Source organism: Sinohyriopsis cumingii, chromosome 2, assembly GCF_028554795.1.
Source record: "Sinohyriopsis cumingii isolate HCF-2022 chromosome 2, ASM2855479v2, whole genome shotgun sequence".
Classification (NCBI taxonomy): domain Eukaryota; kingdom Metazoa; phylum Mollusca; class Bivalvia; order Unionida; family Unionidae; genus Sinohyriopsis; species Sinohyriopsis cumingii.
This window is the reverse complement of record NC_142962.1, coordinates 9575078-9647166: the sequence shown is the minus strand read 5'-3', so window position 1 is coordinate 9647166 and position 72089 is coordinate 9575078. Positions and strand designations below refer to the sequence as shown.

Below are 72089 nucleotides of genomic sequence, written 5' to 3'. Positions count from 1 at the left end.
AGTAGGCAATTCAAAGGCTATCTCTTTTCGAGAAATATGGCTGGCCCTGAAAAGGGCCTTTGGTTTATGTTAATATGCCCTTAACATAAAGGGCATTTGCGACATCTTCTTTTCCTCAAACTTCGTCTTACAGCAGGGCCATACATCAGAGTCCTCTTGAGGCAACCTTGTCTCTCTATATACACTCTTCTTATCCACAGACTGCTGTTGGTCCTGTAGACAACGGTCGACTTGGATCGGACATACATGAGCATGTCCGTCCTGAACATCATTGTTGACACAAGGGTTGAAGATTCAACGTCGGTCCACATGTTGAGGCTCCGAGAATAGGTGAATCAATGCAGTGAACTGCGCTTATTTATAGGGACAGAAAGGATTGAAACGGATTGAGTTCATTCACCAATCCGAACACGCGTTACAGAATTCAGTCAGCTCGCATCCAATCCGAAGAGAGCAGTCTGTGACGTCACGTAGTCAATATAGATTCGCTAGCGCTTGTGTGCAGTCAATCTATGCGATAGTGATTCAACATGACGGAAACTCAGAAAACGATCCATTGGGGTGCACCAGCAGGGGAGACCGTCCAAGGGAACCCGGACTTACTTTCAGAAGAGGTGAATTGGGATTTTGTGGATTTTCTCTCCTCGCAAGAATTTGTTCCGGAACCTTCGTTACCTTCTTCATTACCGCAAGTGGAGAATTTTAGACAGAGACAGAAAGAAGAATTGGAGAAATTTATACAACGACAAAAGGAAGCGGAACAGGCTTTTCTCCTACAGCAACAGCAACAAGAAGAAGAGGTAAGAAAAAAACAACAGCAAGAAGAAGTAGCAGCAAAGAAACAAGAGGGTGAAAATCAAACGGTCACGGTACTGTTGGACATTTTAGCGGAGTTAAGAAGTCTGAAACAAATGTATCAGACTTCTTTATCACGACCGAAGAGAATACGACCTTCCTGAGCTAAACACGTCAACCCTGTGACCAAGCCTACCGTACCACCCTTAGTGATTTCAACCCAATCATTATCATCATTACGCAGTCCAGAAGTAGGCCTTGGCCGTGGCAAAGGCATAAGGCAGTTAAAGTTGATTGCTTAAACTCACCCCTGCACCATAAAGGAAAAAGGCCCTTTTCAGGGCCACCCACATTTCTCGAAAAGAAATACAATTTCAATTTGCCAATAACTCAAAAATAAACCCCACCCATTTTACCCTTATAGTACGTGTCTGTGTATGAGTGCGTGAGTGTAGCTTCTTATTTTAAAATCAAAACTCAAAGACTCTTACCTTATATCATTCATTTATTCTTTTATCCATTTTTTACAATCCAATTCACAATTCACAACACATCACTTTAATAAAAAGTTCATTGATTTCTTCTTTTCTCCTTGTTTAGTCTCTCTGTTTTTTGAATTTCTTCACCGTCACACTCTTTTCCTCTTCTTCCTCCTCGCTTTCTTCCCTTCTTCTTTTTTTCTCCTGTTTCTTTTTCTTCACCTGTCTTCTTTCTTCCTCAGAAGAATCCCTCTCTTCCTCTGAAGAATCCCTCTCTTCTTCTGAAGAATTCCTCTTTTCTTCTGACTCCTCTTGTTTCTTTTTTGGGCAATCTGGAGACCAATGTCCTTTTTCTTTACAATAATAACAGGTATCTTGACTTTTGTCTTTTTTATCCCCTGTTTTTTTTCTTTTTTGACGGTCTGGACACTCTGAAGACCAATGCCCTTTCTTCTGACAGATATAGCAAGTATCTTGACTTTTATCTCTAAAGGAAGGAGAGTAGTCCGTAGGCTGGTCTGAAGAGAATTTTCTAATGACCCCTCGCAAAGCTCTGACGAAACGTTCCATCTGGTTAGTCTCTTCCATCGTTGTGCTCGGCTTGAGAGTGAAATGAATAGTGAAAGGACAAGACACACACCCTTTTATATACGCTGGTCTGCTATGACTATAAAGTAGTTTATGGTGTTTGAACTTGAGTCATTTGACTTTTTGCTTTCAAGATGAAACGATCCCATTCATTCGAGAAGAAAGAAGAAGAAGAAAGTAAGAGGCAGAAACGTGATCTATCGCCTCGTACCAGGGCTGAAATCTTGGCACAAATTCATGCCAGTGATTTTGAAGAGGACATGAGTGAACCAGAATCCGAACCCTCTAAACCAAGTTCACCACCCTTAGTTAACCCTGAAAATTACTATTCCATTCGAGAGACGGAAAAGCGCTCCTCTAGAAAATTTAGAACCACGGCTTACAAATACACGGTGAAGTTTAAAGATTTCAAAGCTGAAGTGCCGTTAGAGAAAGCAGAAGTGTTCATCACTGAGGTGTGGGATTCTTTGCTCACTGCACTCAAGCGACAATGTCAACCCAAAGAAGACGATCGCTTGAGACTTTCCATACAACACGACGGTTTGAAATCCCCTGTTTGGATCGAGTTTAGCACCCCTGCAGAATTGACTGCTTCCAAAGTCATGGACAAGATTCAACACGTACAACAATCTAATGATCAGTTTGACATCACCGATGGTAAAGCCACACTGGACATGACCCACGTCTCTCCTCCTCAAGGGACAGGACGCAAAAAGATGTTATTGGTGGACGACCTTCGCAACACCAAAACGAGTCTCGTCCGAATTAACAACCCTCATGACCAGATGTGTTTAGCCCGTGCCATCGTGGTGGGACGAACCTATGCCAACAAGAACGACACGGTAGAATGGAAAAGAACCTGGAACACTATTCAACGTTCCGACCGAGCCAAACAACGAAACGAAGCAGAACTCCTGTTACAACAAGCCGGACTGCCCAAAGACACACCCTGTGGCATTCCTGAGATGCAAAAATTGCAAGATGTCCTAGCTCCACGATACACCTTGAAAGTGCACCCTCAAGAAATGCGCGGGCCTCTATTGTTTCGAGGCCAAGATTTTAAGGACGGAAAATACATTCACCTTTATCATCACGATGACCATTTCGATACCATTACCAGTATCACTGGATTCCTGGGATATACTTATTATTGTGAGAAATGTGACTATGGTTATAATAATCGAGAGCAACACAAACATTGTGGATGGAAATGCTCAGGATGTTTGGCCTCTCCACCCTGTCTGAGCGAAGAACCAGTGCCTTGTTCCACTTGTCTGCGCACGTTTGTCAGCCCTACCTGTTACCAACAACATTTGAAGACGCAAGGTTCACAGAAGAAATGCGCTTGTCAACTGCTGAGATTGTGTCCTACGTGTGGACAAGGCATACGTACCAATAATACCAAGGCACACGTATGTTCAGGAAAGAAAAAATGTCACATTTGTCACCACATCGTGGACTTGGAACACCAATGCTACGTGCAAAAATACCAACCCCCACCAGAGAAAGAGGACGGTCACAAGAAGAAAGGCAATTTCATCTTTTTCGATTTCGAATGCATGCAAGAGACTGGCATTCACATTCCTAATTTTTGCGTGGCTCATCGAGCGTGCGAGAAGTGCATTCAAGAACCTATCTTCAGTCATTGCCCTCACTGCAGCAAGATTCCTGGAGGACGTGAAAAAATCTTTCGGGGACCAAACACGTTAGCCGATTTTGCCCAATGGGTCTTAGACCCCGTCGACAAGACGTGGAGCCAAGAGGACATCGAACGTTACGGAGATTGTCATCGTCATGCCACGGTGATGGCTCACAATTTCTCCGGATACGATGGACAGTTTCTTCTCAGATACTATACGCAACAAGGCACCGAGCGTCCTAAAGTGACTTTGAACGGAGCCAAAATCATTTTCATGCAAGTGGGACAAGTACAGTTTAAAGATTCGATGAGCTATTTGGCCATGCCTTTGAGTCGAATGCCTAAAACGTTTGGAATGACAGAAATGGCTAAAGGGTACTTTCCACACTTTTTCAATACGGAAGCCAATCAACACGCCGTTCTACCCCATTTACCTGAGGCTCACTATTACGACCCCGACAACATGCGTACCGAACAACGAGAAGCTTTCTACGCTTGGTACCAGATTCACGCCTCGGACCCTTTCGACTTTCAGGAAGAAATGCTAAAGTATTGTCGTTCCGACGTGGACATTTTACGGCGTTGCTGTGGAAAATTTCGAGAACTGTTCATGGAACACGGAGGGGTCGATCCTTTGAAAGAAGCTTGCACCATTGCCAAAGCGTGTTCCTTAGTGTATCGACAACGATTCATGCCTGAATAGACCGTGGCTGTCATCAGTCCTCAAACGACCCACTTTGTCAAACGTCAATACTCGGTCAAAGCCCTACGTTGGTTACATTACTTGTGCGACAAGGAAGACAAGTGGATTCAGCATGCCCGAAACGGAGGGGGCGAAAAGACCATCGGAACGTATTCGGTCGATGGCTGGGACTTAGAAAACCCCAAGATCGTGTACGAGTATAACGGTTGCTTATTTCACGGATGTCCCGTCTGTTACCCTGACCGTGGCACTAAAAATCAGTTTTTGCAACGAACCATGGAAGACTTGTACCAGGACACTTGTCAGCGACGCCTAAAGTTAGAACAGGAAGGATACCAAGTGGTGGAAATGTGGGAACACGAGTACGATCACCGTATGAAAACCGATCCCGAGTTTAAACGCCTCGTGGAAAGTTACCAGTTCATGGACCCGCTGAACCCGAGGGATAGTTTGTACGGAGGAAGGACCAATGCCACCTGTTTGCTGTACCAAGCCGACGAAGAGAAAGGAGAAGAAATCAAATACTTGGACGTGTGTTCGCTGTATCCCTACGTGTGCAAATATTGTCGCTTTCCTGTAGGGCACCCGCAATTGTTGACGGAACACATCGACCTGAAAAACATTCGACAATACGAAGGCTTGATCAAGTGTAAAGTTTTGCCTCCCACGAACCTATACCATCCCGTCTTACCTCACCATTGTCAAGGCAAACTGATGTTTCCCTTGTGCCGTACTTGTGCCGAAACGTGCAACCAAGACCAACCTTGTCAGCACACCCAGGAAGAACGGGCCTTGACGGGAACCTGGGTCAGCGTAGAATTGTTCAAAGCTCTGGACATGGGATACCAACTGTTAGAAGTGTACGAAATTTGCCACTTTCCCAAGACACAACAGTACCACAAGGGTGACCCTACTCAGAAAGGCATTTTCGCTGACTACGTGGATGCCTTTTTGAAACTGAAGCAAGAAGCCAGCGGCTATCCTTCCTGGTGTCACACTCCCGAAGACCAAATACAATTCAAAGAGAAATACTACGAACAAGAAGGCATCACTTTAGACCACATCGAGAAAAACGAAGGCAGGCGATCGTTTGCCAAAGTGATGTTAAATTGCTTGTGGGGTAAAATGGCACAACGACCGTGTTTACCGAAGACGGAATATTTGACAGAACCTTCCCGCTACTTCCAGATGATTCACGACAAAACCAAATACATGAAACACGTGGACGTCGTTCGAGAGAATTTGATCTTGGTCAATTACGAAAAAGATCTGGACTTTGTACAAGACGACCCTTTTGGAAATGTCATCATTGCGGCTTACGTGACAGCCCATGCTCGCTTAAAATTGTACGAAGCTTTAGAACTGTTAGAAGAACGCGTCCTGTACTTTGATACGGACAGTTGCATTTACATCCATCACCCGATTCAACATCACCCTAACATCGAAGGAGACCGTTTAGGAGCCTGGACAGACGAGTATCCCGACGACAAGATTCTAAGTTTTGTCAGTGGCGGTCCCAAAAATTACGGCTACGAATACCGTGACAGACAAGGAGAAGTGCACACGACGTGCAAAGTGAAAGGACTGACTCTGAATTAACGTACCAGTCGAGTGGTCAACTTTGGGGTATTGAAAGAAGCCTTGCAATCGGGAGAGGATGGAAACTTTAAAGTGACCACCTATCAACCGAACAAGATTGTACGTTTACCCACTCACCACATCGTCAGTCGACCCTTGGAAAAAGTCTATCAAATCGTGTACCAGAAGCGAGTTCGACTTCCCAATCATTTCACCTTACCGTATGGACACGTTGGTATAAAACATTGGTTGTAAGAGGATAGTTACCCCACCAGAAAGATGACTTCGCCACAGCAAGAATCGAGTGAGAAACCCGATGAGAACTCCAAGTTCAAACCCTACCATTTTCCAGTCTTCTTACCTGACTATTGTGATTGTGCCCGTCGATTGGACACGTTTCAGAAATGGCCTACGGATAGGGAAGGATTACCTTCTTCGCATGTTTTAGCTAGAACAGGATTTGTCTACTTGGGACCTGAGTCAGGATTGGGATACGAGGTAGAGTGTTTTGCTTGCGGACTGAAGTTACGAATGGATCTATGTATCTATAAAGATTCAGCTATTCTGGAACATACTCGATGGTCTCCGCACTGCCCTTACCTTTCTATGGCCTTTCCACCCATCACACTACGGTACAATGTTGACGGTACCTTAGAGACGGTACCTTCCGAAACAAGACATAAAAAACGTAAAAAAGGAAAGATGTACAAGCTGGAGACTGCATTGCGACTAGTATAAAAAGGGGGCTATGGTCAAGATCGATAGTTCACTGTGACTACCAAGACCGAGCGAACAAGATGAATACTTTGAAAAAGACATCGTTTCAGTTTGGGGATTGTAAAAAAGTTGTATCTTCCTCTAGTGTGACTAATATTGGATGGATAAGACCCAGGCATTGCGACGGAAAATGTCCGGAAGGAAACTGCGATTGTCCATGTGGTTACCATTGTAATTGCGTAACGGAGTTTGCAGACGAGTGCGATTGTGAGCCTTGCGATGGGACCGATGCTGTACGTTGTGACCTGAGCGATGCCGTAAAGCATCATGGGAACTTTGTTCTCACTGCCCCTGTCATGGAAAGTGATGCTGTGCGTGTCAAACCTGAGGGATGCGAAAGCGATGCCGCTCGTCCTCTTAGACATTTTACCGGGTTTAAAGGGGAATGTCAACCTTCACGTTTACCTCCCTACGGATGTCATCCAGCCCTGAGCAAACTCCTGTTCCTGTCACCCAACCCTCATCGAAACGAACCTGTGAAAGACGAATATTCGTTCCCTGTGCGTTTGTCGGAATACTGCGACTTTGAAAATCGTCTTCAATCGTTCAAAGGAAAATGGCCAAAGTATCTGGGAGGACCGACCCCCGAAGAATTAGCCAGAGCCGGATTTTTCTACTTGGGCGAAGGAGATAAAGTCAAGTGCTTCAGTTGCGGTGTGTCACTTCACCACTGGGAACCGCAAGATTCGGCCTACGTTGAACATGCTCGATGGTCACCGAATTGTCATTACTTACCTTTAGTGGGACCGAGACATTGAAGTAACTTCTTACCATAATAATCTGTTCATGGATACTTTACAAGAGAACATTCGTGCTTTGCCTGTGGAGTTGAGAGAACGCATTTACCGAGAGCTGGTCAAAATACAAGTCAAACGTAAAGAACAATTGCATCCGATACGTCACCAGATCTTTAACCACTGGTACCTTCAGGCTATACAAGGACTGATTGAGTTGAAAGTGTTCCATTGGACAGACATTGATCAACGACCTCCTGGTTATAAAAAGGAATGGTTTGGTATGGACAATTCTATCTACTACATTGTAAACGTACTGCATCGAATTCCAGAGGAAGAGTTAACGAATTACCAACATCTTGAACACAATGTCAACTTGGTGAAAGAGGAAACTTCTGAACGAATTGTAATGTGTAGATTAGTGACTCAACGATTTAAATTCGACACTGAAGTAAAACCATGTTTGTGCAAACAGTACATTTCTTGTGTCAGACCAAAGAGGATTTAGTATAACCTATTCATGGATACTTTACAAGAGAACATTCGTGCTTTGCCTGTGGAGTTGAGAGAAAGGATTTACCGAGAGCTGGTCAAAATACAAGTGAAACGTAAAGAACAATTGCATCCGTTACGTCACCAGATCTTTAACCACTGGTACCTGAATGGTATAAGAGAACTGATTCGTCAGAAATTCTTTCAATGGTCAGACATTGTTCAAAACTTTGAGGTCACTAATGATCGACATGTTCATAATTATGGTTACTTCGAGATTCACCTACAGCAATACATTGAGGAAGACAAGGTAAAGGATTACCAACATTTGTTACGTGGAATCTACTTAGCGGAAGAGGAAACTTCTAAAAGAACTCTGACGTTTCGGTTACAGTATGCAAGTTTTAGATTCCCTACTGGAGAACGAAGATCTCTGGCTAGAAAGTACGTGTATTGCATCCAAAAAAAAGAGAATATAAAAACAGGCTGCCATGCCACGGTTTATGTCACATGTCATCCAACAGATTCCGTGGAAGGAACTCAATGACCATATTCAAACCGTGGATCATTACCATCAATTATTACAAGAACTGTATCCATTCAATTTTGGACGACAAGTGGTGTGTGTTTTAGTGACTTGTTTTCTGGGATTTCGTTTACCAGCCGATTCTTTGTGGACTCTTTACGATCAGTATTTACCACCTCCATGGCCTTAAATGGTCACGAAAAACTTCTTTTGCTCAAAGCCTTGCGTTTTCATCTGGATACTTCTCGACCTCAACAGGAAAAAAAGATTCGTCAACTTTTAGCTACCCAAGACGTGTATGACGATGTGTGTGTAGCTTGTGACTTACATCCCCACTGGACAGATGTCCGTGCCTGGAAAGAATGGGATTTTGAGGCTTGGACCCAAGAAGTGGCCCAGTATGCACGAGAGTTGTTCAAGGAAAAAAGTTACTTTTCAACCCGTGTTAGTGACGGTGCCAGAAGAACCCGTCACCCAAGACAGGACTGTCGTGGAGAGACCTGAAAGACCCTTTCGGGAGGACACTTGTGTGGCCTTACCCCCTGTTGAACTGGTTAGAACATTACCCAAAACATGTGGTTGTTGTACAGACACTTGTGTTTATTCCACGTTCATGGTTATCATGTGCCTTTTATCCTTGTACTTAAGCCTTTGGCTTTTATGTATTTTTGTCTTTCGTATTCATGTTTGAAAAAAAACATTCAATAAACGTGTTCTGAAAAAAGTATATAAACTCTTGTCTTGTTTGTTTTTCGTGTCACAAGTGACATTTCTCACACCATGGCTACCTCTACTGTCTCTGCTCCCTCTTCTTCTACTGTCAAAGTCATCGACGAACACTTAGATCGTGCCAGTTGGGAGGCTTTGTATCTTCGCCATCCCTTTAACATGCTCATTGCTGGACCTAGCGGTTCAGGCAAAACCAAATTCGTCAAACGTTTGATCGAACATAAACATCATTTGATCGATCGGCCCCCTCAACGGATCGTGTGGTGTTACAAAGAGTGGCAATCGGCGTACAGCCTCTTGCGAGAAAGTCAAGGCGATTCCATCGTGTTTGTGGAAGGCATTCCTAAAGAAGACGATGGCATCGTCTCTGACTCCCGTCTAACCCATTTGGTCATTTTCGACGACATGTTAGGAGAAGACGAAGAAGAAATTAAATTGTGGTTCACGCGCAAAGGGCATCACCGTAATGCCAGTGTCGTTTACATCACCCAAAATTTGTTTCAACAAAGTAAAGCCCATCGCACCATCAGTCTCAATGCGCATTACGTGGTCTTGTTTAAAAGCCCTCGAGATAAATCGCAAGTGCAAGTCTTAGCCAAACAGTTAGGAACGCCTTGGCTGACTCAGGCGTACGACGATGCCACTCAAACGCCACACGCCTATTTACTCGTCGATTTGAAACCTACGACCCCCGAGGATTTGCGATTTCGTACCCACTTGTTTCACCACTGGTGCCAAGACGGAGGGCCTGTCCTGTACACGTCTCCGTCCTCGACTTCATTTCACTCCCCATGAAAAAAATCTATAAACACCTCAGACCCTTTTTCGTCTGTCTCACACAGTGTGAACATGACGTCCCTTCAGTCGCATCTTCCCGTCAAATTGATTCGTGCCTTGTATGGTATCAATCGAGAAAAAGATCCACAAACACGAGCCCGTGTCTTAGAAGCTAGTCTCAAAGAAGTCTTACGATGGTTCACGGTGACGGCACGTCAATTACTCCAAGGAATCATTCAGATTCCTCATCAAACCCAACGCTTTTTCGATCGAAACAAAGTCGCTTTGGTCCAACTGGCCGATCCCCGCATCGACACTCAAACCAAAAAACAAATCATTTTGAAACCTGGAGGGAGCGGTACTCTAGGAGGGGTCATCATTCGCTCACTCTTAAGATGGGATCCTAATGCCCCCAAAGTTATCCCCAAGACAAAAGTCCAACGAAGCCCCAAGAAGAAAAAGAAAAAGACCAGGTCCCCAAGAAGAATAACTTCTCCAGTGGGGGGACCCTCCTCTTACCAGACACCACCCCGGAAAAAGAAAAGAAGCCCCCAGAAAAAGAAACAGAGAAAAAGTCCCCAGAAAAAGAAAAGTCCACAGAAGAAGAAAACTAGTCGCAAGAGAGGCACTTCGGCCAGGACGCAACCTTACACTCGCAAGCCACGACCTGCCACAGCGTCTCCGGCAGCCTCACGTTTGTCCACTTCTCCGTTGATGTCACCAGGAACTGAAGAGTACTTGGAGACGTTGATTACACCAAGAACTTCTCCGTTGATGACCCCCAAAAGAACTTTCCCAGTGGCAGGACCTTCCAATTTAGCGGCAGTGGCTGCTGCTCACAAAGTACCTTCTCCCAAAATCAAAGTCCATGAAAGATCGGGCATGTTACAAAGTTTACTGGATTTGTCCAAGCAAGAACTGGCTCGATTTAGTCCGTTACGTACCCCTGCACGACGTGTCATGCCTGTCCTCAAACTGATAAAACGTAAAGACAATCAGTGGCGACGCGTTCCAGTATAAAAAGACCTGTGACCAAGTCGGGGTATCATTGAACTTGTAAAAGATGTCACCTTCAAGAAGCCACAAAAGAAAGAGACAAAGGCAGACGCGTCATCCGACAAAGCGCTTAGCCAAGCATCGACGTTACCCTAAAAAAAGACACAGTCGTTCCAAGAAAAAGAGGCGTCAACAAAGGGGAGGATTCCTTGGCGATTTTAGGAAAAACATTGTCACCTTTATGACAAAGCGATAGTCCCAGAAAAAAAAGATAAAAGGGTGTGTGTTAAGTCATCGACGTTAGTGTCTGTTTGGTGAATGTCCCAGAACCCACAAGCAAAGATGTCACCCTCCAAAAAACCCCAAGGAAAGAAAAGAAAAGGACTACCACCACGTTTAGCCAAACATGGGGACATGTTATCTGTCCTGTCCAAAGCTTCTCCACCCCTACGAAAAAAACTCATTCAAACAGCCTCCAAAGAGGTCATCGATACCGTGTGCGAATGTTGTTTGAACGTTTTGAAAGGCACGATCCCTTTGTCCAAACACCAGAAACAATGCTTAGGCAAACATCGTCACGTTCTTCGGAAAATGGTTCAAAAGAAAATTCCCATTGGTCAAAAAAAGAAGATGTTGGTCCAACGTGGAGGCATTTTACCCCTCTTGTTAGGCCCCATACTGAAAGGAGTCTTGGGAACCATGTTGGGAGGACTGGTGGGAGCAAGATAAAAAGGCCTTCGGAAGTCCCAAGATCTCAGAATTCACCCCTGACAACCCCATGGAAGGACGAAAACTAGCTTTAGTGCCTTACAAACGATGGATGGAATACCATCGGTGGCAAGAACAACGTACCCCGCATTTACCTCCCAATCCCAATTTGAGCGAGATGTCCCAGTTACAACACGAATTGCAGTCCTTGATGGATCGCCAAGATTTGTCCGAAACAGAAAAATCGCAAAAGTACGGTCAACTCTTGCAAAGACTGCAACTCTTTCACCAGAAAGCTTTAGACGAAACAGCTTTACCCACTCTGAAAGATTTTAAGACCTTGATGAAAAGTCCAGCACCATCATCATCATTACCACCACCACTACTGTCATCCCCAACCGTCACCAGAGATGCTACCCCACAAAGACCTGAGGAAGAAGAGACGCGCGAAGTGTTTCAAACACCGTCAGCAGCTCCCATTTCGAGTAAGATTGCAGCATCCTTGTTGACCCCGTCCCCCACACCCCAACGAGAAGAAATGAAAGCTTGGGTTAAAAAGATGATGTCCACGCCTCCTTCGACAGAAGTGAAAAAGAAAGAAGGGAAACCAGAAGCGAAAAAAGAAAAGAAAACCAAAGCCATTCCATTGCCACCTCCACCTCCACCACTACCTTCGACTTCTACTCCCGTAGCCCATCGGACACGTAAATCCGTTTCCAAACCGCCCTTTCGACCCACCCAAAGTAGCATCACCGAAGAGTGGGTGACTTATTAACACACCAACACACAAAAAATAAAAAAATGGAAAAAGTCTTAGCCAGCATTTACTACGATCCCTCGCATCCTGCAGGTTACGCAGGAGTTCAAAAATTGTATCGTGCTGCCAAAACTCGACTGAAAAGTCTCCGTTTACCTCAAGTGCAACGATGGTTACAAGAACAAGTTACCTACACTTTACACAAACCCATTCGACGCAAGTTTGCCAGAAGTCGCACCCGAGTGGAAGGCATCGATCATCAATGGCAAGCCGATTTAGCCGATGTCTCTCATTTGGCCAGTTACAATCGTGGTTACAAATATTTGTTTTGTGTCATCGACGTCTTTTCCAAATTTGCCTGGGTCGTGCCTTTGACTTCCAAATCCAGCAGCGAGTTAGTGCGAGCCCTGCAACGGGTGTTGAAACAAAGCGGTCGTCACCCTCTTCGATGGCAAACGGACAAAGGCACCGAATTTCTGAACCAAGCTTTCCAAAAAGAATTAAAGAAACGTGACATTCATTTTTTTACCACCGAGAATCCCGAAACAAAAGCCAGCATCGTGGAACGTTTTCAACGCACTTTGAAAGAACGCATGTGGAAATATTTTACGCATCACCACACTCTGAAGTACATCGACATCTTACCGCACCTGGTGCAAGCGTACAACCAATCTTACCATCGAAGCATCGGACGTGCCCCGCAAGACGTGACTCCCGACAACGAAGTGCTGGTGTTTGAGCGTCTGTTCGGTACGTCCCCGACGAGGGCTGTCCCCAAAAAAAGTGGAGAGTTGACCGTAGGAGATTGGGTGCGCATTGGCAAAACCAAACGCACTTTCGACAAAGGTTACTTACCTAACTGGACGACCGAACTGTTTCGCGTCACTGGACGAGTGCATGGCCGTCATCCTGCCGTCTATAAATTGGAAGACATGAACGGAGAAGTACTCAAAGGAACGTTTTATTTGCCCGAGTTACAACGTGTCACCAAAAAAGAAGACGACGTGTACGACATCGAAAGCATTCTCGAACGCAGAACCCGTAAAGTGGGCAAACGACGTGTCAAAGAAGTCAAAGTACGTTGGAAAGGATATCCACCCAGTTTCGATTCTTGGATCGACGCTTCGCAAGTCATCGACTATAAAAAGAAGAAGTGACCATCATGCCCTTTCACACAGCAGCAGACGCAGCTACGTCGACCACTCCTTCTTCCCCTAGTTCTTCTGTGCAAGATTTACAAAAACAACCCTTGTGGGTGTGGTGTGGAGAACGTGTGCCTAAAACGCAAATCGTCTTTTTCTGCCAAATCTTCGTGGTGTATTGTGTCATCGGGGCAGCCATTGCCAATTTGAGTTTGCAACAAGGAGACAAACAATTGTGGACCATTTTATTGAGCAGTTGCATCGGTTACCTGCATCCCAATCCCTCCCTGAAATTCTCCTCGAACGGGAACGTTGTGTCCAGTGCCAGTGCCAGTCACCAGTCCAACCACAATCAGAACCCCATTTTGGGCGGAGACACGCCTCTGACATCCACTAACCCCTCGGACAGCCACAGAACTCTGGAATTATGAGTCACCAAAACCAATTTTACTTAACCTTACCCAGTGACAGTTCCATGGAGGTGTTTCCCAACAACACGTTGTGCTGTTACACAGCCAAATTACCTCAGGCCATCCCCTTAGATCACGAAGCCCATTGGGAAGTGGCTTTGGTAGAAATGATTCACCCGACCCAAGTCCTCAATGTCATTGACAATCAAAGTAAATTTACGGTGGAAGTTTATGACGAACCATTGAAAAAGTGGATGAATGACAATAGCAAATATCCCCATAAAAAACAAAACAAAGTCAATCCAAATTGGATGGACTATGAGTTGTTCATTCCCTCAGGCTATTATTTTAGTGGTCAACATTTGGTCAGCGCCATAGCCTCCAAGTTTAATGGCGTGTTCGGGGAAGCTTTTAAGACTTTCAAGTCCAAAGCTGTCACCCTGGAATACCACAAAACAGCTCGTCGCTTCCTGATGAAATTTCCTGAGGAAAAAATCATGGGTTTCTATTTTAGTGATGAATTGTTTGACATGTTGGGTGGTAACATAAAGATGAGGAAGAAAGTAGAACAAACACTAAAAGAAAAAACCATCATTTACAGCAACGAGTCTTTTGGCCAGTATTTTCATGCCCCGGTAGAACTGAACCAAGGACTGAATTTGATCTTTGTGTATTCCGATGTGGTGGAATACAACGTGGTGGGACACACCTCCGTGCCGTTACTGCGTGTCATTCCTTTCAAAGTGGATTCTGCCACAATCGCTGACGAGGAAGGTGGAAACACTTACCACGTCCACCGCGAATTTGTCCATCCTCACTATTTGCCGGTCAGCAAGTCGTATTTGGACACGGTCAACATTACTATAAAAGGAGATTTGGGACAAAATATTCCATTCACCAAAGGAAAAGTCACGGTGAAACTCCATTTTCGAAAACGGTTCTCTCACGACTCGTAAGTAAGTCATGTATCCAGTGTACCGAGGGGTTGCTCGACAGCGAGGACACGGTTTAGGAGACATGTTAAAATCGGCCTTTCGTTCGGTGGCTCCAGTCTTGAAACCGATGGTGACACGAGGATTGCACGCCTTGAAAGATGCGGCACTGACACAAGGCAAAGAATTTCTCCAAAATGTCATCATCGACAAACAAAACCCTAAAGAAGCCTTCATGAGGGCAGGCAAAAATGTCTTGCTGCAAACGGGCAAAGACATTTTAGGCCGACGAGACACACCTATAAATGCCCTGCACGCTACCGAGTCAAGCATTCAGCAAGGACAAGGCAGAAAGAGACGACGAAGAAGAAAACACCCTTTCACCAGACTTCAAGCGAGAAAGGCCAAGAAAAGAAGAACCGTTCGAGACTTAGACGTTTTCGATTATTGAAACACAGAAAAAATGATGCACCGAGAGTCTTGTGCTTGTTCCCAGACGGAACTGGATCTGTTTGCCATGCCCCCCACCATGATGACGATGCAAGAATCCCAATGGGTGGAATTTCTTCCTATCTCCTCTTTGACCGATTCTGCTCCCATCGAGTTCGAAATCAAAGGACAACCCGAAGATTACATCGATCTAAATAGCAGTTACCTGTACTTGAAAGTCAAAGTAACCGAAGCGAACAACGATAACCTAGCCGATGATGATGAAGTAGCTCCCGTCAACAATTTCATGCATTCCTTGTTCAGCGAAGTGGACTTGTACTTGAATAACAAACTGGTCAGCAGCAGCATGGATACTTACCCTTATCGAGCGTACCTGGAAAATCTCTTGACGTATGGAATAAACGCCAAGAATACTCATCTAGATGCTTGCGTGGTATGGAAACCTGACCCAGCGACTAAGTTCAACACTATTGCACTTGCTGCGGATGCTGCACATTCAAAGGGATTTGTAGACCGACGAGCGAAAATTGCTGGAAGTCGTAGTTTAGAACTGATGGATCGCTTGCATTTGGACATGTGGTTGCAAGAAAAGTATTTGTTGAACGGGGTAGACATCCGCCTGAGACTGAATCGCAGCAGTGCCGCTTTCCATTTGATGGCTGGAGAAAATGCCACTTACAAAACCAAAATCCTAGAAGCCAGACTCTACGTGCGTCGTGTGGAAGTGTTACCTAAAGTAGGTAACGACATCAGTCAAACATTGAGCAGAACGACCGCCAAGTATCCGATCCGACGTGTGGAAGTGAAAACGTTCACCATTGCCTCTGGACTCCGATCCAAGATCGAAGATCATCTGTTCCAAGGACAGTTACCCAAACGTTTGATTGTTGGTATCGTCAAGAATTCAGCCTTCAACGGAGCCTACAACGAAAATCCTTTCAACTTTCATCATTACAAAGTGTCCAAGATCGAAGTCAGTCGCGACGGCAAGACCTTGTGTACCCGGCCTTTAGAACCTAACTTTGGTGACGGGCATTATTTGAGGTCGTACTTGTCCCTGTACGAAGCTACCGGACAGTTAGGAACCAACACCAGTCACGGCATTACGTACGACGATTATGCAGGAGGCTACGCTTTGTGGGCTTTCGATTTCACTCCAGACCAAGGCAGCGACGAGGGACATTTTCACCCTATAAAATCAGGCCAGATTCGTGTGGAACTTCAGTTTGCACATCCACCTCCAGATCACACAGTGAACGTCATCCTGTATGCAGAATTTGACAATACCATAGAAATCAACAGTTTGAGAGAAGTCATTCTAGATTACTAGAAACCATGGAAGACTGTTATCCCTCTTTACCTAGTGGAGAAACTTTGGACATGAAATGTGAGGAGACTGTGGAAGAAGAAGTGATCGTAATGAAATCGAGATGGCCAGAACAAGAAGCCCATTTAGTCTCCTGTTTTGCCAAACACTTGGTCGATAAAATGACGGAATTGATCAAGAAAAATTGCTATGGATGTCAAAACGATCATCCCAGTCAAATTCAACACGATAAATGCCTGATGTTGAGTCAAGAAGAAAAATTGGACGAGTATCTGGACGAAGCTTGGAGTCTCATCTCGAACAAAGACGTGTTGCACCAGTGGTATAAAGACTTGCGTGAACATTCTTGTCCACCATTAACCACTCAAGAGATCCATCGTATCGAAGCTCTCCTGAATCAGAGTGAGGAAACAGAACGAATAACCGTTTATTCGTCAGACATTTTCAAGCAAAAAGTCAGGATCGAATTGACAACTTATTATTACCTGTGAAGAAGAAAAAACACAAATCAATGGATACCTGGGAACTTTATTACCTTTTGAACCACAGTTCGTATACGGCTTCTTGGAATCCTGTCGTCTGTGCTAAAGATGAACTCCCTCATCGCAAACCTAAAGACCATCAAGCTTACGTGATCAACACGGACGACAGTCATCTCCCAGGAACCCACTGGGTAGCCGTCTACTTTCCTCAAGAAGGATGTGTGGAATATTTCGATTCGTATGGATTGCCTCCTTTGGAAGACGATATCATCGACTTTATGAGAAGAAATGCTCAAACCACCCGATTCAATAATGTGAAATTACAAGGCACAGATTCCTTGGTGTGTGGACAGTACTGTGTGTATTTTCTGCATCATCGCAGCCTGGGCTATTCCTTAGAACATTTAGTGACTCATTTCGATCCTCGTTCTTCTGCTAGAAACGATGTGAAAGTAGATCGATGGTTTTGTGACCATTATGCTTATCTTTTGTCTCAAGCTAGGAAACGTAGTGTCCATCAATGGCCTAATGATTTCCAACAGTGGAAATCACAATTTCATTCACAACGTTGTCAGCCCTGTTTAAAGTAGATTGTAAAATGAGAAAAAAATGTTTGTGATTAGAAAAAAAATTGTTTGATGTTATAGTGTTATATTATTGTTAAAAAAATGTTAGAGTTGTTGTTTAGTGTTAAGTGATTTTTGAATAAAAATGTTGTGTTTTGAAAAAAATGCCTTTGTGGTTTGTTTAGCTATAAGAATGTTGAATTGATGCTCTTTCATTTCTTACTATCCCTCTCATGAACGTTGCGGCTCGAAAACCGTGTGGGATGTTTTCCTTCACGTCCGCGCTTTAACTTTAAGAACCGGGTTGTTCCCAGTCTAGCCATCCATTGTCGACTCATCCTCCTAAGAAGATGTGCTCCAAACTAGCTAAGCTCAACGAAGCCTACGTGAATCTGCATAGGGTCAGACACAGTCTGATACCGAAGCCAGAAGAAATAGAGAATGTGAGAATGTTAAAAATCACTGAAGACCTGATAGAAGAGCTCTTCCGAGAAGAAATGAACAGGGAAAAAGAAGAATGGACAGAGAAGTACAGACTTCAGAGACAGCAGCAACAGCAGCAACAGCAGCAACAGCAGCAACAACCTGAAGCTGACAGAGGCTTTGTCGATTGTCGTATCGACACCAAAGAGTTCTTCTTCTCTTTCCGAAGAAGCAGACCTATCGCCAGAAAGTCTATCCTCAGAGGACATCGCATTCTTAGAAACTAAAAAAAGAATGCCATAGCAAAAACAAAAAAACAGCCCTTTTCAGGGCTACCCAATACTCTAGAAAAGAAATAACTATTAATTTGCCAATGTGTGTAGGTAGAGTAGTGTGAAAATAAACACTAACTCTTTATGAATAGTGGAAGTGTATGTGTTTGTGTGTTTGTGTTAGTAAGTGGTTAAGTAAGTTGGTATGGATAGTAGATTAAAATGATGTTTGTTTTTTTGGCTGTTAGAGGTGTATATTTTGGGTTAGATTGGATTGCTTTGCGTATGTGGATAGTCTATTGAAGTGATTTATAAAAATTTTACAATAGTGATGGGTAGCATAAAAAAGTGAGCAAGTGTTTCTTTTAGGTCCGCGCGTTGTTGTTTTTTTTTTTTTTTTGGTCATGATCTAGGTAAGATGAATTTTATGTTTTTAGGGGGATGTTTTCCATCACGTCCGCGCTTTCACTATAAATTGAAACTCGTTAGGCAGTCCAGCTACCCTTTTTGATTGATCAACAGTAAAAAATGAGCAGCAGACTGACTAAATTGATGGAACTTCAGATGCATCTGGAGTATGCCAGATACCTACTGAACGAGCTGACTGCGGAAGCCCTTGTGGAAGAAGTGAGAATAGAACAGGAGGAGGAGGAGAGAAAAATGAAAGAAGAGAATGAAAGAAAGAGAGAGATCAGGTGTCACCCTATGATGAACCCTGTGTGCAAGGTGACACCTGAGGCAAGGACATCTCGCCAGCCTGTAGCTGAACCACAATCACAACGAAGACAGAGGGAAGAAGAAGTGTTCACTATTCCGCAAACGGAGGAGTGGGATAGTGAAGCCACTCACCCACCGTCTGCTCTTCAAACAAGTCATGTGAATTGGACTAATGATTGGAGTAGACGTTGTGTCTGTGGTGCCAGACCCGGAAGGTGCCACCATTAACCAGGGGTCTCTGAAGTTCAAAAACAGCCCTTTTCAGGGCTACCCAATACTCTAGAAAAGAAATAACGATCCATTTGCCAATGTGTGTAGGTAGAGTAGTGTGAAAATAAACACTAACTCTTTATTAATAGTGGAAGTGTATGTGTTTGTGAGTTTGTGTTTGTAAATGCTGAAGTAAGTTTGTGTGAATAGCAGATTTTGGATTTATTTATTGATTCTTAGCGTATGTAGAGAGTATAGTTAGGGTTATATTATATGAAATGAGAAAGTAGGGGATGTTTTCCTTCACGTCCGCGCGTTGTTGGGTCATGATCTAGGTAAGATCCATTTTATGTTTTAGGGGGATGTTTTCCTTCACGTCCGCGCTTTCCGTATAAGAACCCACAGTATTAGTTGTTCAAACCATTCTGCAAAGAATAAAAAGAAGATGGCGTCAAACCAAATGGACAAAATACAAACCTTGCAAGACGTTTTAGACAACTTAGGAATAATGGAACAGATGCTAATAAGACTGGTTGAAGACCATTATTCCTATAGTCCCCATCGTGTAAAGATGGAAATTAACAACTTAAGAAAAGCAAAGGACAAGATTAGTGGTGTGATGAAGGAAATAAAGGAGGAGAAGGAGGATGAAGAGGAAAAGATAAGAATAAGAACATGGAACGAAAAAATTGAAAAAGAAGAAGAAAATGAGAAGAGGAAGAAAGAAGAAGAGGAGGAAGAGAAGAAAGAAGAGGAGGAGGAGAAAAAAAAGAAGAGAAAGAGTGTTGGAGATAAAATAAGAAGTTGGTGGAGGAAAAGAAGAAATTAGAAGCAGAAGAAAACCCAAAGGCCCTTTTCAGGGCCCCCATATATCTCGAAAAGAGATAGCCTTTGAATTGCCTACCCCTTTTTTTAAAAAATTTAAAAAAAAAAAAAAATCCCATGTTCCATTCCCCTTGTCCCTAAACAAGCCCAAACTCTATTCCCCATGTTAAATTCCCCTTGTACGTAGAGTGACCCACGATTTATTCCCATGTTAAATTCCCCTTGTACGTAGATTTGCCCACGATTTTTCTCCATGTTAAATTTCCATTGTACGTAGATTTGCCCAAGGGGGTCTGTAATGCTAATTCCCATTGTACATAGGGTGCCCCCTTTCACTACTATCATCTATTTCCGACTGGTTTTGGACAAAATAGAAAAATCTGACCAAAGTTTGCAATTGTATAAAGATTTATAAGCAAACATGTACGACTTTTTTGTCAACCCATAGGTATTTTAGTTACAGACTAATACGGTATGGTAATGGGGGCTAGCTAAAAACGTTTGCGTTAAAATCCAAGAGGAAATATCATGTACCTTCTCCATTCAAATTAACTTAGGTTTTCCTTCGACCATTTTTCAGCAACAGAAAAAATATCATGTACAGAACTGTTCCGACTATCACATTACGCTCTAAGAAGAAGTAACAGGTGCATTCCCCATTCAAAATACCTCGATAATTTTTCTTCTGATATTTATTCTGAACCAGTGCAATAACATGGTGTCATTGCCCAAGTAATTTGCCTCGATAAATGTTGACTCTAAGCAAAAATGTATCATAAATCCAAAATCATTAAAAATACATTATACAAAGTAGTTTTATATGGCATGTAACTCAACCTTCAAGGTGGTAATCAAACAAGATGTGTTACGTATGCTAACAGCAGTACGCTATAATTCACCCTACTCAGAAAGCATAATATACATTTTCATGTGTTGATCTGCCGTTCAAGCGCCAATCAGCAAATCAGTAAATCAATAAATCCATCACTAGTTAAACTGGTTTACAAACTGAAGTTCAGAAACTTAATACACAGATTCAGTAATAGTAATCGTTTTGCTTTTTTAATATTATTTCAGATTGTTGTACGAAGTATTTTGACGAATCTATCGCTTTAGAACCAAAAGTGGTAAACGTCTTGTCGTAATAAGGAACAACGAGATAAACCTGTATAGTGAGATTTCATACTGCTGCCGTTTAATTTGTTGTAGTGAGGTTCCCATAGACGCCATATACATTTGGCTGCACTAGGATTTCATTTATTGCATTCGAAAACATAATGTGTTTGGCGTTCTGCTATTCATGTTACAAAGTGCCGCGAGAAAAAACATTAGCTCTCTGCCAACTTTTAACGTTTACTGCAGATGGCTGTGTAAAAGGTACCTCAAGTGCAGGTAATAGCAGATGTATCGTGCAAGAACAAATTACTTCGTTAACGTCGATTCATAAGAATATCTTTACACTAACTCTCCACCCTATCTGAGCGAAGGACCAGTGCATTGTTCAACTTGTCTGCGCACGTTTGTCAGCCCTACCTGTTACCAACAACATTTGAAGACGCAAGGTTCACAGCAGAAATGTGCTTGTCAACTGCTGAGATTGTGCCCTACGTGTGGACAAGGCCTACGTACCAATAATGCCAAGGCACACGTATGTTCAGGAAAGAAAAAATGTCACATTTGTCACCACATCGTGGACTTGGAACACCAATGCTACGTGCAAAAATACCAACCACCACCAGAGAAAGAGGACGGTCACAAGAAGAAAGGCAATTTCATCTTTTTTGATTTCGAATGCATGCAAGAGACTGGCATTCACATTCCTAATTTCTGCGTGGCTCATCCAGCGTGCGAGAAGTGCATTCAGGAACCTATCTTCAGTCATTGCCCTCACTGCAGCAAGATTCCCGGAGGGCGTGAAAAAATCTTTCGAGGACCGAACACGTTAGCCGATTTTGCACAATGGGTCTTAGACCCCATCGACAAGACGTGGAGCCAAGAGGACATCGAACGTTACGGAGATTGTCATCGTCATGCCACAGTGATGGCTCACAATTTCTCCGGATACGATGGACAGTTTCTTTTGAGATACTATACGGAACAAGGCACCGAGCGTCCTAAAGTCACTTTGAACGGAGCCAAAATCATTTTCATGCAAGTGGGACAAGTACAGTTTAAAGATTCGATGAGTTACTTGGCCATGCCTTTGAGCCGAATGCCTAAAACGTTTGAAATGACAGAAATGGCTAAAGGGTACTTTCCACACTTTTTCAATACGGAAGCCAATCAACACGCCGTTCTACCCCATTTACCTGAGGCTCACTATTACGACCCCGACAACATGCGTACCGAACAACAAGAAGCTTTCTACGCTTGGTACCAGGCTCACGCCTCGGACCCTTTCGACTTTCAGGAAGAAATGTTAAAGTATTGTCGTTCCGACGTGGACATTTTACGGCGTTGCTGTGGAAAATTTCGAGAACTGTTCATGGAACACGGAGGGGTCGATCCTTTGAAAGAAGCTTGCACCATTGCCAGTGCGTGTTCCTTAGTGTACCGGCAACGATTCATGCCTGAAAACACCGTTGCTGTCATCAGTCCTCAAACGACCAACTATGTCAAACGTCAATACTCGGTCAAAGCCCTACGCTGGTTACATTACTTATGCGACAAGGAAGACAAATGGATTCAGCATGCCCGCAACGGAGGGGGGCGAAAAGACCATTGGAACGCATTCGGTCGATGGCTGGGACTTAGAAAACCCCAAGATCGTGTACGAGTTTAACGGTTGCTTATTTCACGGATGTCCCGTCTGTTACCCTGACCGTGGCACTAAAAATCAGTTTTTACAACGAACCATGGAAGACTTGTACCAGGACACTTGTCAGCGACGCCTAAAGTTAGAACAGGAAGGATACCAAGTGGTGGAAATGTGGGAACACGAGTACGATCACCGTTTGAAAACCGATCCCGAGTTTGAACGCCTCGTGGAAAGTTACCAGTTCATGGACCCGCTGAACCCGAGGGATAATTTGTACGGAGGAAGGACCAGTGCCACCTGTTTGCTGTACCAAGCCGACGAAGAGAAAGGAGAAGAAATCAAATACTTGGACGTGTGTTCGCTGTATCCCTACGTGTGCAAATATTGTCGCTTTCCTGCAGGGCACCCACAATTGTTCACGGAACACATCAACCTGAAAAACATTCGACAATACGAAGGCTTGATCAAGTGCAAAGTTTTGCCTCCCACGGACTTGTACCATCCAGTGTTACCTCACCATTGCCAAGGCAAACTGATGTTTCCTTTGTGCCGTACTTGTGCCGAAACGTGCAACCAAGACCAGACTTGTCAGCACTCCTAGGAAGAACGGGCCTTGACGGTAACCTGGGTCAGCGTAGAATTGTTCAAAGCTCTGGACATGCGATATCAACTGTTAGAAGTGTACGAAATTTGTCACTTTCCCAAGACACAACAATACCACAAGGGTGACCCCACGCAGAAAGGCATTTTCGCCAACTACGTGGATACCTTTTTGAAACTGAAACAAGAAGCCAGTGGCTATCCTTCCTGGTGTCACACTCCCGAAGACCAAAAGACATTCAAAGAGAAATACTGGGCACAAGAAGGCATTACTTTAGATCACATCGAGAAAAACGAAGGCAGGCGATCGTTTGCCAAAGTGATGTTAAATTGCTTGTGGGGTAAAATGGCACAACGTCCGTGTTTACCCAAGACGGAATATTTGACAGAATCTTCCCGCTACTTCCAGATGATTCACGACAAAACCAAATTCATGAAACACGTGGACGTCGTTCGCGAGGATTTGATCTTGGTCAATTACGAAGAAGATCTGGACTTTGTACAAGACGACCCCTTTGGAAATGTCATCATTGCGGCTTACGTGACAGCTCATGCTCGCTTAAAATTGGACGAAGCTTTAGAACTGTTAGGGGAACGTGTCCTGTACTTTGACACGGACAGTTGCATTTACATCCATCACCCGAGTCAACATCACCCTGACATCGAAGGAGACCGTTTAGGAGCCTGGACAGACGAGCATCCCGACGACAAGATTCTAAGTTTTGTCAGTGGCGGTCCAAAAAATTACGGCTACGAATACCGGGACAAACAAGGAGAAGTGCACACGAAGTGTAAAGTGAAAGGATTGACTCTGAATTATCGTACCAGTCGTGTGGTCAACTTTGGGGTATTGAAAGAAGCCTTGCAGTCTAGAGAAGATGAACACTTTAAAGTGATCACCTATCAACCCAGCAAGATTGTACGTTTACCAACTCTTCACATCGTCAGTCGACCCTTGGAAAAAGTCTATCAAATCGTGTACCAGAAGCGAGTGCGACTTCCCAATCATTTCACCTTACCTTATGGACACGTCGGTATTGGTCTGTATATAAAAAGGAACCCTAGGCAAGATCGATAGTTCATTGTGACTACCAAGAACAAGCGAACAAAATGAATACTTTCAGAGAAACACATAACAAGTTCAGACAGGTACAAGTCAAGTGTGGGACTTCTGAAGTGGAATACGATTGTGAGCCTTGCGATGGGAACGATGCTGTACGCTGTGACTTAGCGATGCCGTAAAGCATCATGGGAACTTTGTTCTCACTACCGCTATCATGGAAAGTGATGCTGTGCGTGTCAAACCTGAGGGATGCGAAAGCGATGCCGCTCGTACTCTTAGACACTTTACTGGGTTTCGTTTTAAAGGTGAATGTCGACCTTCACGTTTACCTCCCTACGGATGTCATCCAGCCCTGAGCAAGTTCCTGTCCATGTCACCCAACCCTCATCGAAACGAACCTGTGAAAGACGAATATTCGTTCCCTGTGCGTTTGTCGGAATACTGCGACTTTGAAAATCGTCTTCAATCGTTCAAAGGAAAATGGCCTAAGTATCTGGGAGGCCCGACCCCCGAAGAATTAGCCAGAGCCGGATTTTTCTACTTGGGCGAAGGGGATAAAGTCAAGTGCTTCAGTTGCGGTGTGTCACTTCACCACTGGGAACCACAAGATTCGTCCTACCTAGAACATGCTCGATGGTCACCGAATTGTCATTACTTACCCTTAGTGGGACCGAGACATTGAAGTAACTTACCATGTCGTTGACGAAGAAGACGAAACCAGATTGGTTAGGAGTCAAATGTTGGACATCACCGAGACCAGTATTTAAACTTCATTTCAAAAACGAGATTGAATCATTACCTAAAAAACTGCAAGAGAAGAGTTACAAGGAAGTTTGGCAGGGGTTTGCCAGAGTGAAATCTCAATGGGTGACTGTAGAACATTTGTGCCGAGAAATTCACAAGAGGAAAGTGAAAAAAGTCAACCAGTGTGTTAGATTCCTTTGGGTCAAGTGTGCATTCGTCCTATTATATTACTCTAGACCGTTTACATCAAAAGAGTTCAATGAGATTCTTGGACGTTACCCTGAATGGCAGTGGTCAGAAATTACTCACTATGTGGATTACTTTTGCTCTAGGAGAAGATTGTGAATTGTACGGACTGACCTATTCATTGATACTTAACAAGAGAGCATTCGTGCTTTGCCTGTGGAGTTGAGAGAACGCATTTACCGAGAGCTGGTTAAAATACAAATCAAACGTAAAGAACAACTGCATCCGTTACGTCACCAGATCTTTAACCACTGGTACCTGAATGGTATAAGAGGACTGATTCGTCAGAAATTGTTTCAGTGGTCAGACCTTGATCATCACTTTCAGTTAGTGAATGAACAAAATGTTCGTAATTTTGGTTACTTCGAGATTCACCTAGAGCAACGTATTGAGGAAGATGAGTTAAAGGATTACCAACATATTTTACGTGGAATCTGCTTAGCGGAAGACGAAACGTCTAGACAAACTCTGAAGTGTAGGTTACAGTATGCAAGATTTAGATTCCCTACTGGAGAACGAAGATGTCTAGTTAGAAAGTACCTTTATTGCTTCCGAAATAAAGAGACTATAAAATCAGGAATCCATGCACGGCTTATGTCACAAGTGATTGAACAGATTCCGTTGAAGGAACACAATGACCATATTCAAACCGTCGATCATTACCATCAATTATTACAAGAACTGTATCCATTCAATTTGGGTCGACAAGTGGTGTGTGTCTTAGTGACTTGTTTTCTGGGATTTCGTTTACCAGCCGATTCCTTGTGGGCTCTTTACGATCAGTACTTACTACCCCAATGGCCTTAAATGGTCACGAGGGACACCTTTTGCTCAAAGCCTTGCGTTTTCTTCTGGATACTTCTCGACCTCAACAGGAAAAAAAGATTCGTGAACGTTTAGCTACCGAAGACGTGTATGTGTGTAGCTTGTGACTTACACCCCCACTGGACAGATGTCCGTGCCTGGAAAAAAGGAGGTTTTGAGGCTTGGACCCAAGAAGTGGCCCAGCATGCACGAGAGTTGTTCAAGGAAAAAAATCACTTTTCAACCTATGTTAGTGACAGTGCCAGAAGAACCCGTCACCCAGGACAGGACTGTCGTGGAAATGCCTGAAAGACCCTTTCGGGAGGACACTTGTGTGACCTTACCCCTTATAGAACTGGTCAGAACATTACCCAAAACATGTTGTACAGACACTTCTGTTTATTCCACGTTGATGGTTATCATGTGCCTTTTATCGTTGTACTTAAGCCTTTGGCTTTTATGTATTTTTGTCTTTCGTATTCATGTTTAAAACATTCAATAAACGTGTCCTGAAAAAAGTATATAAACTCTTGTCTTGTCTGTTTTCGTGTCATAAGTGACATTCCTAACACTATGGCTACCTCTGCTGTCTCTGCTCCCTCTTCCTCTACTGTCAAAGTCATCGACGAACACTTAGATCGTGCCAGTTTGGAGGCTTTGTATCTTCGCCATCCCTTTAACATGCTCATTGCTGGACCTAGCGGTTCAGGCAAAACCGAATTCGTCAAACGCTTGATCAAACATAAACATCATTTGATCGATCGACCACCTCAGCGGATCGTGTGGTGTTACAAAGAGTGGCAATCGGCGTACAGCCTCTTGCGAGAAAGTCAAGGCGATTCCATCGTGTTTGTGGAAGGCATTCCTAAAGAAGGCGACGGCATCGTCTCTGACTCCCGTCAAATCCATTTGGTCGTTTTCGACGACATGTTAGGAGAAGACGAAGAAGAAATTAAACTGTGGTTCGCGCGCAAAGGGCATCATCGTAATGCCATTGTCGTTTACATCACTCAAAATTTGTTTCAACAAAGTAAAGCCCATCGCACCATCAGTCTCAATACGCATTACGTGGTCTTGTTTAAAAGCCCTCGAGATAAATCGCAAGTGCAAGTCTTAGCCAAACAGTTAGGAACGCCTTGACTGACTCAGGCGTACGACGATGCCACTCAAACTCCACACGCCTATTTACTCGTCGATTTGAAACCTACGACCCCCGATGATTTGCGATTTCATACCCACTTGTTTCACTACTGGTGCCAAGACGGAGGGCCTGTCCTGTAGACGTCTCCGTCTTCGACTTAACTTTTTTCCACAAAAAAGTCTATAAAAACCTCAGACACTTTTCGTCTGTCTCACACAACGTCAACATGACGTCCCTTCAGTCACATTTTCCCGTCAAATTGATTCGTGCCTTGTATGGCATCACTCGAGAAAAAAATCCACAAATACGAGCTCGTGTCTTAGAAGCTAGTCTCAAAGAAGCCTTACGATGGTTCACGGTGACATCACGTCAATTACTCCAAGGGATCATTCAGATTCCTCATCAAACCAAACGCTTTTTTGATCGAAACACAGTCGTTTTGACCCAACTGGCCGATCCCCGCATCGACACTCAAACCAAAAAACAAATCATTTTGAAACCTGGAGGGAGCGGTACTCTAGGAGGGGTCATCATTCGCTCTCTCTTAAGATGGGATCCTAATGCCCCCAAAGTTCTCCCCAAGAAAAAAGTCAAACGAAGCTCCAAGAAGAAGAAAAAGACCAGGCCCCCAAGGAGACCTGTGTCTCCAAGAACTTCTCCAGTGGCGGGACCCTCCTCTTATCAGACACCACCCCGGAAAAAGAAAAGAAGCCCCCAGAAAAAGAAAAAGAGAAAAAGTCCCCAGAAAAAGAAAAGCCCACAGAAGAAAACTAGTCGGAAGAGAGGCACTTCGACCAGGACGCAACCTTACACTCGCAAACCATGACCTGCAAAGGCGGTGACCGCGTCTCCGGTAGCCTCAGGTTCATCCACTTCTCCGTTGATGACACCAAGAACTGAAAAGTACTTGGAGACGTTGATCACACCAAGAACTTCTCCGTTGATGACCCCAAGAACTTCCCCAGTGGCAGGACCCTCCAATTTAGTGGCAGTGGCTGCTGCTCACAAAGTACCTTCTCCCAAAATCAAACTCCAAGAGAGATCGGGCATGTTACAAAGTTTACTGGATTTGTCCAAGCAACAACTGGATGGACTAAGTCCGTTGCGTACCCCTGCACGACGTGTCATGCCTGTCCTGAAGTTGATACGACGTAAAGACAATCAGTGGTGACCCGTTCCAGTATAAAAAAGGTGTGTGACCAAGTAGGGCATCAGTGTTTTTGGTGCTCCTGAAGATGTCACCCTCCAGAAAACATTCCTCTTCTAAACAACCCCAAGGAAAGAAAAGGAACGGACTGCCTCCACGTTTAGTCAAACATGGGGACATGTTATCTGTCCTGTCCAAAGCTTCTCCGCCCCTACGAAAAAAACTCATTCAAACAGCCTCCAAAGAGGTCATCGATACCGTGTGCGAATGTTGTTTGAACGTCTTGAAAGGTACGATCCCTTTGTCCAAACACCAAAAACAATGCTGAGGCAAACATCGTCACGTTCTTCGCCAAATGGTTCAAAAGAAAATCCCCATTCGACAAAAGAAGAAGATGTTGGTCCAACGTGGAGGCATTTTACCCCTCTTGTTAGGTCCATTGTTGAAAGGAGTCTTGGGAACCATGTTGGGAGGACTGGTGGGAGCAAGATTAAAAGGCCCTCTGAAGTCCTAAGATCTCAGAATCGACCCTTGACAATCCCATGGAAGGACGAAAGCTAGCTTTAGTGCCTTACAAACGATAGATCTAATACCATCGTTGGCAAGAACAACGCACCCCGCATTTACCTCTCAATCTCCATTTGAGCGAAATGTCCCAGTTACAACACGAATTGCAGTCCTTGATGGATCGCCAAGATTTGTCCGAAACAGAAAAATCGCAAAAGTACGGTCAACTCTTGCAACGTCTACAACTCTTTCACCAGAAAGCTTTAGACGAAACAGCTCTAACCACTCTGAAAGATTTTAAGACCTTGATGAAAAGTTCAGCACCATCAGCAGTACCACCACCACCACTACCAGTGACCAAGACAGAAAAAGAAGAAGAAGAAGGGTTTCAAACTCCACCAGAAAAAGTACGCATGTTAACAACACCACCTACCTCCAGAATTGGATGGATTAAAAAGATGATGACCACCCCTTTTTCATCACAAGAGAAAAAGAAAGTGAAGACAGAAGTGAAGACAGAAGTGAAACAAGAACCGATATCCCCTGTTCCGACATCCTCCTTTGCGACACCTATTGCTGGTCGCATACGCAAATCATTGCAATCCAAGAAAGTACCCCAAGAGAAAAAGAGAAGCATCTTCCAAGAGTGGGTGTCTTATTAACACACAAACACAAAATGGAAAAAGTGTTAGCCAGCATTTACTACGATCCCTCGCATCCTGCAGGTTACGCAGGAGTTCAAAAATTGTATCGTGCTGCCAAAATGGGACTGAAAAGTCTCCGTTTACCACAAGTGCAACGATGGTTACAAGAACAAGCTACCTACACTTTACACAAACCCATTCGACGCAAGTTTTCCAGAAGTCGCATCCAAGTGGAAGGCATCGATCATCAATGGCAAGCCGATTTAACCGATGTCTCTCATTTGGCCAGCTACAATCGTGGCTACAAATATTTGTTTTGTGTCATCGACGTCTTTTCCAAATTTGCCTGGGTCGTACCCTTGACTTCCAAATCGAGCAGCGAGTTAGTGCGAGCCCTGCAACGAGTGTTGAAACAAAGCAGTCGTCACCCTCTTCGATGGCAAACGGACAAAGGCACCGAATTTCTGAACCAAGCTTTCCAAAAAGAATTAAAGAAACGTGACATTCATTTTTTTTACCACCGAGAATCCCGAAACCAAAGCCAGCATCGTGGAACGTTTTCAACGCACTTTGAAAGAACGTATGTGGAAATATTTTATGGATCACCACACTCTGAAGTACATCGACATCTTACCGCACCTGGTGCAAGCGTACAACTAATCTTACCATCGAGGCATCGGACGTACCCCGCAAGAAGTGACTCCCGAAAACGAAGTGCTGGTGTTTGAGCGCCTGTTTGGTACGTCCCCGACGAGGGCTGCCCCCAAGAAAAGTGGAGTGTTGACCGTAGGAGATTGGGTACGCATTGGCAAAACCAAACGCACTTTCGACAAAGGTTACTTACCTAACTGGACGACCGAATTGTTTCGTGTCACTGGACGAGTGCATGACCGTGATCCTGCCGTCTATAAATTGGAAGACATGAACGGATAAGTGCACAAAGGAACGTTTTACTTACCCGAGTTACAACGTGTCACCAAAAAAGAAGACGACGTGTACGACATCGAAAGCATTCTCGAACGCAGAACCCGTAAAGTGGGCAAACGTCGTGTCAAGGAAGTCAAAGTACGTTGGAAAGGATATCCACCCAGTTTTGATTCTTGCATCGACGCTTCGCAAGTCATCGACTATGAAAAGAAGTGACCATCATGCCCTTTCAGACAGACGCAGCTACGTCGACCACTCCTTCACCTAGTTCTTCTCTGCAAGATTTACAAAAACATCCCTTGTGGGTGTGGTGCGGAGAACGTGTGCCTAAAACGCAAATCGTCTTTTTCTGCCAAATCTTCGTGGTGTATTGTGTCATCGGGGCAGCCATTGCCAATTTGAGTTTGCAACAAGGAGACAAACAATTGTGGACCATTTTATTGAGCAGTTGCATCGGTTACCTGCTTCCCAATCCCTCCCTGAAATTCTCCTCGAACGGGAACCACGGGAACCTTGTGTCCAGTGCCAGTGTCAGTCACCACTCCTATAACAACAACAACCCTATTTTGGGCGGAGACACGCCTCTGACGTCCAGTAACCCCTCGGACAGCCACAGAACTCTGGAATTTTGAGTCACCAAAACCAATTTTACTTAACCTTACCCAGTGACAGTTCCATGGAGGTGTTTCCCAAGAACACGTTGTGCTGTTACACGGCCAAATTACCTCAAACCATCCTATTAGATCACGAAGCCCATTGGGATGTGGCTTTAGTAGAAATCATTCACCCGACCCAAGTCCTCAATGTCCTTCCCAATCAAAATTCTTTTGATGTGGAAGTTCATGACGAGCAAATGCAACTGTCCTTGGACACCCATGGCAAATATAACAACAAAACCCCTGGCACACAAAATCAAAAGTACACCACCTATCACTTGTTCATTCCCCCAGGCTATTATTTTAGTGGTCAACATTTGGTCAGCACCATAGCCTCCAGGTTTAATGTCGTGTTTCTGAAAGCTTTGGAAAATGCCAAAAAAAAGTGTCACCATGGAATACCACAAAGCAGCTCGTCGCTTCTTGATGAAATGTGACGGGAGTAAAATCGTGTCCATTTTATTTTGTCCTGAATTGTTTGACATGTTGGGCGGAGACATGGACATGAGACTGGCCATGCTCAAGAAAAACGAATTACCAATCATTTACGACAACGAGTCTTTTAGCAAGTTATTTCGTGCCCCGGTAGAACTGAACCAAGGACTGAATTTGATGGTTGTGTACTCCGATGTGGTGGAGTATAACGTGGTGGGACACACCTCTGTGCGTTACTGCGTGTCATTCCTTTCAAAGTGGATTCTGCCACGAACGCTGACGAGGAAGGTGGAAACACCATGTTCACCGCGAATTTGTACATCCTCACTATCTGCCTGTCAGCAAGTCGTATTTGGACACGGTCAACATTGCTATAAAAGGAGATCTGGGACAAAATATTTCATTCACCAAAGGAAAAGTCACGGTGAAACTCCATTTTCGAAAACGGTTCTCTCACGACTCGTAAGTCATGTATCCAGTGTACCGAGGGGTTGCTCGACAGCGAGGACACGGTTTAGGAGATATGCTGAAATCGGCCTTTCGTTCGGTGGCCCCGGTGTTGAAACCGATGGTGACACGAGGATTGCACGCCTTGAAAGATGCGCCACTGACGCAAGGCAAAGAATTTCTCCAAAATGTCATCATCGACAAACAAAACCCCAAAGAACCCTTCATGAGGACAGGCAAAAATGTCTTGCTGCAAACGGGCAAAGACCTTTTGGGTCGACGAGAAACACCTATAAATGCCCTGCACGCTACCGAGTCAGGCATTCAGCAAGGACAAGGCAGAAGGAGACGACGAACAAAACACTCTTTCACCAGACTTCACACTTCTAAAGCTAGAAAGGCAAAGAAAAGAAGAACCGTCCGAGACTTAGACGTTTTCGATTATTGAGATACAGAGAAAAATGATGCACCGAGAGTCTTACGCTTGTTCCAAGTCGGAACTGGATCTGTTTGCCGTGCCCCCCACCATGATGACGATGCAAGAATCCCAGTGGGTGGAATTTCATCCCATCTCCTCTTTGACGGATTCCGCTCCCATCGAGTTTGAAATCAAAGGACAACCCGAAGATTACATCGATCTGAATAGCAGTTACCTGTACTTGAAAGTGAAAGTGATCAAAACGGACAACACCAATCCAGGAGGCGATGCTAGAGTAGCTCCTGTCAACAATTTCATGCATTCCTTGTTCAGCGAAGTGGACTTGTTCTTGAATAACAAACTGGTCAGTAGCAGCATGGGTACTTACCCATATCGTGCCTACCTGGAAAATCTCTTGACGTACGGAAAAGAAGCCAAGAATACTCATCTGGATGCTTGCGTGGTATGGAAACCTGACACGGCAGGTGTAGCCACGTTTAGCGACACAGTCCTGACAGAAGATGACAATCCTCACAATGTGGGGTTTAACGACCGTCGCAAGAAAATTCTACAAGGGCGAAGTTTAGAACTGATGGATCGTTTGCATTTGGACATGTGGTTACAAGAAAAGTATTTGCTGAACGGGGTGGATATCCGTCTGAGACTGAATCGTAGCAGTGCCGATTTCCATCTGATGGCCCATGCCAATGAATACAAAACTATCATTCAATAAGCCCGACTTTACGTGCGTCGTGTGGAAGTGTTACCTAAAGTGGGAAACGACGTCAGTCAGACGTTGAGCAGAACGACCGCCAAGTATCCGATACGACGCGTAGAAGTGAAAACGTTCACCATTCCCGCTGGCCAGCGATCTATGATCGAAGATCATCTGTTCCAAGGACAGTTACCCAAGCGTTTGATTGTTGGTATCGTCAGGAATTCAGCCTTCAACGGAACCCATGATCAAAATCCTTTTGAGTTTCAACATTACAATGTGTCCAAGATCGAAGTCAGTCGCGACGGCAAGACCTTGTGTACCCGACCCTTTGAGCCTAACTTTGGTGTCGCGAAGAATTATTTGAGATCGTACTTGTCCCTGTACGAAGCCACGGGACAGTTAGGAACCAACACCAGTCACGGTATTTCGTCCGACGATTATGCAGGAGGCTATGCTTTGTGGGGTTTTGATTTCACTCCAGACCAAGGCAGCGACGAGGGACATTTCCACCCTATAAAATCGGGTCAGATTCGTATGGAACTTCAGTTTGCAAATCCACCTCCAGATCACACAGTGAACGTCATCCTGTATGCAGAATTTGACAATACCATAGAAATCAACAGTTTGAGAGAAGTCATTCTAGATTATTAGAAGCCATGGAAGACTGTTATCCCTCTTTGCCTAGTGAAGAAACTTTGAAGATGGAATGTGAGGAGACCGTGGAAGAAGAAGAAGAATCCAAAGACGAAGAAGTTATCATGATGAAGTCAAGATGGCCAGAACAAGAAGCCCATTTAGTCTCCTGTTTTGCTACAGTCCTTGCAGAAATAATGAAAGAATTGATCAAGGAAGAGTGCTATGAATGTCACAAAGATCATCCCAGTCAAATTCAACACGACAAATGTCTGATGTTAAGTCAAGAAGAAAAATTGGACGAATATCTGGAAAAAGCTTGGGATCACATCGAGATAGAATTCGTGTTGAACGAGTGGTATAAAGGCTTGGATAAACATTCTTCTCATCCATTAACGTCTCTGGAGTGCCGTCGCATCGAATCTCTCTTTGACCAGAGTAAGAAGTCGGATCTAAACGCCTTTTACTTGTCAGACATTTTCAAGGAAAAAGTCAGGATCGAATTGATCACTTATCATTACCTGTGAAGAAGAAAACCACACAAATCAATGGATACCTGGGAACTTTATTACCTTTTGAACCACAGTTCGTACACGGCTTCTTGGAATCCTGTCGTCTGTGCAAAAGATGAATTCCCTCATCGTAAACCTCAAGACCATCTACCTTATGTGATCAACACGGACGACAGTCATCTCCCAGGAACCCACTGGGTAGCCGTCTACTTTCCTGAAGAAGGATGTTTGGAATATTTCGATTCGTATGGATTGCCTCCTTTGGAAGACGATATCATTGACTTTATGAGAAGAAATGCTCAGACCACCCGATTCAATAATGTGAAATTGCAAGGCACAGATTCCTTGGTGTGTGGACAACATTGTGTGTATTTTCTGCATCATCGCAGCCTGGGTTATTCCTTAGAACATTTAGTGACTCATTTTGATCCTCGTTATTCTTCTAGAAACGATGTGAAAGTAGATAAATGGTTTTGTGACCATTATGCTTATCTTTTGTCTTAAGCTAGGAAACGTAGTATCCATCAATGTCCTAATGACGTTCTACAGTGGAAATCACAATTTCATTCACAACGTTGTCAGCCCTGTCCAAAATAATGTGTGAATTGGAAAAAAAATGTTTGTGATTTGAAAAAAATGTTTGATGTGATATTGTTAAAAATGTTAGACTTGTTTGTTAGTGTTAAGTGGTTTTGAATAAAAAATGTTGTGTTTTGAAAAAATGCCTTTGTCTTTTGTTTGGCTATAAGAATTTTGATTCATGCTCTTTGACTTCTTACTATCCCTCTCATGGTACTCATTGAACGTTCCGGCTCGAAAACCGTGGATGGATGTTTTCCTTCACGTCCGCGCTTTGACTTTAAAGCCGGGGCAGCCTCCAGTCTAACCATCCATTGTCGACTCATCCTCCTACGAAGATGTGCTCTAAACTAGCTAAGCTAAACGAAGCCTACGTGAATTTGCACAGGGTCAGACACAGTCTGATACCGAAGCCAGAAGAGATAGAGAATGTGAGAATGCTAAAAGTCACTGAAGACCTGATAGAAGGGCTCTTCAGAGAAGAAGTGAACAGGGAGAAAGAAGAATGGACAGAGAAGTACAGACTTCAGAAACAGCAGAGAGAGCAGCAACAGCAGCAACAGCAGCAGCAACCTGAACCTGACAGAGGCTTTGTCGATTGTCGTATCGACACCAAAGAGTTCTTCTTCTCTTTCCGAAGAAGCAGACCTATCGTCAGAAAGTCTATCGTCAAAGGACATCGCATTCTTAGAAACTAAAAGATTGCCATAGCAAACAAAAAAATACAGCCCTTTTCAGGGCTACCCAATACTCTAGAAAAGAAATAGTAATCCATTTGCCAATGTGTATATGTAGAGTAGTGTGAATATAAACAATGACTGTTGTTTTATAGTGTGAGTGTATGTGTTTGTGTATATGATTGTGTGTTTGTAAGTGCTCACGTACGTTTGTGTGGATAGTATATTATGATGATGTTTTTCTTTTTTGCTGTTTGACGTGTGGGGAGAGTAGATTTGGGGTTTGATTGGATTGCTTTGCGTATGTGGATAGTATATTATTTGTTTAACAAAATTTTTTAGAATAGTGATGGGTAGTATAGAAAGTGAGTGAGTGTTTCTTTTAGGTCCGCGCGTTTGTTTGGTCATGATCTAGGTAAGATCAATTTTGTTTTAGGGGATGTTTTCCATCACGTCCGCGCTTTCAGTATAAATTAAAAATCGTTCGGCAATCTAGCTACCCTTGTTGATTGATCAACACCACCAGAATGAACACCAGACTAGCAAAACTGCTTGAACTTCATGTACACCTGGAATAGGCCAGGCGTATAGTGAATGAGCTGGCTGCGGAGGCCATCGTAGAAGAGGGAAGGATGAAAGAAGAGGAGAGAAGAAACAAAGAAGAGGAGAAGAGAAGAAACAAAGAAGAGGATGAGAGAAGAAACAAAGAAGAGGAAGAAAAGGAGAGAGGAAATTTCAGAATCCCAGAGACAGAAGATTGGGGTTCTGAAGCCACTTATCCCGCCTCTGCTTTCCCCCAAAAAGAGTGAAAAGAGACTGGGGAAGAAGACGTGTGTGTGGTGCCAGGCCTGGAAGGTGCCATCATTAACCAGGTGTCACTGGAGTTCAAAAACAAACAGCCCTTTCAGGGCTACCCAATACTCTAGAAAAGAAATAGTAATCGTTTTGCCAATGTGTGTGTATAGAGTAGTGTGAATATAAACACTGACTCTTTTTTTAAAAGTGTGTGTGTGTGTGTGTGTGTGTGTGTGTGTGTAAGCGCTCACGTACGTTTTTGTGGATAGTAGATTATTGGGTTATGTAAGAGCTTAAGTTGGTTTGTGTGTATAGTAGATTAGGGTTTCATTTTAATGCTTTGCGTGTGTGGATAGTAGATTTGGAGTTTGTTTATTGCTGCTTCACGTATGTGGATAGTAGATCATATGAAATGAGAAAAGTAGGGAATGTTTTCCTTCACGTCTGCGCGTTTTAAGTAATGATCTAGGTAATATAAATTTTATGTCTTAGGGGGATGTTTTCCTTCACGTCCGCGCTTTAACTATATGAACCCACAAGGTTTGATGTTCGAACCATTCTACGGAATAAAGACAAGGAAGATGGTAGCTGTAACAGAATTGTTTAACCAGTTGAAGGACATTTGGTATTGGATGGTGGATGGAGCTTATGTAGTGGAAAGGATTGAACGAGAATGGAAGCATGAAGTTACCCGGGATTTTGTCAGAAGGCAAGTGACCAACCTGAAATTAGCTATGGATCTGGTGAAAGAGATGCTAGAAGAAGTAAAAAGACAAAGAGGCTTTATAGATCCAGAGTATGTAAAGATTGGTCACTTAAAGGAAGCCATGGATAATGTGATAGAAGTAAGGTGCTTTTTGGAAGACGTAATGGAATGGACAGAGTGGTCCTTTGTCAAAAACGGCCTGGACCAGCTTAAGAAACCGGAAGAACTTATGAGAAAAGTAATGGAGGAAGAAGTAAAGAAGATCAAAGACAAGTGGAATAAAGAACGAAAGGATAAGGAAAACTTAAAGAAAAAAGAGGCCTTTGACAAACTCAACAACAATTGGATCATAATACAGGAGAAATTCCGAGCAATAGGTCATCCAGACTGGATTCCAGAGAAGGAGAAGAAGAAGAAGAAAGGAATACTGGCAAAAGTGAGAACTTGGTGGAAGCAGTGGAGGAAATAAAAGAAGAAGATGATGATGAAACCCAAAGGCCCTTTTCAGGGCCACTCCAATTTCTCGAAAAGAGATCGACTTTTAATTGCCAACCCCCCCCCCCCTTTTTTATTTTTTTTTAAAATCCCATTACAGGCCCACGATTTATTTCCATGTTAATTTCCCATTGTCCCTATACAGTCCCACGATTTATTCCCCATGTTAAATTCCCCTTGTCCCCAGACAGTCCCACGAACTATTCCCCCATGTTAATTCCCATTGTCCCTATACAGTCCCACGATTTTTCTCCATGTTAAATTTACGTAGTCCCCAGATCGTCCCAGGGGTGTTTTTAATGATAAGTCCCATTGTCCCTAGATCGTCCCACTTAACTACTTACGTATTCCCGATTCAACTATTTATACATACACATGGTTACTGATTCCTTATTCACATCCAGTTGGGTATTCACTCTTTATTAACAGTTCCATAAGTAATTGGTTATAACTTACTGATTAAAGATTAAAAGCCCTTCAGGGCATGCATTGGGGTTATTCTAACCCAGTTAGAGAAATAAGAGTGTTCTTTGGTGCCAGCTATATAAAGCTGACTAGAGATAAATAACTATGTGGAGAAGGGGTTAGGATATTGGTGGATATACATAATTAGTAAATTGAAATAGGATTAATTAGGTGTGTTAGATGTTGGGGTCGCGTTTTGTTGTGCATTGCGCGAAATATTAGTATTTGTGTTCGAAAAGCTTACTAATGACTTAAGTAAACGATATTCTCGCGGGGAAGACATAAAAACACAGACGTGATCTATGTTACTCAACGGAATACACAAATACCAAAAGTGATCAGAGATAATTGTAATATTTTTGCTGTGTTCAATGGTGTTGATATACATACTCTGCGAAATATTCATCAGACTTGGTGTAGCTGTGATATGGACATAAATAATTTTAAAAAATTCTTTAGTCGAGTTCAGACAACCTCGCATGGGTTTGTGACGATAAATTTACACGATCCTCGATCACGATACCGAGTCGGTTTTGATAAAAAATTTAAATGATAGCAGCAGAGAGGGCGAAGTCTCATACTCGGCACCCAATCACCGCAATCCTTTTTATTTGTTGTTGCGATTTTCAGTAAGGCTTATTTTTGCAATTCTGTGGCTTCATCCTCGCTTCATGGGAGGTTATTGTAGGTATAATGGTACCAATTGCGCTAGTCCAGGTGGGCGGAGCTTAGGGTGTAGGAACATTGGATTGAGAAATAAAGAACAACACTAGCTGTGATAGGTGCATTATGTAAGAGTTGTACTTTCTGTTAGGCTTTAAAAAAAAGTTGAGCCTCTTGGCAACATGTGAGTTTATGTTAATTTCTATCTAGATCATATTTTGTATTTTTTTATGATTTTTAAAAAATATAAATATAGTACACATGGCTGAAAATGTGCTTGTTGTGACTAGATAACTCTTACCCCTGTCTAGTTCCAGTAGAGTTATCTCTCTTAAATGCAAACTGAGTACCTGGTTCTGTCATAATCAATCTAACACTGCTCTCTAGAAAGGTGTGTGACATGCACACTAAAGTAGGATAGAAAATATATTTATTTCCCCAAACATTAGCATTAAGGTCTATGGGAACACAATTGGTACCGTGATACCTGTACCAAATATAGGTAACCGAAACAAAAAAATCCGACCATTGCCGGAAAAATCCGATATTGTTGGAAGTGCAGGAAGTGTTCATACTTAAAGGGGCGCTTATGAAGTACTGTGAAAATCTACAGATCACTTAAACGATTGTTGCTAACAATTGTAATTAAAGTGCTATTTGCCAAAATATTACAATTTGAATAAGGCACGTACAGCTATAATCTTCTTTCTTCTCACATGTCATTCAGATCTATTATATGTAATCAAGCAATCGTGGCTGTGCATGATTTAAGATAACGTATTCATTGTTTTAGTTCACACGACTTGGAAGTTGATGATATTGCCCCACCCCAAATTTCATATTTCAACCATTTGGGTTCGTATAGTTTACACACACTCGTGCGCGCGTTTCATTTGGTTTATGTCATGGTGTATGCTTATTTTTTATTGGGAATATAAGTGCATGTGCTTTATTTTAAGAAATTTAGACAAAAGATGAATTGTAGCAGACGTAGTTATTTCAGATTATGATATCTGAATCTAAGAACTGGATTTAATTACACATAAGAATAGTTAATGGCGGCTAACTAACTCTGCTAATTACTATCAGTATTCTTACTCCATGATGCTGTCATGATGTCACTGCTTTCTATGTCAATAATAGTTTATTTGCCACAGACTCGGCATTTTAGATCAGTCATCAGATGTCATTTCTTTCTATGTCAGCAATGGAGCCCCGGGTGGCCGAGTGGTCTAAAGCGCTTTCCGTTACGGATCACTGCCATCTCACCTCTGTGTGGGTTCGAGTCTCGGATTCTATGTCAACAATAGTTTGTTTGCCACAGACTCAGCATTTTAAATCAGTCATGGTGTCACTTCTTTCTACGAAACAATAGTTTATTTGCCACCGACTGAAAATTTTAAATCAGTCATGGTGTCACTTCTTTCTATGCAACAGTAGTTTATTTGCCACCAACTTGGCATTTTAAATCAGTCAGAAGCTGCTTTAATCCTTTAAACTACATCCCAGTATGGTAGATATTTTTATTTCTCCTTTTTTCTATCAATTTTCATTTAACAACATTTTTTATCAGCTAAATAACTCACAGCAAGTGTTGGAGCCTGCATTCAAGGACTGTGCATTAGAAAATTAGGTAGATTGATTGATTAATTGATTGATTGATTGATTGACTTTTTTTAACATACTTACCATTGATTGAGATGAGTTAAGTGTTACTTTCAAAGTGTAAGATAATACATTTTATTTTCTCATCCCTTTGTATTCAAAGAAGCCCAGAATACTGAGATACAGTCCATCAGACAATTTTCATACTTAGATATATACGTTAGTATTGTCATTGATGTGTGCTGTTACAGTGTTGCACATAGGATTCAACGGGCAGGGGACAATGTTACTCCCACTCTCTAGATTCGATGGAAGCAACATTTTGGATAAAAAAAAAAGGAAAAACATACTGGTACATAATGTACCAATATTGCTAATCAGATGAAATAATCTTACTTGCTTTGATAGTTTGTCCACCTTAACTTTGTGGTCTACTATACTGTCTTATTTACCTTGGAAATTTATATTATTGCAATGCAAGTTTTTACATGTGCTAAAATAAATCATGAAAACACGAACATGCTTGAATATCTGGTTAGCCTAAATTAACAGCACCATGGAATATTTGCATTCCAGATCTTTTTTGCATAAATTGAGTATCTTTTGTCATTTTTTCAACCTCAAAATAAATTAAACCCTCTTTGCAATAGGGGTGACTTTAACCTTGCCAGAGCCAACATAGATGTGGATGGACATCCAATGATGAAAAGTTATGAGTATATGTTTTATTTTTTTTTTCTGATGAAAAAATGTTCATTGGGGCACACGGTCAAGAGATTTTGCACAATGGACAAAAAACTGGGGGAAACCTAAAATCACACAATAAATGTGTAACACTGTTTTTAAAACACATAAGTACTGTACATAAATTTAAGCTCTGAGGATCAAAATCCTATAGAACAATGTAAAAGTTTTGGCTTTGAGGGATTTTTGGTTCATGGATGTTCACATATTTCACTTGAAATTAAATGCAATCAGTTATGTTCCCTTAGTTATAGCAAAATGTGTATATTCTTTAGTACCTAATTTATGTTTTATTCATATAATGGTATTGTTTATATGGATCTTTTTTCTGTAAGCGTTTGCATTACTTTTATTTCATCATTTGTGTTTGTACTTGTATGTAAATTTACGTGTTTTAGTGAAATGTTATTAACAGACCAGGTCTTAACTGAAGATTATTTAGGTGTATATTACTGGACATCTGTTGATTGGCAGATATATATGATCCCCTTTTTATTTACACAACCACCCTTACCATATTTACAAGGATTTGAAAACTGTCACTTCAGCCAGGTGTGAAGACCTGTTTAACCTATTGTTTTTACTATGCCACTGCATGTGATTGACTTTGCTTTACTTATGCATGGGGGGCCCCGAGTGGCCAATTGGTCTAAAGCGCCCTCCATTACGGATCACTGCCATCTCACCTCTGTCTATGTGGGTTCGAGTCTTGGATTCTGCCAATGTGGGTATGTAAGAAAGCTTGCCAGTAGCTTCTTGAGGGTTGGTGGTTCTTACTGGGGATTTCCCGGATTCTTCCTCCACCATTATTACTGGCCGCCATGTATAGCCTATTGTGTTTGAAAAATGGCGTTAAACCCTACAACAACAACAACAACAACTTATGCATGGTTCTAGTCTATTTTCAGATTCATTGACTGACCTCACAGTTTGAGTCTTACAGATAACTGGTCATGTTTTAAGAAAGTCTTGGTTTTATGTGGTTCATTTCATAGTAAAAATAAAATATGAGACCCAAACTTTATTTGGTTTTCGTAGGGAAGAGTTTCAGTTTACTGGAAAATGTCATATTGAAATTGCAGTCTCATGAGGTGGGATGATGTGTGATTTCCCACTTCTTATGGTTTTTGGTTATTGTTATCTTGGAGATGATCAAACATGGTATTATTGCCTGGATTGAGTGAAAAATAAAATATAAAACTAATGGATGGAATAACAGAGATCTGAGCAGAGATATAGAATAGAACAACATGATCCCCTGTATATAAAACATAACAGCTTATTCAATTACATAAACAAAATGATATCGAACATGACATTTGAATAATTCGCTTTCTCTTAGATGTTATGCAAAATTCACTTAGCCATTCTGTTATAGCACTAGAACAAATTTCATCATATAATAGAGTGACTGATCAAACTCAAATTACTGGCATGCCAGATTGCTTCCAGTCTTTGCCAAATCACTGTTGGCGATAGATTTTCATTGCAATATTTTTTTCCTTCTCTTTTTCTTCCTCTAACCTCATTGGGTCATCAACCATCTCGGCTGTAGACTGTGCCGTTTCTCACTGCGCAGTACAGGTATGGAGCTATGTTTTCCTTCAAATAAAAATATAATACCAAACCAAGAGATAACCCCACTTGCTTTTATATCTGATATCATCTATATATCTAAGCTATCATCATTTTGCTACTTAATACACATTCACCCTACCATAATAATGTTTTGTTAGTGCTAAATGCATTTATAACTGGTACCATGACATATAGACCTCTTTGATAACTATTACTGTGGGCTGTAAATCACGGGTTGCCGACATTGGTTGACATGCATCGCAAATGTTAACACCGTCGATTCTCGGTTGAAAAGAATTCACCACTTAATTACACAAATGAATTAATGGGCTTCACTCATTGTCCTAACTATGATACTTTGCTAATTAGTGATTAATTGACATAGACATAGTAAAATCAGTTCTTAGCTTACATGATACTTATCATTTCAGACAAGTAAATTACTTCTCACAATTCATATCAGAAGAAATCATGAAATTCCTACAATACATGATTTCTATTACGTGTAAATCTGAATGAGGTCATTTGAACAAATTCACATAATCCATGAGACATTAAACATTCAAGACAAAATCCATGCAAACATTTAACTTCTGGACTCCAAGAAAAGTGAAGTATGAACATATTGTATGCAATTGAGACAATACAGTGTACCTTTGTGGTGTCCGAAGCCCTTACTCACTTGTCATCGGAGAATTCCCTCTGTCTGATCTCTGGTTCCAGGTCTTTCAAATTTCCAGACCTGCTGTCCCTTGGATGATTTAATGAGAAACATACTCTTTTTTATGAATTATCTGACCTAAATTCTGCCTTACCTCAGAAACATAGAATCTAAAATTCTGTCTGGGAACTCCCCCCCCCCCTTTAGCTTAGCCTTGCAGGATTTCTTTCTCAAACCACAATTTTTTTTAACCCTCTCATTGTAGTCGGAATAATTTTCTCTAGACCACCTTTTTTAATCACTTTTCTGAAAAGTATCATTTTATGACGTTTTTTCAATGGCACAAGGTGTCCTAAATGGCACAAGACTTCCTAAATTTTGCTCTGGCTTGTCTCAACCCTGTCATCTTTCACTGCTTGAACTTGTGTTAACATCGCTCTTTATTTGTTTATAACCATTAACCCAGTGGGTCCTAATTAAAATCCACTCATGCTTCCCAACAAGAGAGGTGAACTGTTGCTAGCTACCAAATTTATTGCGAGGCTAGCCAATACAATAGTCTTCTTGGCTATGTGTCACTTGGACCGTGACAGAATGTACTGTGAAAATACCTACAAAATATTTGCACCATTGTATAGAGAAAGAAAGATTTAGGACCAAAAAATGTTTCAGTTTCCATCCATTCAGGGCCTTGGGTGGCTGAGTGGGCTAAATCACTCTCCTTTACCAGTGATTTTCTTATATGTCTGAGAATTGGTAATACAAATGATCTTGGAATCCTCGGTTAATGCAATTGGACTATTCTCAACCTACTTGGAACATGGAAACTACAGAAATTTCTAAATACTATAGTATGTGTACTTAACTGGACATTAAATTCACACATTGCAACTGACATTGACTCTGGAGTTATTCTGTACCCTGTGATGTAGCCCATGGTTCATAAATCTGAAATTATAATGATATTGGGCAGAAAAGAGAAATGCAAACTAACAACTAACATTTACCCTTGGGGCAGTTCTTGCACTGTCCAGGGAAATACCCCAAAAGGCTCAAACTTATAGGATGAGGGTCAAAACCAGGAAGCAAAAGCATGGGAATATTTATTTACAATATTTACAATGCAGAATTATAGTTTAGAGGTCAGTCAACTATTTCTTCTGTTATTTTTCAGAAACAGTATGGTATAGATTGCTTGTAGATATCAAAGTCCATACAGTCAAAAAAACACATGGCTCCCGTGCCAAATGAAGAGAAAAACAAGAGCCCCAATAACTCGGATGATATTCGATCAGAAGATGTGCACATTCCAGATTTTGTAATAAATGCTGACAGTTCAGACAGTGAGGATGATTATGATGGGGTAGCTGAAGACAGTTTCATGGGTTACATACCTCTTCCTCAGGACCCAGATGGTGGACTTAATTCGGACCATAGCAGTGGTGAGGTAATAATATTTTCATCAACAGGCTTAAAGACTTGTTTGATCTCATTCAGTTATAAATTTGTAATGATAACAGGAGCTTAATACTGTAAATTTTTTAAAGTAAGCAATGTGCTTCTGCAAATTTCGGTTCAGTTTATCATTATTTCAGGGTTCTAGTGTTCATGGAAAATTGTGGAAAAATGTTTTCCTGAAAAGTAATAGAAAAGTCATTGAAAAAATTTTGTCATTGAAAGCAAAGGAAAATGGTAAAAATGTAAAGATTCCTCTTACTTGCTTTTCAGTCTGTAGTTTTAAAGCAGGTTGTTTGGATGACTGTAAGAGGAGGAGGTGGCTATCTTGACCAAAAAAATAACCTGATCACGTAGTTATTTTTTTCTAGTACCCATTATTTTCATTATTTCTAGTTTACAGATACAACTTAACTGCCTTTTCTTTGTAGTCAGGAAGACATATGAGAACATTTGATAGGAAGACATATGAGAACAGTTGACAGGAAGACATATGGGAACAGTTGACAGGAAGACATGAGAACAGTTGACAGGAAGACATATGGGAACAGTTGACAGGAAGACATATGAGAACAGTTGACAGGAAGAGATATATGAACAGTTGACAGGAAGACATATGGGAACAGTTGACAGGAAGACATATGAGAACAGTTGACATGAAGATATATGAGAACAGTTGACAGGAAGACATGGGAACAGTTGATAGGAAGATATATGAGAACAGTTGACACGAAGACATATGAGAACAGTTGACAGGAAGACATATGAGAACATTTGACAGGAAGACATATGAGAATAATGGAAATGAAAACTACAAGAAAACTGCCAAACTAAAAGCAACTAAAGGCCATAGATATGAGTGCAGAACAAACACTAAAATACTACAGAGCTAAAATAATCAATAAATTCTAATTTGGGAATGAAAAACTCTCTAATACTGAACATAATCAATATTAGCCACATTTAGGGCAACCAAAAGCTGAAAGCCAATCTGTTAGGTTAAGATTTTTTTAAAATCGGGGCTTGCTGACAGAGAGTTCAGCTGCTGTAAACATGAAAGATGTAATCCCATATCTGGATGTGTTTACCTGTTTCTAATCTCACATTCATATAAAAAATCTTAGAAAAGGTTGCTCCATCCCAGCTTGTATCTCATCTAAATTCAGAGTCCTTTTAGCAATGTACAATCTGCATATTGCCTTGCCACTGTATTGAAACTACTCTTCTAAAAGTAGTTAATGACATTCTCCCTGCATTGGATAGTGGAAAGATTACAGTCCTCACCCTCCTTGATTTGTCTGCTGCATTTGACACAATAGGCCATGATATATTACATCATGGAATACACTCCAGCCCAGTTGATCTATGTTGTGGTGTTTCACAGGGGTCAGTTCTTGGACCTGTTCTCTTCATTCTGTACACTTAGCCATTCTCAAGTGTCATAGATCATCATCCAGTTTCTCACCAATTGTACGCTGATGACACCCAAATATACAAATCTAGCCACCCAAATGAAGTTGATGCTACCATCCAGGGTGTAGAGAGGCGCATTTCTGATGTGAAATCATGGATGACATGTAACAAGCTGCAGATGAATGATGATAAAACAGGCCATTCTGATCACAACACAAAGACATTCTCATTCAAATCCTTTACCTCAAACAATAAATATCAGCAACACCAACATTAAATTCACACAATCAGTACGAAACCTAGGTGTTACTCTGGACAGTACTCTCACATTGCACCAACATGTCATGAACATATGCAAGGCTGCATATCTTGAGCTGAAACGCATCAGCTCAATTTGCAAATATCTTTCAGTAGATGCCACTAAAACACTTGTGTGTTCATTAGTACTTTCAAGACTGGACTATTGTAACTCAATTCTGTCTGGTTCATCTCAATATCTACTCCAGAAACTTCAGAAAGTTCAAAACACAGCTGCTCGGAATATGCTTAGAGTACTATGATCAGAGCATACCTCCCCGCTGCTTTGTACCCTTCACTGGCTATCCATTTGATCCAGAATCAAACACAGAATTTGTTCTCTGTGCTACGTTTCACTGTCGGACTCTAGTCCAACATACCTATCTGACCTCACCCATGTGTACACACCAGCAAGATACTTAGGCCCCTCTTCTGAAAATCGTATACTCATTATTCCAAGTATGAAAACAAAGTCATATGGACAGCGATCTTTTGCATACCAGGGCCCAGCAATGTGGAATGAATTGCCCACTGAACTTAGACACAAAGACACAGTAATCACATTCAAGAGGGCTCTCAAAATTCACTTATTTCAACTGCAAGAACAAACTTAAAAGACTGAATAATGTTTCCTACCTTAAATATTCTCATCATGTTTTTTAATGTATTCTAATTTCATCGTGTTTTGTTTTTGTAATCATATCATTATATGTTTTTTATCTTATAGGTGTTGTCTAATGTTGTAAAGCGCTTAGAGCTTCTAAAGATTAGGTGATATACAAAGTCCTCTTTATTATTATTATTATGTGTTTACCTGGATGTGTTTGAAGACTAAGTGAGTAAGAAGAAGATTAAAAATTCATCATTATTAAGACTAAGAAGAGTTTTAAAACTTACCAGAGCATTTAAGAACATTGGACATTATTTAAAAATTTGAAACTGAAACAACCATGATCTTCAATCTTTGGATTTAGAGTTGACACAGTAAGAGTTCAGAGTAAGGTTTCTTGTGTTAATTAACAACAGATTTTGTGGCTTTTTCAATGAGTTTGTCAAGTTCATATTTTAGTAAGACTGCTGAAATGCCAGGTGTAATGACATTAGTTGGAATTTGCCATGATGAAAGAGTGATACGCTGTTACTGGACTTACTCATCAACTGACCCACATTATTAGCGTAATAAACTACATACTTCCCTATTTCATTGATAATTGCTGCAGAAAATGCAGCTATTCATATTTTGTTTTAGGGTCATATTTCGCCATAATCATATTTGCCTTTTTGTTATCATCAAACTTATTACATTTCACTTGTGACTGTTCACCTTTTAAGGACTTCCACAACTTTCCAGTTGTCATCTCACAATGCGGTGAATGTATATTAACAGCAATATAAAAACAATGTTATTGGGTATAATTCAGCATTATTCGTTGAAATTGACCAACATCACCAATCCTGATTGGCTATGTTCTGGCGCTAGTCTTTCTATATTTTGATTCTAGTCTCATGTCACCAAAGTTTGGCGTTTGTGACCATGGTACTAGCTTGATACTGCCCTTCATTTTATATCATAAGTATTGAAATTAGAACTTTGGGCTGGGGTTCCAGTCTAGATCATTATGTGTTAAGACTGTGTTTGTAATTAGCACCCTTATTTCCTTGATGTGTGGAAGAACAAATGGTTATTTCTGCCTTGGGCATTCATTGTACTTAATCAAGTTCATGGTCTTGGTGGTTACTCAAGTTCATGGTCTTGGTGGTTACTCAAGTTCATGGTCTTGGTGGTTACTCAGGTTCATGGTCTTGGTGGTTACTCAAGTTCATGGTCTTGGTGGTTACTCAAGTTCATGGTCTTGGTGGTTACTCAGTTAAATTAATAAGCAGATAAACATGAAAAAAATGTTGTCCCATGTTGCATTTGTCTGACACAAGGATCCTTAACTCATGTTAGTGATCAGCAGAAACAGTTAGTGATCAGCAGAAATGGTTTTTTGATCCAGCAGAAATGGTTAGTGATCCAGCAGAAATGGTTAGTGATCAGCAAAAATGATTAGTGATCAGCAGAAATGGTTTGTGGTCTAGCAGAAATGGTTTGTGATCCAGCAGAAATGGTTAGTGATCCATCAGCAAATTTTCTGATCTCTGATTTGTGGATTGTCATTACTGGATAATTTTTAGCCCAGCTGTCAGTTATCCTTTAGTTGTGAGGTATTTTCTAATTTTGTTTTTATCACATTTAAAATTGTTGAGATTTTTGTTGACAAAGTGCAGTAATTTGCTTGCTAAAGTTTAACATAATGTCCAAACTGAGTCCCAGTCTCAGTCTTCACCGAGTCTTCACAAGACATACTAGCCTTATTGGTGGAGAAATTCTTTAGACATCTGAGTGTTGTCTTACAAATGCAACAGCTACAGCTTAGCAGGGTTTGCTTTCATTTCATTGTTTAAAATCAGCATATCAAAGTAGTACTCGGTTTGCAATGTTTATTTCATAACATTATAGTGTGAGTGTCAATATGCATGTTGTTATCTGTATAGGTCAGAATCATTAAATGAAAAAGATGTAATTATTAAAAAGATCTGGTTGGGAATGAAAGTAAAGTGAGTACCGTTCCTTTCAAATACTTTATTTACCTTTTGTGTGAAATATCTTAATCAAATGAAACATTCAGAGAGCATATCACTTTTTATTTAAATAAAAATCCATTCAAGTTCCCATGATCATGTTTAGTTGCATATGATCCTCCATTTTGGTTATTAATAAAAGTCAGACACACTTGCATATAAGTTGAAGATGTAAGAATAAGTTTCACCTGGAAATAACTATTTTAAATTATAATCATGCATTAAAAGCTGTGATTTGTTTAATCAGAGGATTTTTTGTTTACTGTCCATGGCTTGGTGCATGTTTTTGGTATCAGACTGCACAAACCAAGATCAGTTCATTTCTTTTGTTATAAGGACTTTAACTCCACTGGAACAGGATGCCATATTAGCTAAGGAAGCACTGTTTTCAAAGTTATTACGTCCTCTACTTATTTTGGCATTTAATTTTACCATTCAGAAATGAAGAAAAGAAATTTTCCACTATCCTGTATGTATAAATCATAAGTGATATAATTGCTGAATTGATAAATGGTTTGTTTAATAGATCATTGAATTGGAAGTGATCTAAATCTTTTTCTGGTAATGAAAATGTACAACACATTAGGAGATTACTCTGACACATTACTGTTTACTGCTCTGTTCTAAAGCTGTGCAACATTTTATTCACACTTTAGGAATTTCTAGATAGCTGAAAGGAATATTTATGAATAATGGAATTTAATGTGCAGTCACATGTCATGTGAACAAACAATATAAAATTATACTTTTCTTAAATGATTTATTGAATGAATGATGTTTTTCATTCTGCTGGAAGTATAACAATATAAAAAATATATTTCTTAACACTTTGGAATTAAATTACAAACATTCTGAATGTTGCCAAACATTTTTGTTCACCTCTGTCAGAAGTGGAGGTTGGATTCTTTTGGGTCCTGACCTCTCCAGTGGGTTAGTGGTTAGAGCATCTGCCTCAGATGCAGGAGGTCGTGGGTTCAAACCCCAACCAAGTCATACCAAAGGCATACAAAAATGGTACTAGCAGCTGCCTCACTGGGGGCTTAGCATTAACAGGTTAGTGTTAGGACTGGTTGGCATGGTATCAGGATAATGTGACTGGGTAGAACATGATGATATTTGTCTGGCATGATGCTTTAGTTCTAGACATCTCTTTAAACTGTTACACTGCAGACATCATAGCAGTATGACTGATTTTAAAAAAAAACCTACGTTAAAAATCCATATATCACACACTCTTTTGGGTCCTCATCTCCCACCCAAGTCTTCTACAGATTTCTCAGAGCAGGATGTTGGCTTGCTTATAAGCCTCTGCATATCAGTTTGTGTATACATATATATATATATATATATATATATATATATATATATATATATATATATATATATACTATATATAGTATATATATAGTTTACCAGATATTGTCTACGTAGGCATGGTAGCTGTACAGTGCTATTAATAGGCGACATAGTATTGGTGCTTACCACTTGTTTTCCTATTTTTGTTTGTTTTGTTTTACCATTTTTGTTTTGCTTTGGGAGATGTGCAGTTTCCTTTGCTAGCATATCACTACTTGTATTTTTTCAGGTAAGTACAGGTGAAGCGTTGAATGAATCCCATGGAAATGATTTCAGTTCAGCCTTCAGCATGCAGGCGGACCCTGTGTTAGTCCATCAGCAAGACTTTTCTCATGGAGCACAACAGTCTGGCTACATGCAGGTAAATTTAAATCTTCACTCATTATAATGACATTAAACTGCCACCCTTTTGTACCAAAAAGTTTTGAGTTGATTTCCAGACTGTATAGTTCTTAGGCTTTCTGACGTCGTTGAGCCTATTTGACAAAATGCAAATTTCTGTACATCTTGCCTTTTGTTATAATGCCAGTTTATTTAGAAATGATGCCATAGCATGCAAATGTGCAAATCAGTATAAAACTTCTGTTTAACAATCTAAAAGGAACTTAAAAAGGTAAGCATACTTATTTGATCAAAATACCTCTGTCTGTTTCAAAGTTTGCAGATTCAAAAGAATGCTTGGAAATTGCACTAATTATTTATAACAGAAAAACTAGAGGAGTTCTATAGTTGATGCCCTTCTGTCACAACTGAGCAAGAGCAAACTTTGGTCCATTCCTGGAAGATGAGGTCATAGTCATACATACCTGAGTGGAAAATTCTTTTCAACTTCTAGTTAGGGCTGTTGTGAATGTGTAGAGTGAATGGCAGATTGAAGAAAGGATGGATGATTTGGTGATAATTCTAAATTTAAGTCAGAAGCTGGGTTAGATGAACCAAACTTTGATGTAAAGTTTCAGAATCTTGGCAATTGCAGTATAAATGGTCACAACAGAACATTAATACAGGAGGTATGTTGTATAATATTTGCAACAAAAACGGGCAAAAATAAAACCTTTTTATGTTGAAACTTGGTTATTTGAAGTTTAGGATGTCAACTCTTACATGACATACCAAATAACACAATCAGATGCATTTTGGAGCAGAGATATTCATAAGATGATGTCTATGAACTGTTGAAAATTGAAGAAAACAGTTTCCCAAGCAGATGAATCTCACTAAGCTAGATATGCATATGTCCAGTCAGACTGAAATGGTGTTCTTAGCTAAAAACTCTAACCATATTCGTATAAGGAACAGATTAAACTTAGTCAACAGATTGATGCTTATACAACTAGATAAGTGATATTAGGAAGATTTTGATTGCAGTAAAGTCTAAACAGAGTGAAAAAGGAAGAAAGAAAGATATTGAAGTTCTGGGTAAATAATGAACTATGGTGATTTCCTTCCCACCCTTTACCCTATTTTTTCTTTTAGTCCTCATTCTGTTGTCAAGTAGGTTGACAAACTCTTGGCAGCATCTCTTCACCTTTTCTTTTAAGTAAGTCTTTAAAATGTATTCCATTAAGTGTATTTCTAACACAGGGTGTCCTCCATGAGTATGCAGAACATGGGATATGTAGAACATGGGATATGTAGAAGTCTTGAAATCACCTCAAATCCCATGCAAAGCATGAGATTTACTGATAAAGACAATTCATGTGAACTATTGTTTTTTGCACATTTAATTTGAGTCACAACTTTCATTTCGATTTAAACATGATAAAGAAAATATTTCACAGTGTAAGATACAATTTAGAAATATGTGAAATTATGATACTTTCAATTGATGTAGTATTGGGATTAAACAGATATCTCATAACTTCAATGAAACTGATAAAATGATACAGGATACATTCAACATTTTATGCAGTTATCAGTAATTGAATTTAATGTAATGATTGTTTCTTAATTATCATTCATAGAGATTTAAACTTTTTTTTTAATCTTCCATAACTTAAACTCAGTATTCATTGTTGTTTTAAATTGCTTGCAAAAAATCTGTCATTCATACCTAAAATGATCATACAGTCAGTCAGTACACTTCTACATTAATGGCTGGTCAGCTCATTCTAGATTGACTTCACATATAGCAGCAAACCAAGCCTTAGTAAAGGGAAATAATCTATTCAGTAATTTTGAAAAATTTAACTCTTTTTAATAACTCAATGGTAAATTTTGGAATTTGGTTAGAGTCAATTTTACTTGAGAAAACAGATTTTGAATCTGTCATCATGATTGACCTTTATAAGATTTATAGTCCAGATTTTGTACATTTAATGTCAAACAATCTGTTTTTCTATTTATCATTACTTGCTGTTAATAAGCCGTGTAGTTAGAAACCATGTTACAAGCTAATTTTGTTTGTGAATGAATGCTGGTGTTGTAAATAAGGAAGATAGTGCATTAGAATCATACTGTAGTACACATGTAGAATCATTACAATTAAATTGTAATGAAAACACATATTTTCACAGTGATTACTGTAATTAGCTATGATTACTGTAATTAGCTGTGATTACTGTACTTAGCTGTGATTACTGTAATTAGCTGTGATTACTGTAATTAGTTGTGATTACTGTAATTAGCTGTGATTACTGTAATTAGCTGTGATTACTGTAATTAGCTATGAATAATCTGCAAAAAACCAGAATAGACCCAGGTCTACTGTTACATAATTTAATCACACATCAGAGTCTTTGCTTTTTGTTTGAAATCAAACAGAGGCATGTTTTGTTATAAAAAGAGAATTTATACTGTTGTTCGTTTTCTCAAAATGTTGTTACAGAATAATGTCCTTGTTGAGGTTTGAACTGTCTTTTTGGCATCCTTACTTACTGTGTTTTGTACAACTTGACAAAAACACTGATTTCTGTTATGAGCCTCATTGTAAACTTAGGCAGTTTGATAAAATTAGCATATTTCTACAAAATACCCCACCCCTCCCTCTCTTTCAAAGTCAGGCACACTAATCACTAATGTGCCACTCTGTAACTGCTTTGATCAACAGCTTTGATCACTGCAACAACTGTTATGTCCCTTGACAAGGAGAAATTGGTTCTTATTTTAAAGTAACAAAATGTCATTAAAATTGCTAAACTCTTTAGAAAAATAAAATTTTCTGAGTGGAAGTAAACTTGCGTATTTTAGATAAGAGAAATAAGATAAAGACTCGTTAACATGAACTGAAAATTGCATGCATAAAATACAAAGAGAATCTTGAAGAGCCAGTTGATAGAAATTGTATAAAACAGAAATGGTATGGTACATGATCAAAACCATCAGTATGGTACATGATCAAACCAATCAGAAACAGAATGGTACATGCCGATCAGAAACAGTATGGTATATGATCGAACCAATCAGAAACAGTATGGTCCATGATCGAACCAATCAGAAACAGTATGGTATATGATCGAACCAATCAGAAACAGTATGGTATGTGATCGAAACAATCAGAAACAGTATGGTATGTGATCAAAACGATCAGAAACAGTATGATACATGATCGAAACAATCAGAAACAGTATGGTACATGATCAAAACAATCAGAAACAGTATGGTACTTGATTGAAACAATCAGAAATGGTATGGTACATGATCAAAACAATCAGAAACAGTATGGTACATGATTGAAACAATCAGAAACAGTATGGTAGGCAATTGAAAGAATCAGAAATAGTATGGAAGGAGTATGCTAATATGGGTTGAGCCTCAATATGCAAGATTGGTATTCTTTGGAATCAGCATTTTGTATAAAGCACTGAACATCACTGAATTGTTTTATTTAGTGTCACTGTCCAATGTACTGAACTGTGAGAATTTGTTGTTTTATTTAGTGTCATTGTCCAGTGTACTGAACTGTGAGAATTTGTTGTTTTATTTAGTGTCACTGTCCAATGTACTGAACTGTGAGAATTTGTTGTTTTATTTAGTGTTACTGTCCAATATACTCAACTGTGAGAATTTGTTGTTTTATTTAGTGTTACTGTCCAATATACTGAACTGTGAGAATTTGTTGTTTTATTTAGTGTCACTGTCCAGTGTACTGAACTGTGAGAATTTGTTGTTTTATTTAGTGTTACTGTCCAATGTACTGAACTGTGAAAATTTGTTGTTTTATTTAGTGTTACTGTCCAATGTACTGAACTGTGAAAATTTTGTTGTTTTATTTAGTGTCACTGTCCAATATACTGAACTGTGAGAATTTGTTGTTTTATTTAGTGTTACTGTCCAATATACTGAACTGTGAGAATTTGTTGTTTTATTTAGTGTCACTGTCCAGTGTACTGAACTGTGATAATTTGTTGTTTTATTTAGTGTTACTGTCCAATGTACTGAACTGTGAGAATTTGTTGCTTTATTTAGTGTCACTTCCAATGTACTGAACTGTGAGAATTTGTTGTTTTATTTAGTGTCACTGTCCAGTGTACTGAACTGTGAGAATTTGTTGTTTTATTTAGTGTTACTGTCCAATATACTGAACTGTGAAAATTTGTTGTTTTATTTAGTGTCACTGTCCAATGTACTGAACTATGAAAATTTGTTGTTTTATTTAGTGTCACTGTCCAATGTACTGAACGTCTGTGAAAATTTGTTGTTTTATTTAGTGTCACTGTCCAATGTACTGAACATCACTGTGAGAATTTGTTGTTTTATTTAGTGTCATTGTCCAGTGTGCTGTACATCACTATACAAGTTTGTAGTTCTTCAGAATCACCATTTTACATACTCATTCTCTCTCTGAAAGCTTCTACATATATCATTATATCATTTCTAATTGGAAATGAATGTATCTACTTTGGTAAAGCAGATAGTACCGGAGGTCACTATTCCGCCAGAAATAGTAAGAGAGAGAGAGAGATAGAGAGCATAGTATATAGACAAAGGTCTTTGTATAGAAAAGAAGAATGTAGCTGTAGACACTTTGCATAAGGCAGCTAATATTTCTTTATAAGTTTCATAAGTATAATGGCAACTATTTGAATTGTCAGGTCCCCCAAGAGTAATGAAGTAAATTATTTTTAGTGAATGAATAATATATTATTTGGTTAAATATGGATTCTTCATGAGTTACAGCAGGAATGAAATGTGTTCTGCGAAAGAGTCTTAGTAGTTCTCACTGAGAATGTTGACACATAGTGTCTTAGCATTAGTCACTCCCTGTGACCTTCATGGGAAAAACTTTAAATATTCATGTTCCAAGTTGTTTCCATTTCAAATGGCAGAGAATGCCAACATATGCAGTATGACCTTTGTAATCAGTGTACATTGTTCTGGGCATGACAAATGGTCAATTTATGATTTTGCGAATGAACTCCAGAGTGACTTTAAGAACCAAATGCTATCTTGTAGCAGTACTTGCTAGGAAATAATGTCACTGCAATACTGCATCCAGTACAACATAAAAAATATTAAGTTATTTAACATATTTATTAGAAGGTGCAATTTTCCTCGCTTGTCAGAATCCATTAGAAAATTGTATAGTTAAATGACTGTTATAGATATTCTTAAAAATAACCATGCTACTGTACTTTCATTGTAGGTTTCACTATAAACAAGACTGTTTTCGAAAAATTGCCGATTTTTATAGTGAAGCAGACTATAAAAGGAATATAATCATATTTTCGATGTTAAACTTACATCCTTTTGAAGTCAGTTGCCTCCACCATTTTCTGCCGATGTACAATGCACTGCAGTTACATGCAGTTGGTTAGTTGGCTTTACATACTAACGGAGGCAACTCATGACATCCAATAGATGTCACTAATACAAAGGACTAAAATATCTACTTGATCTGCCAAGGTTAAAATGTTGGAATCTTGGCTAGCAAAGATGTGGGATGCCAAATTTGAAAGTATTACCACAAAAAGGACATTAATAATTTGATTATATCAAAACTTGAACAAAGAAAACACAATGTGGGCACTCTGTTTTTATAACTGATGTAGTCTTAAGAGGAGGCAGCATAGAATCAGATCTGTCCTAACATCATGTGATAGAAACTCTGGGTTTATGCTGTATGCAGTTAGGGATATGTTATACACAATTTCAATATGGATGTCTCGGAAGAAAAAAACTTTGTGCTTAACTCGTGTAGAATAGTTTTGTGAACATGGGCAGGGTTTTACTAATTAAATGGCCCAATCCATGGGACTAGTCCACTTTTCTGTCAAACAGGTGCCAAATGGCTTGAGTTTAGTCCTGGTCAAGTGCAATTATTTAAAAATGATAATGATTTTGTACCTTGCTTTTTTCCAGTACTGTTCTCTTCTGGATCAGCTATTTTACCATAACCATCCTATAACAGTAATGATGTGTGGTCAGGAATTAAGTATCTAACATGTGTCAATAAATTGCACTTAAATTTGACTCTCCTAATATCTATGAAAGACATCATTTTGCTTGTAAAAATGTCTCTTTTGTTGGTTTTAATGGCACTTTTAACAAGTTATTGGGTATATCAAAATAAGGAAATGAGAGCTAAAAGACACACTGAAGCATTGTGGTGAGGTAACTATGAATACATTTTAAATATTTTCTTTATTTTACCCAAGAGAATGTACTTATGTCTTTATTTGTAACAGTGGACTTTGTCTTTTCTTTACAAGAAGAAGGTGATATCCTGAAATAGGTTAACAGATGCAAACTTAAATTTTGTACCTAAAATGCCTCTTTAGTTAAAAGTGCCTTTCTTGCCTGTCCCACTATAGAACTTTCTTAATTAGAGCGATCTTATAACCACCTGTTGAACTTTACATCCAATAATAAAACATATTCCCACAATTTAATTAAATTGTACCTAATTAAATTTTGGTATGTATACTAAAGAATTGATATGACAATTAAATTGTGTATCTTGCAGGTACCAGAATTAGCAGCACCAGACAAGAATAGTTTGCTATGGAATCAACCAAGACAGCCTAATCCACAACAACCAGTCATGGATCCAGGTTCTGATCTTGCTTACTTTAATTCTGATATATAATATTAAAATGGAAACTACACACACCCCTTTAGATAGCAAGTCAGCAGTATTTATATACCCTGGCATTGAAAGTTGTAGGGTATTGTAGTTTACCTTTGTTTGTCCATCTGGCTGGTCAAGTGTCCTTTAAGTTTTTTAAATGATAACTTAAGTTCAAGTGAAAAGATTGAAAACAACTTAGTACATTTGTTCCCCTTAACCCAAGGAATACCCAGTTGAGTCTGGGGCTAATAGGTTCAAGGTAAATTAAACTTGTTAAAAATAAATGTTGCCAATACATTTCATTTCCAGATGATAATGTAAGTTTCATTTAACATGTTTCAATACAAAACAGTACATATATTTTACCTTAGCCTTAGAAAGAATTATTTTGGTTTTGGGACCAGTAGGTCTAAGGTCAAGGTTACTGTTGCTAAAAATAGATTTTATGAAGGTAAAGTGCATTATGAGGGTATTGAGAAATTGAGTAAAATGTTTGGACCAAAATTTATCTCAACTAACTGTTGATGCATGCATGTGAGATCACTCAGAAAGAAATCAGCAGTACCATCAGACAGCATATTGAGCCTTTAGAACAGCTGCAAGTGATCTGTACATTATCTTCACTATCAACCAGGTAATTATACATGATTATATTGTTTTTGTACCTGTGATTTAATATCCATTAATGTTTACCTGTAATTCATTATCCATTGATGCTATATGCTTCTTGTTACAGAGAATTACTCCTGTATTTTGTTTGCATGGATGCACATTCTGGTTGGTTGTTTTCTGTCCAACTATGTCCAGGGCAGTTATGTATGCACCATTGTTTTAATCTAAGCTCTAAAACTTTCTTGCCGTTTACTTTAGATATTTGTAATCAGCACTAAGTACATCATTTTGTAAATAATATTGGAAGATAGCCTTTGTGTAATAAATATAAAAGTATTGAAATACATATGAAGTCTCTTTAATTTTGTGAAAGGGTTTCAACACAACTTGATACATATGAGGCACTTAATTTAAGAAAGAACCCTAGTGTTGTAGGGGTCATAAAAAACCCTAGTGTTTTAGGGGTCACAAAAAACCCTAGTGTTTTAGGGGTCATAAAAAACCCTAGTGTTTTAGGGGTCACAAAAATCCCTAGTGTTTTAGGGGTCACTAAATTAACGAAGAACCCTAGTGTTTAAAGGTCACTAAGAACTCTATGTTTTATGGGTCACTACCTCTAAGTTCATGGTCAGTGTTACTAACAATAGATTTTATCTATGTACGTCATTTCCAGATGATATCTTAAGTTCTAGGGAACCAATTTAAGTGCATTTTTAAAAATTTAAGTCCCTTTGGTCCCAGGTAAAAATGTTTTTAATTTGAGATCAGTACACCTCTCCCTCAATAACTTGTGCACAGCGGGGTCCACAAACAAAGATCGCACTATAAGCGAGGATGTGAGTTACCAAGGGACCTAAAATAATAGCTACACTTTGAGAAAACCAGGGTGGGGTGTGTGTAGGAAACTGGGCTGTTTAATATCTGACTCTTGACCATTCACTGTCTGAAATAATACACACACACACGCACACACACACACACATTATATATATATATATATATATATATATATATATATATATATATATATATATATATATATATATATATATATATATATATAATGATTTGCTTCACATACCTTAAATATCCCAATCAAAAGTTAGTAGATCTTGCCTATCAGAACTTTTCCCTAATTCCATTCATACATGTTAATTGTTTTACTGGGTTGGAGACATAATTTAACATTATATCTTACCAGAAGTCATCTTAATCATACAAAAGCTTTGGATCACTTTTTAGTGCATTAATCATAACTCATGGTCCAAATTTGACCCTAATGTCTGGATGAATTTACCTCTCCAGCCAGACTGAACTAAGTTGATGAAAATAGGATGAAGTTGAGGTATAAGTTCAAAATAGTCACATTAGTCAGGTGTTTTTGCATATTTTCAAGTCTTATTATTTAAATGATGATGATATGCAAAACTATTGAAAATGGTATTATGTGGCTTCACCACAGTTGTTGTGTAATATAAAACAACAAATTTGAAAATAGGTTGCATTCAAAATAGGCTACATGTACAAAAGCAAATGTCCTGTCTTCATAATTAGATAAACAGATTAATTATTATCAGTAATGGACTTTTCAGTTGAGCCATATTTTGTTTTAGATTGAATTGTCGTGTTTTTCAAGGTTTATCTGTGAATATTTGGCATGAATTTCCTATATGATTTCCAGTATTTATAATCATCACATTAGCACCAAATTTGACTACAGAACATAAGACATTTTTCTTACCTGTCTACCTTCCTCTTTGAAGGTAAGATTGATGCAAAACTCAGTGTTGTAGTTTAATTATGAATGCAATTCATTGAAACAAAATGGGGTGAGGGCATTGCTTAGAAATCAATGATAATTGCTCAAAGCACTCTCCACAACCTTGATATGCAGTTTAGTGTTCACTATCATCACTTGAGATTTCTTTATTGCCTTATCTTTATCTTCCTTCCTCATCTATCAATATTTTAACCATCCTTCTTCAGAATTTTCATGCTGGTTTTCCACATCTAACTCCCATCAGTCATTAGATAAAATTGCAAATAGTCCTGGAGTGTAGAATCCATCTTCCATATACAAGGCTTGGAAAAAAAGCTTTGACATGCAACAACTGGTTTACCAATCATAATATGAGCACTGCCTCCACAATGACATCCCTTGAAGATTGTGTACTTTTGACTTTTGCAGCATTAGTAACTTGATGAGAGACAGGATATGGTACCAGTCCTTGAAACAAAAGGGAGATTACTCTCATCTGGCTTCCTTCTCAGTAAGGAGATGATGTTTTAATGCACTTGTTGGTAAAACAAGCCAAAAGATGAAGTTAATGTTTCCTTATCAATTAGTAAGATTTATAATGGCAGAACTCCTGGCATAATATCATGGATAAGTATTTTTTTAAAGAAACATTATGCTCTGAAAATGCTTTCAGCTTTCATAGTATTAACACTGTCACAGGACCTATAGTATTTTATTAATATATCTTGATTTTTAGATACATATTTGATAATACTTTCCAACATTTAACTTTACATCCTTTGAATTTTTTCTTTTAGATGAAGCTAACAAGATCATATCAGTGATGTCCAGTTTCAAATTACCAGCATCCCACATACCAGAATGGGCAAATTCTATTTCTGAGGAAGAGTGGAAGAAAAATATTTTATTAAGACTAAGATCTGGTACACAGTCAAACCAGCTTGGTCCTGTGGAAACAAGTAGCAAACAGAGGATAGAAGAGAACATTTTAACAGATACTAACTTGTCTGCAGTTTGTAGTGGGAAAACTGATGATGATAAAAGTGAATGGACTCAGTCTACAGTTTGTACTGGGAAAACAGATGACGACAAAAGTGAATGCATTCAGTCTTCAGTTTGTAGTAGGAAAACTGATGATGATAAAAGTGAATGCACTCAGTCTGAAAATATGAGCTGATTGCTTAAATATCTATCTTTTAAAATGCAAAACACTGTGAAAAACTGATGATGAAGAAGGTTGTGGAAGGAGGACCATGTGCTATGTTTTCATTCCCTCATTCACTCTTTTACAGGTGTATATAAAATTAGTTTCTTCTGCTATCAATATTCTTCTGTAGCTGTTAGTATTTTGAGTCATTCACGGACATCCAATTTCCAATCAGAATTTGTGCTGAGTTTCGTATATAAAGGGAAATGTGACCCAGGACTTACTTTTCAATAACCTGTATTTGTAGCTCTGATTGACTTTAAAAAAGGGCTAAAATAATCACTTGATTAGTTGATAAATTAAATTAAGTAAATCATTTTAAGGAATATATTTAAAAATTAAAATATTATCATCTTTAATTGAACACATGTATTTCAAATTTATTTTTACCATTAGGCCCTATTATTCAGTATCACAGAATTGAGTTTAATTTTAAATGATCTTAAATTGTTCCTATGTAACATGCCATATTAAAGTGAAGATATGGTAACTGGAGTTTGTAATCATTATTTATTACTCTGCCCTAGCAGAGTGTGGTTGGGTCATTTAGTGTTACCCTTTCCGATCCATGCAAGTGAGTTTGCTGTTTAGGTCAGTTTATGTGGCTTTAATTTGCCATGATCTCTAGACATTATAAAGAGGGGACATCTTTCAACCAGACCATCTAGCATCAAATTCTGGTTAAAATTGTCTTTTTGTTTTTCTTTCTTTCTTTTTGTCAAGCCCACATTAGGGAGAAGGTGAAACATAGCAATCACTTTTCCAACAGCAACAGTGTTATCTGAAGTTTGTTATGGTTATGGTTACCTTTTTTGAATGTACATGTTTCCTAAATTCCTGATAGAATCCTAATGTACTTTGTTTGAATTACTATGAAGCTAAGACCAATAATTCTTCAGTGATCTCTTCCAAGCATTTCACTTTTGGAGTCAAGGTCATAGTGAAAGAAATTTTCTGTTGTATCTTGGTTCAAGATTTTTTCTTTGCTTATATTTCCATAACCTATTGATATCATTATGATGTTAAGACAATTCCTGAGACAGGTACACATGCCTCTTTGAGCTTGGGGTCAAGGTTTTAGTCACAGAAAATTTTCTTTAAAGTGTTGGTTAAATAATTTTAATTTCCAAAACCTCTTGATTGATTTCCTTCATACATGGATGAAGCAATCAAATCAGTGACATGTCTGCAGCATTTGACACAATAGACCATGATATATTACTTCACCATCTCCAGAATATATTTGGCATTCAAGATACAGCCTTACTGTGGTTCAAGTCCTACTTGGTCAACAGGACACAAATTGTATCTGCAAATGGAATACACTCCAGCCCAGTTGCTCTATGTTGTGGTGTTCCACAGGGGTCTGTTCTTGGACCTGTTCTCTTCATTCTGTACACTCATTCGCTCTCAAGTGTCATAGATCATCATCCAGTGTCTCACCAATTGTACGCTGATGACACCCAAATATACAAATCTAGCCACCCAACTGAAGTTGATGCTACCATCCAAGGTGTAGAGAGGTGCATTTCTGATATGAAATCATGGATGACTTGTAACAAGCTACAGATGAATGATGATCACAACACAGAGACTTTCTCATTCACATCCTTTACCTCAAACAGTAAATATCAGCAACGCCAATATTAAATTCACACAATCAGTACGAAACCTAGGTGTTATTCCTGACAGTACTCTCACATTGCACCAACATGTCATGAACATATGCAAGGCTGCATATCTTGAGCTGAGACACATCAGCTCAATTCGCAAATATCTTTCAGTTGATGCCACTAAAACACTTGTATGTTCATTAGTACTTTCAAGACTGGACTATTGTAACTCAATTATGTCTGGTTCATCTCAATATCTACTCCAGAAACTTCAAAAAGTTCAAAACACAGCTGCTCGGATCATACTTAGAGTACCACGATCAGAGCACACCTCCCCGCTGCTCTGTACCCTACACTGGCTATCCATTCGATCCAGAATCAAACACAAAATTTGTTCTCTGTGCTACATATCACTGTCGGACTCTAGTTCAACATACCTATCTGACCTCACCCGTGTGTACACACCAGCAAGATACTTTCGCTCCTCTTCTGACAATCGTATACTCATTATTCCCACTATGAAAACAAAGTCATATGGACAGCGTTCTTTTGCATACCAGGGCCCAGCAACGTGAAATGAATTGCCCACTGAACTTAGGCACAATGACACAGTGATCACATTCAAGAGGGCTCTCAAAACTCACTTATTTCGACTGCAAGAACAAACTTAAATACCTAATAATGTTTCCTACCTGAAATATTCTCAGCATGTTTCTTATTTTTTAATGTTTTTCTAATTTCATGTTGTTTGTTTTTGTAATAATAATATTGTTTCTTATCTTATAGGTGTTGTCTAATGTTGTAAAGCGCTTAGAGCTTCTAAAGATTAGGTGCTATACAAAGTCCTGATTATTATTATTATTATTATTATGTGCACTTTCCTTTTTCAGCATTGAGTCAAGGTCACAGTCATGGAAAATTTGCGTTAGGTTCTGAGCCAAGATTTGTTTACTTGCTTATATTTCCTTAACACCTTGATGGATTTTCGTTCTTGCTGAAAGGCAGGTGTGAATGCTGTTGCTATATTATTATCAAAAGAGCATTTTTCTACTTGATTATCCCTTGTCTGTTTTTACTGGCTATTTTGATATCACTGTCTTCACTAGTCATTTCCATGTCATTCATCTTCACTAGGTTTTCTCACATATGGCTCAGATAACATCAGCAACAAACTTTTCTTGCACAATATTGACTTTTTTCAGGCTTCATATAAAATGTTTCACGGCCATTATGTCATTCTTGCTCTGATACGATTAATTTATCAGCATGTTCTGTATTTGTATTTGAAAAATCATACACCCTTTGAGTCTTATTGAAAAATTTGTATCGCACATTAGGTGAATTAGAGATTTAACCATTCTGTGATGTTACAAACATACCATTGTGCAGGCAATGTGAGTCCTGCATTAGTTAAGCTCATAAATCCTTTCAAAATACCATACATATCAATTGGTTTTCATCCATATATATATGGCAGTAGCTCTCTAATATTTTCATGTAAAAGGAAACAGTTTCAGCTTGGGCTATGCTATTGCATACTTATTTCTTATAGCCAGCAGACATGTTTGGTAAGTGTCAATTACTGTGTTATGAATTTGCAATCTCTGATGGGGCCCTAGAATGCCAAACACCATATAACGCCCAAAAATTGATTTAAGCTAGATACATCTAAAAAAAATTACAGTGCCTCATATCACAACTGACCTCAACCATACATCAGATTTTCCCTTCATATTTTTATGTAACCAACCTGATATACACATTTATAAGGAAAAAATATAATTTTCCAGAAATCTCTAGATCAAGAACATGAGACACTAACTGATTAGGAACTCTTAATATTTAGAAGAAAAGAACTTGTATAACATGACGAGAAAGAATGGGATACATATTAGTATAAAACTTTTTTTGAATTATCATTGCTTATTATATTTGATAGTATGCATATCACATTCATAATCCCAGATGTTTTATTGTATAGATGGTCACACACATTTATCATAGTTGAAATCCCATTTCCTCAATATTACATAATCATGCACATTTTATCAAATACGCAGTCACATATGTTTGGCTGTTATAGCAATTTCTATGTCTTAAATTATTATTTAGCACTTCCACCATCAAAAATTTGATTTGCTTTTTAAATGGACAGTGGCTAAGACAGCTAAAGTCAATACATTTTGGGTTTCCTCTTTGACAATTAAAGGTGCCTCATGTGAACTTTTTTGGGAGCATGTGGATTACAATCATGCACATTTCAAATAATCCTCAATGGGGATAAATCATGGGTTATTGAGAAAGGGTTCAGGGGTCAGGAACAGTGATTTGCTGGCCAATCTCAAATTGCTATTATGACACTAATGTTGTGCATGAGAAACTAGGTAGGGAATCACTGACAAAATTTAGATACAGTCTTAAACTGGTGTGTGTGTGTGTGTGTATCAAGTTATAAATAATGCATCACATGAATACTTACAGGAAGTTATTGCAGGTTATGGTAGAAATCCCTAAAATACAAGATGCAGGTATCTTAAAAGCATTCAAAAGTATTTATATCTTCTTTTAAAAAGTTAAAAATCCAAATGTCTCATTATCTTAAATATGTGCTAGAAAGTAAAGAAAGATATGGGACTTGAGCAGAAAGTGTACTTTATTTAGATTGGCACCTGAGGTCAAATACTTGGGACTTTAAGATGACCGCAGCTTTGTAATCTTCAAATTCTGTAATGGAACTTACATCCCACAGTATTTAGTGGTATGGTTCCCAAGTTGCAGACATGGGCACTATATCCCGCCAGACAACACTGTTGGAAAACAGGTCACAAAGGAGAAGACAATTATAGATTTAGCATTTCACTGGGAAATGCACACAGTCAAAAAATGTAAATCACCATAGTTAGCCAATCAGAATTTGAAAATTGATCATGTGATATAGTAATGATATACATATTTGACTATATTATTTGTGAAGTATAATGGCACTAGAGACAAGGCCTGACTGCAGCTACTGATTACTCTTTTAAATCCCATCTGCTGTTTGCCTTATTATACCATTTTATGTGAATATCTTTATGGTGCTATCAGTGAGAAAAGGAAGAAAATGACCGAGGCAAGACTTGTGAACATTTTAACTATTGCAAAATCACTATGGTAGGTTTTGCTTTTCTTTTAGCCAGGAAAAACTCATTAATATTGTTGTTAATTTAACAAATGTTTCTCCTAATAAACTCACTCTTAGAATTATTGAGTGGATCATTTATTTTGATTTTATCAAAACAGCAAAGCTTATTTTTAATAATGTATAATCTAACATAATATAATCTAACAACATCACAGAATGGACCAGGAAAAGTTTTGCGGAGACACAGGCATTGGCACATGATCGAGACAAGTGGAGGGAACTGGTCAGATGTTCAGCAGCACTGTGCCTCAACGACCACACTAGGTCATGAGACTGATGATGATGATGATGATGATCTAACATATGGCCAATCACTCTTCCGTCACTTAGATCTGGGTCTGTATAATTGTTGATGTAATCATAATGATATCAGCTGTCCTGAAAGAGCAGTCAATCATTTAAAGTACATTTCCTGATCAGAGTAAATTGAAATACAGTTAAACCTGTCTTGAAAGACCACCCCTTCTGCCCAAAAATATGGTCTCTCAAGACAGGTGGTTTCTCATAGCAGGTTATAACACCGTATAATCAATAAATCTGTGCATTGAGAATAAGGTCTCTCAAGACAGGTGGTCTCACATAACAGTGGTCTTTCAAGACAGGTTTTATTGTATATTATGTGGCTACGAGGGCATGTTATATCTTGATATGATCGGATTAAAGTTTTTATTGTATATTTTCATTTGACTTGTTATGTATATTTAATCTCTATTGTTTATTGCATTTTTTAATGATTATATGTTATATAAATCTGTATTTTGTACTTTGTCCAAAATCAAGTTCATGTTGTTTCTGACCAGTAATATTTATGAATTAATGAAGAAAAAATACGATATCCGTCATGTTTTACGTATTTGTTCGACAATGAACTAAATTAATTTCTTTAATTGATAAAGGATAATAAATTTCCTTAATTAGTCCTGACCTTGAAGTAAAAATAAGATTGCAAATATAGCATCATGCTGTTTTACATCCTGCTCTAAAAAGTAATACAATATATCTAAATTGGGTAGATATCTGCAATGAGTTCACGACAATTTTCTTTGCTGTGCCCGGAAATACGTGCATTGGTTCGAAATTTTATGGATACTGTATGGAGTGGTGGGAATTATTGAATTTTGCGATGAATTCAATGCCACTTTTTTACTTGCAATTTTGCCGTTTCATTTCGATGTTATCGATGAAATCCATCCACGGGTCTGGAGTGCACATTAGATAAACCCAATGTTGAACTAAAATTTTCCCATAAATATTTTTGTATTCGAAGGTGATATATCTTCTCATACCAGTTCTGAATATTTGGGGATAGTTCTTTCTACTGAATTCTAAATGGTTCTGATTCAGAACTAGCTCTTTGTAGTTCGATCAGGATGTGTGATTGGCTTATTGACAGTTCTTGTTTCCCTGCAGGATTAATACGTGTAGCTGTACAAGAACTCATGGCAGGAGGCAACTGTTAACTGGTGTTTGATTTATAAACAGTTATAGACTGTGACGTGAAACTATGACAAACTGAGCACAAAGCAGTAATAAAATATTGGTGCATATTTATAAAAATGCAGGTTACTTTAATAATAGATTCGCTGGATCGAACCAAATCTATAAAAAAAAAATATGTCATATTTCCAATGATCCTTGACTAACCCTTCTAACACAGGAGCCGTAAGAACGGGTTTTCATTCAAAATCCGATATAAATAATTAATAGGTACAAGAAGAAATAATTTTTCTTTGGCAACTAGAATAAAAATGTCAAACCTGGACCACTTAAAGCCCCCTCATTACCAGTAAATTCAAAACTCAGTTTAGTCCTACATGTTAGACCTTGACGCTGATATTTATGTTTTGGGCGTCAGGCACTAAAACAAAACCATGTGCTTACCTTGTAGGACTATCACCTAGTTGTACCATCACTTCATCATTCAGTCAGCTGCCAGTAGTAATAGACAAAACCTCAGAGCCGCACCGTTATTGTAGATTAAGAGCGTGGGCCACCTGCGCGTTGCCACGTGCTGGGAACAATTTGTAAATACGAGATAACATGGCGAAGAAAATGGTCAGCCTACGCCTACATCGAAGTCCAGGAGTGTAAATGGAATCGCCTGCGGTTATTAATGATCACTGAACTTTAGTGATGATAGCCATTGGAGACCAGCACAACATAAGCGGATGCAGCAGATGAAATGCTTACATCAAGAATAGAGACGGAACATTGAGAATGGAGGTGAAGCAACATACAAGCACCGACAATGACTGGAAATCCACAAGGACTACTGTACAGAGATTGTTAACAAAATTGTCTGACTACATTGGATTTTTCATATTGTTTGGGGGCTGTGAGTGGTCTAAAGCACCGTCCGTTACGGATCACTGCCATCTCACCTCTGTCTGCTTGGGTTCGAGTCTCATGTTGGCGCCAAAGTAGGTATGTGAGAAAGCTTGCCAGTAGCTTATCATGGGTCAGTGGTTCTTTCCGGGGTTTTCCCGGGTTCTTCCTCCACCATTAATGCTGGTCGCCATGTATAGCCTATCGTGTGCTGAAAGATGGCGCTAAATCCCACAACAACAACAACAACAACAACATCACATCATTTGAAAACCCCTTAAGACTCCAACTCCCTAATAATACAAATCTAGCCGTTTCAACCCACCTTCTATAATTAAAACTTTAATCCCGTCGCAATTAAAGAATTAGTAAGATCACTAAATTATTAACGGGTAACTTATACCCATAGATTTGTTTATATTTTTCGGAAATATTAAAGTATGTTATGTATATGTAGAATATAATGTTTGATATCTTCTATGGAAGCCACAAAACTTAATTCTACGAGTATATATGTGTGTATGTGTATTTGTTAAATAAAAAGTAAACTTAATAATACTATTGCATCTTCTTTTAAATCTAACTCAGTATCAAATTTATCTCTAAAAACTGACTTAAAATTTATCAGTACTGTTTTTACAAATGACATCCCAAAAATAAATCTCTCCAGCTTCCTTACGAAAGTGCATAATGATGATTCAGAGATTTTTATTTTAAACAATCTAATATTATCATAGAGAATTCTGAGCAGAACTTTGTATTGTAAAATCTGAGGTCCTGTATCCAGAGTTGTAGAGGAAGGACAACTCCCAATCTTCATGCAAGTAATTCTTATTTAAAATAGAGTTACATTTGGTTTCCTATTGAACTGGAAGTCTTTTGTTTTTCCACATACATAATGTAGAAAATGATTTTGCAATTTTATCTAGAATCTTGAGACAATTTATATTTTCGTACAGTGGTGATCTTAATGCCATGGTATTTCTAATAGTGTTTTTTCACGTTCCTGTTATTGCACAAAGGACTCCATAGAATTCTACAAAAGTAATAGTGATATTAAATTTTGTATGAACACATTGTTTTATGTAATTAATAAAGAATACATACTTTTTAAATAATTTCTTGAACAAGAATTTATTTTTATTTATCTTGATATATTTTTTTTTTACATCAGAGTGGCATTGATAAAATTTGTTTAGGGTCGTTGGCTGGCATTATCTAGAGGATGACCTCCCTAAATATTACAGCCCAGTGTGAGTGGAAAGATAGAATTTCAATAGAGAACTGAGCAAGAATATTGGGAAGAAATAATGCAATACGAGCCCCCTTAGACAAGAAAAATAACAAATTTAATCAAAACGAATTAATAGCGGAAATTCCAATTCAATCTAAATTATGTCAACATATTTTAATAGCAGTGTCTAATTTGGATTTATTTCATCATAATGATTAGTGGTGAAAAGAGCGCAATGTCCACGACTGATTGCATCACCTTCCTCCCGCGACCGTGTATCAGCGTCTTCCTGTTTCCTTGAGCCTTCCTATTCTCTATGCTTCACCCTTTCCTGGACTTCCTATACTTTTATTCTGATATTCGTCACTCCTTTTTTTGGACTACCGTCTTCGGACTGTCCCCTCTCTCCCCAGAAACCTGTTCCTTAAAGGACAAAATTACCCCGAAATCTCTGCATGTACCACTTTCTACACGTTCATAAATTCCCTCATTTACGTTACTCAGAAGCAAACAAGCTATCAACACTGCATACATTCTGAACTAATTCGATAGAAATCATCCTCGTTTTACAGCGACCAGCCATAATTAACACGTTAGCGGTATATCTAATATCATCGTATCTCTTTACCTACGTTGCCACATGCTCGATTACTATTGCACAAAATTCACAAAATTCTAGCTCACAGCAATCCCTAACATACAAGATTATTTAAACGTTATAATATCAGATATAAATATGTGAGTATCTTTAACTCACGATAATCAGAATCATCCTAACAAACAAAGAAAATTATTTCATATAACACTATTTAATATTACACATGAAAACTTGGATGGCATGCAGTCAATTCTATTAATGAACTAGTAACTTTAAACTTAGAGATAATTGCATAACTAGTCTAGCATTAACAGATTTCCATGAAATTGAATAAACGATACGTAATATAAATCTTAGTCATATCAAACACATTTGCATCAATAAACAATAAAGTAGAAAATTCGGTGAGAAATAAAAATTGCGTACATTATTGCTGTTCTCTTTCAGAAATTGTGCATCCTAGCACTAAACCCTGTCTTTCTTACAAGACAGCCACCTGGTCTCCTTTTCTTGCTTAACGAGGAAAGCACTATTCTTTTTAGGCTTCCTCGCAGCCACTTCTCTGTGGAATTTTAGCAACAGAAGTTAAACAGGTGATGTAAATAGCGAAGGTCTTTCAAATAAAGAGCATGCAAATGACAGGGAATAAACACACGTCGTTTAGCTGGTAATAATAATGGCAGTATATATATATATATATATATATATATATATATATATATATATATATATATATATTGCATCTTGAATTTTCTCAAAATGTACTTTCTTAGTTATCCTGGCTAATCAGATTTACATGGGTTCCAAAAACTGATCCACACCGCGAAGTTACACTGTCATTTGTACTACATTCGAATATCAATCACATTCTCCTTACTGCAAACAAAAACGAAAATAATGTGCTATTCCATATAAACAATGATTAAATCCTTCGATTTGTCGAGAATTGTAAATTTAAAGAATTCATATTTTACCCGCATTATCTCTAAATACTCAATGACAGAACGGAAATAAAAGTAGTGAAGGGGGCCACCCTAGGGACAATGGGAATTAGCATTACAGACCCCCCTGGGCCACTCTGGGGACTATGTAAATTTAAAATGGGGAAAATTGCTGGGCCACTCTAGGGACAATGGGAACTGAACATGGGGAATAGAGTTTGGGCTTGTCTAGGGACAAGGGGAATTTAACATGGGAAATAGAGTTTGGGCTTGTTTAGGGACAAAGGGAATTTAACATGGGATTTTTTTTTTTTTTTTTTTTTTAAATTTTTTTAAAAAAAGGGGCAGGCAATGGAAAGTCATTCTCTTTTCGAGACCTATGAGTGACCCTGAAAAGGGCCTTTGGGTTTATGTTAATGTATCCATTAGCATAAGGGGCACCGCATTGGTCTTCTTCTTGTCCTTAGGCTGCGCCTCACTGTAGGACCGTAAATCAGCACTCTTTTGAGGCATCCTTGTCTTTCTACGTAGATCCTACGTATCCACAGACTGGTGTCTGTCCTGTGGACAACGGTCCACTTGGATCGGACATATATTAGCATGTCCGTCCTAAACATCATTGAAGACACAAGGGTGGATGATTCAACTGTGGTCCACATCTTGAGGCGACGAGAACAGGTGAATCAATGCAGCGCTTATTTATAGGTAGAGGAAGGATTGAAACGGATTGAGTTCATTCACCAATCCAAACACGCGTTACAAAATTCAGTCAGCCCACATCCAATCCGAAGAGAGCAGTCTGCGACGTCACGTGGTCTATATAGATTTGCTAGCGCCTGTGTGCAGTCAATCTATGCGACAGTGATTCAACATGACGGAAACTCAGAAAACGATCCAGTGGGGTGCACCAGCAGTGGAGACTGCCCAAGGGAACCCGGACTTACTTTCAGAAGAGGTAAAGTGGAATTTTGTGGATTTTCTTACCTCGCAAGAATTTGTTCCGGAACCTTCGTCACCTTCTTCATTACCGCAAGTGGAGAATTTTAGACAGAGACAGAA

The 72089-nt window shown here is 39.5% G+C and overlaps 1 protein-coding gene across 4 annotated transcripts; it reads left to right on the top strand.

Annotated features, from left to right (window-relative positions):
* Window positions 1-39182: 39182 nt before the first annotated feature.
* On the top strand, window positions 39183-65987 carry LOC149804323 (uncharacterized). 4 transcript variants are annotated; one of them, XM_089938797.1, is made up of 6 exons: window positions 39391-39498; window positions 40388-40447; window positions 44577-44849; window positions 50778-50909; window positions 57453-57540; window positions 60726-65987. In XM_089938797.1, exons 3-6 carry the CDS (start codon window positions 44634-44636, stop codon window positions 61103-61105), a joined length of 816 nt encoding a protein of 271 aa, XP_089794923.1. In that variant the 5' UTR covers window positions 39391-39498; window positions 40388-40447; window positions 44577-44633; the 3' UTR covers window positions 61106-65987. The 4 variants fall into 4 exon arrangements, with proteins under 4 accessions (XP_089794930.1, XP_089794908.1, XP_089794923.1 ...); XM_089938804.1 differs by lacking the exons at window positions 39391-39498; window positions 40388-40447 and adding an exon at window positions 39183-39205; XM_089938782.1 differs by lacking the exon at window positions 40388-40447 and having other exon boundaries at window positions 39377-39498.
* The last annotated feature ends 6102 nt before the right edge of the window (window positions 65988-72089 follow it).

What these genes read in the sequence shown, in the direction of transcription:
- LOC149804323 (XM_089938804.1), top strand. Translation starts at nt 44,634, where the DNA reads ATGGCTCCCGTGCCAAATGAAGAGAAAAACAAGAGCCCCAATAACTCG. An exon ending in CGGACCATAGCAGTGGTGAG is followed by an intron (nt 44,850 to 50,777) that starts GTAATAATATTT and finishes GTATTTTTTCAG; the next exon opens with GTAAGTACAGGTGAAGCGTT. An exon ending in AACAGTCTGGCTACATGCAG is followed by an intron (nt 50,910 to 57,452) that starts GTAAATTTAAAT and finishes TGTATCTTGCAG; the next exon opens with GTACCAGAATTAGCAGCACC.